The 72,089-nt window shown below is 37.8% G+C and overlaps 1 protein-coding gene across 3 annotated transcripts; it reads right to left on the bottom strand.

The window, feature by feature from the left end:
* Positions 1-21,996: 21,996 nt before the first annotated feature.
* On the bottom strand, positions 21,997-48,580 carry CXXC4 (CXXC finger protein 4). Of its 3 annotated transcripts, XM_037031872.1 has the most exons (4): positions 48,542-48,571; positions 48,347-48,421; positions 44,528-45,864; positions 21,997-26,013 (listed from the first exon to the last, which is right to left on the bottom strand). In XM_037031872.1, exons 3-4 carry the CDS (start codon positions 45,602-45,604, stop codon positions 25,969-25,971), a joined length of 1,122 nt encoding a protein of 373 aa, XP_036887767.1. In that variant the 5' UTR covers positions 45,605-45,864; positions 48,347-48,421; positions 48,542-48,571; the 3' UTR covers positions 21,997-25,968. The 3 variants fall into 3 exon arrangements, with proteins under 3 accessions (XP_036887767.1, XP_036887770.1, XP_036887768.1); XM_037031875.1 differs by lacking the exon at positions 48,347-48,421 and having other exon boundaries at positions 48,542-48,580; XM_037031873.1 differs by lacking the exon at positions 48,542-48,571 and having other exon boundaries at positions 48,347-48,506.
* Positions 48,581-72,089: the final 23,509 nt, after the last annotated feature.

The following is a 72,089-nucleotide window of genomic DNA, read 5'->3' as shown; positions in this document are numbered from 1 at the left end:
ACGGTCCTTCTCCACCACGCTTTCACTTTCCTTCTTACGTGTTTCATATTAAAATCCTCTCGTTATCAGGCTTTGTGTGTCCAGTGACAGTGTAACATTGAAAAGTGAATGAGTTCTGGGGACAGACAGACCTGCATCAAAACTTTACTCTGTGAGACCTACAGTAGATTATTACACCTGCCTGAACCTCTATTTTCTCATACCCATAATGGGAATAATAATGCTTATTGTACAAATGTTATGATGTTTGAATGACTACATACAAATTAAAATGCATATGTAAAAACCCCTACATAAAAAAGATCAAAAACAAAGAGTTGAACAAATATTTGTCAAGAAATTTAAAGAATTAATATTATATTTTAAAATGTTTTACAAGTTGTTAAGAAAGACTGAAAGCTTGGTGGAAAAGTAGACCAGTGATATGAATTGATACCTAAAGAAACTAAATATAAAAGATTAAACTTAGTGAACGAGTTTAATCAGACTAGTAACCAGACAAATGCCAATTAAAATATCTATATTATTTTATCTTAAAATTAGAGAATAATAAAATAAGGAAACCCAATATTGACATGAAGATGTATTAAACAGAGACATTAATGGTTCGTTTAATTGGTACACACTATCTTGAAATCATTTTCACAGGTTTTATTTGAGCGTTTGCTTTTTTAAAATTTTGACTTAGTAATTACGTTTCCAGAAAGTTCATATCATTGGATTCTCAGAATTATTCTTTAAGAGGAGGAAATATAAACTATAAGAAAACCTTGTGCCCTGGCTGGTGTAGCTCAGTGGATTGAGCGTGGGCCTGTGAAACACACGATCGAGGTTCAATTCCCAGTCGGGGCACATGCTTGGATTGCAGGCCAGTTCCTAGCAGGGGACTCACGAGGGCAACCATACATTGATATTTCTCTCCTTCTCTCCTTCCCTTCCTCTCTGAAGATAAATAAATAAAAACTTTTTAAAAAAGAAAGAAAACCTTGCCAAGAAATTATAGTATATGGGACTATATAGCTAAAATAATTTCTTACCTAGTGCTCTTTGAAAATGAAAACATTTTAAACAGACATTTAACATGCCTTGGTCCCACTTTATGTGATAGGTTTACTATGTAGAAATCAATTAAAATCTAACTGTGAGATGTTCACGCATTTATATGCATGAAACACGCTCACTTTGTTTAGCAGATAATCAAGAGAATACTGTTCAAATATGTATTTTAAGCTAGGTTACCAGATGTCTAGCAAAAACAGAAAATGTCCCTTATGCCTGTCTTCATACCCTTTTGTTGCAGAGTCTAAGACAAACTTTCAGCATCTAGAGTATTTGCTATTCTTTTACTTTTTTATTTTTACAATTCTTCATTTGGTAATTTTAAAATATAAGGTAATAGCCCTGGCTGGCATAGCTCAGTGGATTGAGCACAGGCCTGTGAACCAGAGGAGCGCAGTTCGATTCCCAGTCAGGGCACATGCCTGGGTTGCAGACCAGTTCCCAGCAGGCCAACTCCCAGCAGGGGATGCACGAAAGACAACCATACATTGATGTTTCTCTCCCTCTCTCCTTCCCTTCTAAAGATAAATAAATAAATAAAATCTTAAAAAATGTATATAAGGTAATTATTTTTGAATCCATCTCATTCCTAGATTAGCTGCACTCCAGTATTTCTCTGAGTTAACTACCAATTTAATCTAGTGGCTATCTTAATTTTTACTATCCCTGATCCCTCTTATTCTCTTTCCCCTTAACTTAGATTCCATGTTACATCATTGTAATCTCTACATTGCCTGAACATAACAACTCCCTTGCCCCTTCAATCTCTTCGCAGTTCTTTCCTGCCAAATCTCTCTGTTCACATCAGATGGCACTCCTCTGGTGATTCTGGATGAAGGAAAACTCATAGCCATGCTGATAGGCTTTACCACAAGCCTCAAGTGGTCAATCCTTTACATTTCCCCAGTCAAGTTACCTTCCTGTTCTCCTACACTTCTCCTTTTCTGCGTTTTCCCCTCCTTTCTGTTCCAGTCACCAACACCCCACTCCATGACTCTCAGGTGATGATTTTGTTTCCTATTTCAATAAGCAAATAGAAGCAATTGGAAAAGAGCTTTCTATTCTCTCACCACGAAATGTGTGTCTAATTTGATGACGGTGGCATGCTGTCAGATTCATTTTTTCCATCTGCAGACTTAAGCAAGCCCACACGATGAGTCTACTCTTATTTGATCTCTTTTCTGAAAGGTAACTCTAAGGCTTCAGCAAAATACTCAGAAATTGGCATTAGAAATGTAGGAGAGCTTTTCTGACTAACTCTTTTCCTTGAGTAAATCATGACCATCTCCGATGGTTCCTGTGAAAGTCAGCCATAAATTATCATATCAGGGTATCATCTATCTAGTAAGAATATTCCCATTTATGGGTCATGTTGCAAAATGTATAGCATTGACATTAATCTAAGAACTCTTCTCTTTGCATTTTCCCTCACAAGGCATTTTCAATTCATTGCCTTAGATTAAGACTCAGGAAACTACTATGGAATTGTGAAAGAGGAACTTGGCACAAATGCCCTTTTCTGCTTCCAAATTAGTTTCAAGATCTATACCCTCATGTAACAGTGAACTATAAGTGGACATTGTGACAGTTCTGAAAGACAAATATGCCAGTCTTTGGAGCTCTGGTTCTCTGAACTCAGCTGTACCGTGCCATCATGTGCAATTGTCAATGAGAGTGAGACCTTACTACAGCAGCAGTCAGAGTGAGTACAGAAAGGACAAAGCTAGTTTAGGTTAAAAAAAAATCAAAGAATACAAATTTTAAACTAATGACATTGTAAGAAGTTTTCAAACAGGTAAAATAAATAAGATTGCATTCCTCAAATTAAATCTTTTAAACAATGGTACAATATAGAGTATACATAAATGTTTTAATCACTAGAAGCATTTTAATGGATCCCAAGTGTCCTTTATCTATGTTTGTTCTTATTCTTTATTCTTTGCCCTATGTTCCTAAGTATTGCTAAAAGAGAGCAATAAGGTGGCAGTGTGAGTACTAGAAAAAATGAAAAGGTTTGAATTCTAGTTTCATTTGTATCAGTTGCTGGTGTGACTCTCTAAGCCAGAGTTTCTTTATTTGTGAAATTAGGAAGATGAGATGTCTATAGCCTAGCTATATGGTACTTCTCTAAAATATATGAGATATTAACTCCCAAAATGCTTGGCATACTCTGAATCTTAAATAACTGTTTATTTTTTTGAATAATGACATACATTTTGCTTGGGCTATCCTTGCCCTTCTCTTATTAAGTGAGGCCCCCTTCCTAAGCCACCTCACCCATTTCCATAGCAGCAGCTACATTCATTTTGTGGTGTTGTTCCAATCTGTGTTATCGCTCCAGAGTTCTTCTGAACTCCAGTTTCCACACGTGAGTGAAAGCAGAACTGTCTTTTCTTATTATTTTATGCCCAAACGTATCCTTCCCTCGCACTGAAAGTCTCGTGAAATACAGCTCCTAACCACCACGCCAGACACCGAGCACCACCCTGGGCTCTCTTTTTCCCCCGCTTCCATTTCTGAGGCATGGACAATTTTGATCAATTCTGCCTTTGACCATCTCTGTATGCTCTCTTTAATTGCTCTCTTTCTTCTTCCCTTATCTTTGTTCTTCGTGTCTCCAGGGTTGTTCTCCTTCAAATGGAACCAAAGTGCTCTCAGTAAAGACAAACTATTTTTCCACTATTTAGCATACCAACTTCTCTCCCTTTACACATGGAATGAGGTCCAAATTCCTTAGTATCACAGATTAGACCCTCTGAGATCTCTAGACTATTCTGAACGTACGTCCTCGCTCCCATGGTAAGCTGTGGCTATTGTGAGTTCGCAGTTGTCTGCACAGATGGTAATATCCCAGGTTCTCTTGCTTCACCAGTTCTGTTCTCTCATCTGAGAAGGGCCTTTCTGCTCCAGCCTCAGCCTAAACCTTCCATCGACCTATTGATAACAACTTCCTGTTTCTAAGCATCACTCAAACATTACTCCAGAAAGCCCTCTCCCATACCCTCTTCCCACATAGAACCAATCACTGTTTTTTGTATGTGTGACTTCTCTGCGTGTCCTTAATTTGCGATCCATTTATGTGTTTACATGGTTGATTCCATTTCCGCAGTTCAATTTCCTTAAAAGCAACACCTATATCTAATTCTTCCTCATGGTATCCTCAAAGCCTCTATCAGTTAGTTCAGAAGACAAATGCTACACTCAAAGTTTGTGATCTGAGGAGTGTTGAATAATGGAACTCATTTTAAGAAATGTGGCTGCAATTTGGGAGATCACTAATGGATAAGTCAGAACTTGGAAGCTAGCATAGAGTATAGCCATACTGAATAGGATGGGAGGAAAGAGTAATCACAGAACCCAAAGAGAATGGTTATGTGAGCAAGGCCTTCTGTGGCACGAGAGCTGTGCCTTTTTCTACAGGGATGCCACCAGCCTGAAACAAACCCCACAGGGAGAGAATTAAGGTTATAAACACATTCGCTTCAGTATCCTCCCTCTCTGCCCATGGGTCCCCATATTGTGAAAACAACCCCGAGGCTGGCGGGGAAATGCAGCCTATTGATGTAATCCATATAGAAAGCGTTTGGTGTGCGGTGGGGGGGGAGTGGGAGAGGGCAGAGCACCTTGGAACAGCAAAAGAAAATGTAATACAGTTCCCTCAAAGGGCTGACAGATACTAATTGCTTAAAAGCGTACGTTGAGTGGAAATTGATTGAATGATTATTCATGTGCCTTTGCAGCTTGTACAAAACAGACAGTAAGGAGTTAAACACAAATGCTCTGAAATAGCATTTCTGCCAGCTTTATAGAGGATTATGTTGTGCAGCCACTTAGCTGCTTCAGCAGAGAAACGCTTTAAAGGGAAAGAACAGGCAGCGCTGGAGAGAAAGGTTTTGTCATATTTCCTGGGGGAGAAATGTATTCCTGGTGGTTTTACCCAGAAGGTGGTCCTTTCTGACAAAATGGTGATGTTCACAGAGGACAGATGGAAAAAATTAGGAAGGCCTGCATATGACCACAGATAAACAAGTAGATGTAACAAGAAAGATATCTAAACGAGAATGCCAACAGCACAAAGATATAGAAAGGTAGGTTTTAGTGATAGGTGGGCAGAAGCAGCGGCGTGACTAGAAAGAAAGGAGAAGATAGAGAAATAAGGTGAGATAATAAGGATTTACTGCAAGGAAAGCAGGCAGTGGAATCAGCAGGAAAATGAGATATCTGCGCAAGGAATCTGTAAATCTCCCACAAAACTCATAACAACTGTAAGAGCCTTGGAATAGCATGTCTGCCAGCTTGGAAGATTGTCCAAAAAATGACAGCCTGCAAAGCCAGCAGGATCTGCAAGGACAATGTGGGCTCTTAAGGAAGACAAGGACATAAGACGGAAGTGTGAGAAGATCTGGACCCAGGCTGTCTGCATATAAACAAATGCATCCCTCACAATTGGTTACGGACAGCTTTTACTAACTGTGTGTGTACAAATTGATTTTTTGCGGAACCGATTATCATTTTTATGTTCTGTAAATACGGAACTACTTCTAAATAATAAAAGAGATAGTTGATTAAGTTTCTAAGGTTCTAATCATGAGGTGTAATAATATCTCAACCAGGCATTGTCTATGAAATAAAGGCACAACTTCATCAGTGCTAGGAAGAAAAATTTATATGAGGCAGCGTGAGAGTGTCTGAGAAGGTGGGCTTCACATCAGACACAGCTTTATGTCATTCTTGCTCTACCAATGAGCGGTTATGTGAACTGGTTTCTGTCTTAGCTTCTTCTTCTGTACAGTGAGGATATACAGTCCCTTCTTCAGAGGTTTCCTATGATGATTAGAAGAGTTAAGACACTTTAAATGACACACAGTTAGCGAATGTGAACACAATGCCTGGTACATATTATGTGTTGAAACACTAAATTAGTATTAATTATAATGGAACCTACATTTCACTTGTTTTGCATGTGGTTGAAAGGAAAGTATAAAAATTGTTATCGTTTGAAGTTTGCATAATATAACACAATTTAAGATATTATTACAATAATTATTTATGGTATAGGGGAATTCATTCATAAAGTAGTTTGCACGTAGTGATTTGTAACACATTACAATGCCACATTCATCTTGGATTGGTGGGTCATCATACAGCATTTTGTTTAAAGTGATAGATTAATCCACAATATTATTTCTTAATTAATGACATGTCAGTCCTAAACTACAGTGTCATCAAATGTCCCAGTTTTTTAAGTCTTATTTTTCTAGAGTTATATGATTTTAACAAATAAGAGTGTAGAATACCATATTTGTATTATCTAAGTCTCAGGGTTTTTAAAAAATATATACGTTATTTATTTATTTTTACAGAGAGGGGAAGAGAAGGAGAAAGAGAGGAAGAGAAACATGGATGTGTGGTTGCCTCTCACGTAGCCCCTATTGGGAGCCCCGCCTGGCCCGCAACCCAGGCAAGTGCCCTGACTGGGAATCAAACCCATGACCCTTTGGTTCGCAGAGCAGCACTGAGCCACGTTGGCCGGTGCTCCTGAGTCTTAGTTTCAAGAGTTATTCCGTTTTACAAATAAAGTAATTCTTTGTGTGCATACTGGGTGTTTATATTGAAATTTTCTGACTAATAGGTGACACTTATTCAAATAAAACATATGGTATAAGTCAGGAATCAAAAACATGGAAATAAAATATTTTTATTACATTTTTTAATTTTATTTATTTATTTTTTAGAGAGAGAGTAAGGAAGGGAAAAAGAGAGGGAAAGAAACATCAACTTGTGGTGTTGCGAAATAATATTGTGGATTAATCTATCTCTTTAAACAAAATGCTGTATGATGACCCACCAATCCAAGATGAATGTGGCATTGTAACGTGTTACAAATCGCTATGTTCAAACTACTTTATGAATGAATTCCCCTATACCATAAATAACTATTTGTAATAATATCTTAAATTGTGTTATATTACGCAAAGAGTTGTGATGCAGCTCTTGTGCACCCTCCACTGGAGCCCTGACCCGCAACCCAGGCATGTGTCCCAACTGTGAATTAAGCCAGCAACCCTTTGATTTGCAGGCTGGCACTCAGTCCACCAAGCCACACCAGCCGGGATGGAAATAAAATCTTAATAATTGATCGCTTTTAACTAAATGAAAGTTTTTGTAAATATAACTGATTCACCTAGCTGTAAAATGAATAGGTATTAAATATCACATTAATGAGTGTGAGCCACGAAAAATATTGTAACACATTCCACATTCCCATACCACACTTCCCAACCATTTCCTCCAACAGGTGAAATTTCCAGTCTTGGGGGGGATACCTTAGGCACAGAGAGGATAAAATACTTAACTGAGATCATAGAGCAGGTTAAAAAGTGACAGAACCAAGATTTACACCTAAGCTCTCTGGCTCTAGAATCCACCCTCTAAACCATGATTTTATGGCCTGTATTTTGGCTAAAATATAAACCTGATTTTTCTTTTTACATAAAGTACATAAATTTGCCGCTCTACCCCATCATGTTCTTTGCTTGTATTGTCAAACCTGTTGCTTTACTGTGCTTTTCTCACTTGGCTGCTGTTCATCCCTGCGACTCAGCTTGGCCCCAGCCTCCTTCAGGACTTCCTCGGGATGAACAAAAGGCATTAGCCATGTGCTCCCAAGTGCTCCATGCATGACTCCATCAGTGTTGTTTATCTACCCCTTCTCCAACAAAGTTCTCACGGCTGCCTTGCGTCAGGCTCTCAGTTAGGTGTATCATTTAAATTGCTTGTTGTAAAAACTTTGATTGCAGGCCTTATTCAGTTTTGCATCTCACAAATCTGGTAAAATAGCTGGTACATAGTGCACTTAACATTTTTTAACTGAAACAAAGAGTGATATGTTGTATCTAAGTTACCTCAGTACTAATAATCCATAGCAACAGATAAGGCCATTCAGAAGACCAAGAAACGACAGGTAGAGATTCGAACAGAACTGTTATTATCCTTTGCTATAACTGGCTTTCTATCATTTATTTAATTAGGATGATCAAATATTTTTCAGTACTTTTATGTGTCAAGTCCCATGTCAGGTACCAAGAGAATACAGGCATCAATGATGAGTAAGGTTTATTCCCAGCTCACAAGGAGCATGTAGTCTCCTGGGAACAGTAGTGTATGCACCAGGCCTCTTAAAATGAAAGTGGTAATGACGACATTAATAAAGTTAGAAGAAAGCACTTTGAACTAGAGTAATTAAAGTGTACTTCCAAGAAGAGAAGGCATCCAATTTCAACTTGAGTATATAGAAGTGTAATGGGTAGCAAAAAGGAATTTCAGGAACAAAGAGCCTAAACAGAGACACTGTACAGGAAGAATATTTTGAGATATTAACTAAGATTTGCCTCCGGTAATGTATTTCCTTTTACTCTTTGCCCCCTTTCTTATTCCTCTTCTCACATTAGGGGAGACATAGGGTATTACAAAACACTAGGAAAACCCTTTTGATTTTCAAAAACTAAAGCTTTTAAATCTCAAAAGGCAAGGCTTTTGCAGTGAAAGAAACTAAGCCCTGAACCATTCAAGGCACAAAGTTTATGCCATAAACAAGGAATAAAGAAGCAGACCTCCCCACTCAGACTAAATAAAGATTCCATCAATTGAGGAAAATGGAAGGTAACCCAGAAGGAAGCTAGGGCTTAGATGCTGCTAGGTTCCTGAAAAGGGCCCTGTACTCTGTCCTACCTGAAATTTGGAAGGTATAATTAAACCCCTGGAACTGAGACTACAAAAATAGGATGGGACCTATTCCAGCCCAAGGATAAGAACGAGAAGAGCCAGGCTTGATCAAGCACTTAATAGGACCAGGCATTGTTCTTGCCAAATTTTGAGTCATAACCGGATTATAAGGAATTTGCCATAATAATACCACTATTTTATAGATAACAGAACTTGGTTACGTAGAGGTTAAGTAATTTATCTGAAGTCATTCAGTTAAAAATGGCCGAACTGTATTTGAATCCCCATTGTCCAATTCTGAATAGTGTTCATAGTCATTGCGCCATCTAAGGAAGACACAAAATTACCTGAGATTTAGTTTCTAACACCAGCTGGGATTATGGATCAACATGAAATCCAGTTCAGTTACAGAAAAAGAAAGCAAGCTGCATTTTTTGAATGACTGAACTGTGGACATAATGATCATAATAATGATAGGTTTCACATGAATGATCTCTTTTAATCCCTCCAATGGCCCTGTGAATCAGCCATTATTATAAATTAAAATGTGGAAAAATGGAAGATTGTGTATGTTAACTTGTCCAAGGTAACATAGTAGGTGGCCCAGCAGTATTTGAACTCAGACATTCCGACTCTCAAATGCATTTTCTCAATGGATCCATTTCTTCAGGAAAGGACAACTGCGGTTTCCATGAAAATGCACTGCTTACATTTCCTGCAATGGGGAACCTGATTGACTGAGAGACCCAACTATTGTTCCTCTAAGTCTATCCCTCACTCTTTCTAACACTACACCTCCTACTGGCCACCTTCATCCAATGACTGGTCTTGACAAGACAACATGGGGGACTCCTCCGATGCGGATTTTGTCTCAAGGCTGCCCCTTGGTCTAATGAATCTTTGTTGGAACTGTGCTGCGGTGGGAGGCTCTTCCTACCTAATTCAACTCCCTCACTGTCTCCTCCCACAGCTGTCAAATCTATATGGCAGTTTGAAACTTTTCCTCACCTTACGCTGCCTCTTCACCCAATAAACCTCTTGCATGTCTAGCCCTCCTTTGGCATTTACTTTTCAGGCAATCTCAACTCATGTAAGTGGTACTGACAGTGATTTGAGAGAACAAGTGATGAGGTAGGGATTCTGTTAGGGCTCACTAACCACCCATTCTGAGTGGACAGTGGGTCACAGAAAGTCCCTAGCACAAGGCCCAATTGCTGAAGACTTTCAAGGAGGCGATGATCTGCCATCAGGTTTGATGGTTCAGGCATTTGAAAGTAAATAGGGTTCACTGCGTACTGCTAAATTGCATTGCTATGGAGACTTTAGAGAGGGTGAGATACGAAGGGGAATGAACAAAAGTTAGTAAGTATGATAGCCAGAAGGATTCTTATAACCTACAATAAGCCTTTGTCTCCTAAAGTGGAAAAGCAGACAGCTAAGTAACAGACCAAACATGCGATAGAGTCAGAGTTCTAGAGAAAAGTACTCAACAAAGGAAGACCTGTTATGTTAAGCTCAGGGATCTGGTTGGGAAAACCTGGGATCTTAAAAAGTGAGATAGGGATACATGGATGCCCCTGAAGATGCTGGCTTTCCTCTGACTCCCCAGAGCTCACAGAGATAGCTTATAGGTTCCCCTCATTTTTAGAATGTGTTACAAGGACCACTATTCTATAAGACAATAGATGTCCCATTAAAGACCTATCCCCTCCTTCCTGGCTTCCAGGACCATGATTAAAGTTAAATGCCAGAATTACTTAGCTGGGTGTCAATAAGGGGGAGAAAAGACTATATTGGAATGTGCTTGTAAGATTTCACTAACATGTACCAGCAACAAAAAAGTAACCCTGGAATTGCATTTAGAAAGTGCTTTAATTAGGAGCTGCAGGATATAAGATTGGATAAGAAATCATTCATTGACTTGGGGGGAAGGGATATTTTCTGCAGATTGTGCATCCTGACCAAAGCTCCCAGGGAATGGACAGACTCTGCTTGTGTGCATCAGCCTTGGCAGATCCTTTTTGGAACTGTGCTACAACTCACCACTTACCCTGCAATCTCTTTACACAAATGTCAGAAATCTACTCCTCTCCAAAACAAATTTCTGGTACCTCTAATCCTGTTTTATTGTCGGCTTCTAGGTGGACCTGTACTGCCACAAAAACTAGGTAGAGCAACGGGTTTTGTAGGAGCAAAATAGGAAACGGGGCTGAAAACTAAGTTCTGGATCTAATCATGTACCTTAAAAGCCACGGTGAGATACAGTGTTTTCACTCCTGACTGAGGTGTTGTGAGAAAACTAATAAAGATTTATAGTAAATATGTAACATAACCATAACATAGTAAACATGTTACATATGTAAATATGTAACATAAACACAACTTTTTATACTATGTGTATCAAAAAATTAGAGTCAGGCCCTGGCTGGTGTAGCTCAGTGGATTGAGCGCGGGACTGTGAACCAGACTATCGCGGTTCGATTCCCAGTCAGGGCACATGCTTGGGTTGCAGGCCAGTTTCCAGCAGGGGCCAGTTCTCTGCAGGGGATGCACGAGAAGCAACCCTACATTGATGTTTCCTTCCTCTCTCCTTCCCTTCCCCTCTAAAAAGATAAATAAATAAAATATTTTTTTAAAAAATTAGAGTCAGGGTAGGGGAAAAAAGGACTGGGAATCAAACATTTGAAAAGTAATTTTTTTAAACTTGAGGTAATAATGTATACATCAGGTTTTAAATTCAAAATAAAATCTGTGAGATTTTTATAGTCAAATGCTTGACTCAGCCAATGGCAAATAATCGGAGGCAAGTCCCTTTTATTTTTGCCTTGGAGCAGTCCCAGAAACCCGAAGGCCCATTTGGAAGCTCTGTCATTCACCTTTTTAGTGGCATTCTGATAAAATAGACAATGAGACAAGAAAAGTTAATACATGTACAAACATGTACATGTATTAACATGACGGAGACATCATTGTCCCATGTACAATGTTTTTTATATATTCTTCAATAAATGTTTCTACTTTTCATAGTATATGGCTGGGTACTTTCTGGACAGACCTTGTATGTCTTACTATTGAAATATTCAAAGAAAGAGAGAGAGAGAGAGAGGGAAGGGTGAAGAAAGAGAGGGAGAAAGAAAGGAAGAAAGAGGGAGAGAGGGAGGGAGGAAGGGAGGAAGGGAGGGAAACCTTAATTCAGGATTCACAAATGATTTTATAGCATTACCTTACCATTTTAGGTGGTTTATTTTTTAATACATACATATTTAATCCCTCTACATGTTTACATAAATATAAAAGGTCAAATTACTTAAATTTGTACAATTCTATCCTTTTATTACAAATTGGAAAGCAAGAATATTTATATATGTACAAGAACCAAATACAAGCTTGATCTTCATAAAGCAAATGTGTATGTAATTGCTTGAAGAATGTTTTCCATTTTGAATGTTTCGTGTTTCCATGTTAATGAATAATATCAGTTGATTGATCTGTGTAACGGAAAATCCCAGAAATAGGCACTTCTGAGTCCTGCTATTTAGGATATCTTGGTAGATGTCTTTCTTCTGTCTCCTGTCTATGCTTGATGCTGTTTAGGTTCATTTTTAGTCACTTTCCCACTCTTAGGAGTGAGCAACATAGCCATGAGCAGTCCCAGTCATATACTCAATTTTGGGCACCTTAGCAGAATGCATGTTGCTCTAGTGGTTTTCAAAAAATCAGAGAAAAAATTCTGGTTTAGTTTGGCATGGATCTTCTAACTAGCCCTGAATTACCAGCCCACACATATATTAATCAAGATGCACTTATGTGCTCAAAGCTAAGAATGTGAAATCAGTTCTCCCGAACCACAGGGACTGGGAAGAGTTATCTTGCTAACATTGGCAAAAATTACACACAAACACACACACACACACACACACACACACACACACAGAGACAGAGAGACAGAGAGAGAGAGAGACAGAGAATGGAGTAAAACACCTGGGAAAACTGCCTTGTTTCTCTAACAACATCACAAGTCCTACTTACTTTGTTCTTGTTCCTTCTCTAGCTGAGACACAGGGCCTCAATGATGAGTTGAGTTTCATTTTCCCCATGTAGTGAAGAATGACCGCACTTGCTTGCCCTGCTGTATTCTCACATTTCCTCAGACCCTGATCCTTCTCACCTTTCAGTAAATTTGAGAGTAATAGACTTTTTAGGTCTTTGTATTCTAAAGTGGAAACCCGAAGTCCTGTATGCAGGATTTAGAGCTCCCTTTTCAAAAAGAACTAATGTGTTATTTTTTTTCAATTGTGCTGTCTTTGCTTTCATAGCAATGTTGTTATAATCATTTAGATATTTTATTATAGTTTTATTATTTGATAAAATAATTAGCATAAAATGGGAAATCTTTGTTTTTCCTAGAAATAACAGGTAAGAATTTTCTCATGAGCATAGAGTAATTGAGTCTGAGATGGAAAACATTAAGCATGCTGAAACTAGTAAAACTTTGGCTTCAATCATACTCATTAGCCTGGATCCAGTGAAATGTAGGTTCAACGATTAGGCAGCAATTACAATTAAGAAGTCTGTGTGAAATGCATGTTAAAATCGGTGGCCTAAAACTGGCTTGTATTTAGAGATTTTTGTTGTCTTAGTTTTTTGAAATAAATCTTCTCATATATTACTTGTAGCTAATCTTCCACACCATCAATATTTGTACACATTTCTGTTAGGCAGTGGGGTCATAATAAAGAGAATTTTGCTGGACAGTCTGTCAAACTCATCTTCTTCATCCCAGAAACCATGCTGTGCTCACAGAGACCCAACCAGAGACACTGTGGTACTGTGTGCGCCTGCACGATGTAAGTGCCCGTGTTTATGCATACGCGTGACTAATTAATACAAATGCACCTTTTGAGTTAAACAGAGTTATCACATAATTATACAGAAATTAATTATCCTATTATAATTCCAGTGAAGAACTCAGTTTCTCTGCTCTCTCTCTCCTGCTGCTTCCTTGCACATTAACCCTTCAATAAACCATAATATATCTGATAAAGGGTTAATATCCAAAATTTATATAGAACTTACAAAACTCAACACCCAAAAAACGAACAACCTATTCTAAAAAATGGGCAAAGAACCTGAATAGACATTTCTCCAAAGAAGACATACAGATGGCTAATAGACATATGAAAAGATTAGTGCTTAACATCACTAATCATCAGCAAAATGCAAATTAGAACCACAAGGAGATATCATCTCACACCTGTCAGAATGGCTCTCTTCAATAAATCAACAAACAACAAGTGCTGAGGAGGATGTGAAGAAAGGGGAACCTTCTGTACCATTGGTGGGAATGCAGACTGGTGTAGCCACTGTGGAAAGCAGTACAGAGGTACCTCAAAAAATTAAAAAATGCATCTGCTTTATCAGCCAGCAATCCCACTTCTGGGCATATATCCAAAGGGACCCAACAAACTAATTCAAAAGAACATAAGCAACCCTATATTCATTGTAGTATTATCTACAATTACCAAGCTATGGAAGCAGCCCAAGTGTCCATCAATAGATGAGTGGATAAAACAACTATGGGATATTTACACAATGGAAGACTACTCGACCATATAAAAGAAAATCTTACCCTTTGTGACAGCATAGACAGACCTGGAGAACATTATGTTAAGTGAAATAAGCCAGTCAGAGGAAGACCAATGTCTTATGATTTTGCTCATATGGGGAATTGAATGAACAATCTGAATTAACAAGCAAAATAAAGGCAGACTCATAGATAGAGAGCAGGCTGACAGCTAAGGGGCAAGGTTAAGGGGTGGGAGGAAAAGGAAAAAGGACTCCTGGACATGGACAACCATGTGGTGATTGTGGAGGGAGGGGTATATAAGAGGACTACAATAAAAAATTAAAAATAAAATACAAAAAATGGCTATTTATCCTCTTGATATTTATCATATTTCCTTCCTCCCCTCCTTCCTTCCTTCCTTCCTTCCTTCCTTCCTTCCTTCCTTCTTTCCTTCCTTCCTTCCTTTTCCCTCTGTCTTTCCTCCTTTCTTCTCTTCCCCTCTTTTCAGTCCTTCCTTGCTTCTTAGCTTTCCCATTATATTTTTCCTCTTCAAAATCAATCTCTTTGTTTCTGATAGTCATACCCAGATTTTCCCTGGAGAACTGCTTTTCTTCTCAGTAAATGAGGTTGGGAGAGGCTTATCTTCACCTGGATTTTAAGATTAAACAAAACTCTCCTCTTTGTCATGACTGGAGTGAGTGCTGGGCATATAATCTAATTTATGCCAATTAAATCCACCAGGAATCAATTACTAAATTTTTGCTAGACTCATCAGGAAAGAAAATTTTCCCTATATAATTCCAAGCAGTGGAAAATAAATCTTTAGAGGTGCTATAGGCCACAGCATAAATAGATAAGGCCTCAAAATAAAGCCAACTGAGAGTAATATGTATAGAGAGAATAAAATGAAAAAGTGGCATTCATGCTTTATTTTCCCTCAAGACTTTTCCTTTTTTTTTCCCTGGGTAGGACTTTTCAATTTTCTGAGATAAACTTCTTTTATTGTTTAAGCCACTGTGAGTAGTAACATTTTCTACCTTTTTAAAGGAGTGCATGACTAACTAGGAAATAAAAGATTGTGAAGAGTGTCATTCCCATACAAACCTTTCACTTAATCTTTTAGAAACCAGGAAGGCTAATTATATTAAACTTAATTATCTGATTTGTAGTTAAAACTGAGCAATTCAAGAAAAGTTTGGAAATTTGGGACTAAGGTTATGAACATGTCAGAACACAAATATGGATACATTTGCTTTTTAATATTATCTATTATTTATGTTTGAATATTATCTATTATTTATGTTTTCAACCTTTCCCTATACAACTTTACTATAAATTGTAATTTGTGAGCGTAAAGTAAGGAGTGACACACCTCCTTTTAAATGTTTCAGGACTCATAGCATAATGGCTTTTTCAAATTATAACTCATCCTTTAAAAACCTATTTACTCACCAGTCTCTGAATAAACCAGTAAGTAGTCTACTAAATTAAGCTCACCCAGAAGTAACTTGTTTACTTCTCTTTTTAAAAATAAGCAGATGAGACAGTTACCTACAAATATCAACATGACCAAAAAGAACTACTCAGGGGCACTCTGATGGCAATGAATGATTCACTTACTTAAAGTTCACAAAGTAAGACATATTGCTTCATGTCAGGAATAAGATGCAAATTTGTCTTCCAATTACAATTGATAGTCTAGAGTTTACAATTGGTGTCAGCTGTAGGGAAAATTAAAGAATTCTAATTAAAGCTACTTGAAGCATATAAAACCTACATCAGATTTTTCTAATACAGTTTTCATCTTTTAAAGATAGAAAAGGATCAATAGTTATTTTTCATCTAAAGCAAGAACAGGTGTATTTACCTACTACATGTGAATTCTGCTAATAACATAAGGAATGCATACATAGATTATGCAACAGAGGATTCGAACGTACAACACGGGGAAAGGGTGTGATAATTACTGACAAGAATTAATCAGCATTCCTCATGCCATATACAATGCTGTTAGAATAGAAACAGCAAATCTGTTCAAGTAATGCAAACAAGCCACATAAGAGGCTAAACAAGTAAAAGTATATCATCAGCCATGACTTAAATTACATCATTAAATTGTGTACTAGCTTCCTTTAACTTAGCCACGTAGAACTCGGTCTCTGACAGACTTTACAAATGGAAGGTACCACATCTTCTCAGAAGGTTCACAATTTTGTTATTATGGGGAAAATTTAATAATGCAGCATGTAAATGAATTCTTACCTGATGCAACAGGCATCGTGCTGTGGATACTTATGCAGTATTTTTCTTAGTTAGTGATGGAATCTGTTGATAAACTTCAGAAATTCTACAATCATCCATGGTAACAATCTTGCCCAAGCTCCCAAAGAAAGTGTAGATTGCAGTTCTATTGCTAAATTCTTTTCAACACAATTTCTTTTATCCTTAACATTTCCAAAGATTCTCATCATTTTCTACCAAAATATGAAATCAAGCAGTTCAGTTTTGTTGTAACCATTGCTTGTTTGGTCTTGTTCTGGATATACTGAGGGTCCTCCGGGTTTTAATGGATTGGAATAATTAACATTCAGTTCTTTAAGATTTAGAGTTACTCTTTGTTTAGTCCTCAGCACAATGGTGGCAAGGATTCAATGGTGATCTTATGGTATGTTGAGATTGCCTTCAAATGGTAAGTTTGAAACTGAAACTTGGGTCTAAGGAGATTCTGGTGCAATTTTTTTCTCTTCCACACAAAATATAAAGAAACACTTCTATCCTAGCCATGCTATCTGTAATCCATTTAGGCTATTAATGAAAATGTGCATGATTAAAGCTGTAAAGAATCAAGGGTAAGCAAACAAAATCAGTGAGTATTAAGACCTGTGCACTCTAATATCTTAGTAGTCATGGGCCAGCATTTTCCCTTGTGAGGAAAAGTGTGGGGAAATCTGAAATCTTATTTTCTTGTGACCGAATCAACCAAATTTAATCCCAATTTGTAGTTTTAACATCTTTCTACTTCCTGCTCAAACATTTTAGTCTCTGGTGATATTAAATAAGAGACAGTGGTTTCATCTTCCTTAAGAGAATTGCCAACAAAACATGTATGAAGGGAAAGATAAATTATGCTGCACTAAATACCAAATTATGCTTAATTTTTAATGCAATAATTCTAGTTAGCATTAAACTTCAAACTTGATGTATTTATATTTGTGTTAGCAGAATAGATTGTCATATGTAATTACTGCATTAGAATATATTTGGGTAAACATACATAATAAATTAAGTTCTTGCAATGCAGTGGAAATGGGATAAATTGATAGGGATAAATAGTGAGTCACCTTTAGATGTATAAGAATTGGGGTAACTAAAGGACAAAAAAAATAAGTCGCTGGGAATATAAGGAAATGGAAATATTTACCTTCATAATTTTTCCTAGGCTTCCATTTCTTCTTTACTGTGGTTAGTGTGGAAGACGGACACTAATTCAATAATGATTAGAGTGAGGGTACAATGGTTGTAGGTGACTCCCAGATCTCAGTTCTGGCCCTTTCTCCCCCTATCTATCCATCTATCTCTTGATAATTTTATCCAGGCTCATTATTGTTTTCAAATATCATCAATATGCCCAGCTTATAAATCTACCTTGAACTCCAAGCCCATATATTCAATTACATGCTTGACATCTTTAGTTGAAGGTCTGAGAAGCAGCTTAAACTTAATATGTTCAAAACCAAAATTCAGTCTTCCCCATCTTATTAAGTGGCAACTTCACTTTTCCAGTTATTCACATACAACCTCCCAGAGGCTCCTATCTGCCTACAAATCCTATTTCCTTTGTTTCAAACTATATGCTCAATTCAACCTCATTTTACAGCCTCCACTGCTACCACTCCAGTTCCACCATCTTCCATGTAGATCATGACAATGACCCCCCCATACTGGTCTCTGTTCTTACATTCTTGACCTCTGTAGCCTCCTTTCAACATTGTAGCCAGGGTGGGTGAGTGAGTGAGTGTGTGTGTGTGTGTGTGTGTGTGTATGTGTGTTTGTGTGCTATAAATTGGGTCATGACTCCCTCTAACCAATCCCCACAAAGACTACCTTCCTCAACCATAGCAAAAGTCAAAGTCCTGAAAATGACACTACACAATCTGTGTCTCTTACTTTTCTAACTTTATTTCCTACTCTTCTTTTACATTGCATTATAGACATAACAGGCTTCATTCTGGTCCTTAAAAATTCCAAGCTCATTTTTGTCAAAAGCTCTTTGTAATTACTCTTCCCTTTGGTGGGTAGGTTGTTTCCAAGATATCCACGTGGCTGGCTTACTCCCCAACCTCTTTTGGGTCTTACCTCAAATATCACCCCCTCAGTTAGGCTTTCTCTAACTACCCACTTAAAATTTTACCTCACTTTATCATTCTCTCACTCCACTGCCATTCTTTGTCTTCTTTCCGCTCCTTAATTATACTCATAGTATATATTACAATGTGGCATTTGTATTTATTTACTTCATTAGTTTATGATCCTCTTCCACTAGAGCACAAACTCTATGGAAGCAGGGATTTTTGTCTTACTTGTATGTGAATACATTCTAGTTGCTAAGATTAGTGAAGAGCATATTTAAAAAATATAACACAGTGAATTAATTAATAATTGCTATGAAAAGTTACAAGTTACTTTGAGAGCTTGCAATAGGTCAATGTGACATAGTCACAAACGTTGGGGAGAATTTTCTTTTAAAGTGAAGCTTTAGCTAGGTTCTGAAGAATGAGGCACCATTATCCAGGAGAAGGGAGAAATAAAGAACATCCTAGGTATTTAAAAACAGCAAAAGCAAAATGTCCCGAGGTGGGAAGGAAAACTCATCTTTCAAGTGTAAGGACTAGAAGAAAGTCTAAGTGGCTGGCACACACAGAGAGAAAGGAATCACAGTTCTTGCTACTTCTTTGCTGTTTTTATTTATCTGTGCATTTATTTCAGCCATTTCACTGAGTGCTGTCATGACAATGAGGGTGTCAGAAACCATGTGTAATTCATCTTGACATCCCAGTAGCTGATATATTGAAGATACACAATACTAGTTGAGTAAATGAGAAATTAAATCAATTTCTGGTTTGCCAACACAAAAAATAGCCACACTGTTTCTCTCACTGTTGTTCTGTAGACATCACGCCACTCGGAGGTTGGAAGGGGATAAAGGCCTTTACTGCAACGTTCAAGGTATGGAAGCTGTGAATTGTCATGTCAGTGGAAGGACATGCAGTTGACATTCAAATATACATACATATAAAGAGGTCAGCAGTATACAAACCTACCTAAAATGTTCAAATTATATGATGATAATGAATGCAAATTTGGGAAGCAAACTGTACACTTAATTTTCAACACAGTCACTTAAATGACTGAAATTACGACACAGTGAACTGAAGAGTTAACCCACTAATAAACTCCTAAAAAGCCCAAAAGATTGCATGTAGCTTTTCTAAGTTTTCTGATTCCCAGAGTGTTAAGTATTACAAAATGCTCAGTCATCAAATTTGACTGCAACTGTACAATGGTGACAGAATCTTTTCTACAAATGATGTTTAATAACTTACAGAGCTCTTTTCCTATTGTGGGGGGGATTTCAACTGCTGACTTTAAAAAGTACACATACACGAATTGATGTATTTCCACCCCCCCACATTAATAAATAAATGTATAAATATTTATAAATAAATAGAAGTTATAAATAAAAGTATACGGCAATTTATAGAGAGATGGGAAAATTTATTGAGTAATAAAAGGAGTAAGATTTTTCAGCTATATATTTCATGATGGATCAAAGGTTAAATGGTGCATTTTAAATGTTTTTTCCCAACATCCCTTCCAATTTGCAGTTTTTCTGAAGGCATCCATGTAATTTTAAATAGATAACTTATCAGAAAATATAAGTCAAACCAAGCAACCAGTCTTGTAGCATGTAACTATTAAAAAAGTTATGTAACTCAGTCTTATATTTAAAGTGCTTTGCACGTAGTTTATAAATAATAAAAGTAACTTTTAAAAGTACTGTTCTGGAAAATAGATCTGTACACTGCTTCCAGTTTGTGAAATATCCCACCTGTTAACCAGAATGACTTTTGTCATAATTAACATGCTGTGAATAAAGCACAGACTTAGACTAAAAAGTAATTTGGTTGACATTTCATTTTATATAAATGCATTGAAAAAAAGAAATACTGATTTAAAAATTGGCCAAAAATTCTGAGTTGCAAAGGACGCAGAGGTGGACCTTAAGCCCAGATATTAGAATAAAAGATTAGAAATAAAATTTCCAAGTAAGCAAAACTTTCACATATAACTATGCTTATTTAGTGTATGCAATTAACATCTTACATTTGCATGCATTGTGTTTACCTCAAAGCATGTTTTCTCTCCATTAAAAAAGACAAAGAGTGAAAAGGAATGGAGAATAGCTTCTGCATCAAACATGTAAACAAAACCAATTTTTTACCAACAGAAACATTTGAAAAAACATAATTTTTACAGAAACAATATGAAATTATTAGCTGGCTCAATGTCCAAATAAGTTGGAGAACCCATGCCCCTTCGTTTTTGGTTAATTTGAACTATTCTGAAGAAATGTACTCTTATCATTACATATGAGCTTTCAAATATTTGCATCTTGGAAAAGTCCCAGAAAGTATTCTGTAGGAAAAACCAGTTATATATATTTTTGCCATATGTGTTTTACACCAAAATATAATAAAGAAGCGCAGTGACTCACCTGAAAAATCGCTGAGTATCCTGGGGCTTTCGCAATTCAAGTTACTTAATTCTTCTTCATCACCCTGTGTAATCCAGCTCTGTTGCCATGGCCAGGATATTTTATATTTGTGATATTATACTAACAGATCACATCTTGAAATTCATAAATAGACAAAAATCTTCTAATGTGATACTATTTTCTGTGGACATGAACTCTCTCAAGTGTTTGAAGTTCCATGTTTGTAACCATATTAAAGTTTTCCAAGATATAAATCTGAGTCCTACATTTCTTGTAAAGAGACAACAAAACAATTTAATCTTCTTTTGAGAAGCAGTGAAATAAGGGTTAAGCACATCCACCAGCAAATAATAAGCAGCATGGGTGGACCACAATATTCCATCATTTTAAGAAATGTAGTACAATTAAAGTTTAATCTCAGAGAATCCTGGGAGTGGCTGAAGACAAAATTCCATTGTTGCACATTGCTGCTTCCAAGTGCTATTACCAGGACTTTCATTCACAAGAAATTCATGGGTTGCTTTCTCCTGGCACACTTATGATGGAGAGGAAGGAGAAAAGTTTGGATAGATTTGTTTCTTCCTCTACATGATCTTTTAAAGCTTTCAACAGAACCATAACTTTTGGAAATGTGAAAAAATCATGTTTTTCCCTTCTTTAAATATATGAAAGACAAAATAGATGAGAAAAAACAAAATAAACAAATTGGCATATTTTATGAAAGATTTACATACAGTATTCATTTTGCTAACATAAGGGCAAGTGTAGAATTATAAGCTTTTTTATCATAAACAAAATTAGATTTTCAGGATCATATGCTCATTACTTAAAATACCACAAATGAAAATTTGTTCATGGAAAAATAGAGATGTTTTTGAGTACTAAAGTCCTTTATTCAACAACACATAAATTTCACAAAAACAACTTTACTGGGCAAATCAAATGGGTTTTTAAAATTTTTTTTTACAGTTTTGTACATGCCCCATAAGTAATTTTCTTTAATAAATACACTGTTTTCCAAAACTGCTTTTTTATAATTGCACAAGCATACATACACCTTACACAAATATCTATTAGAAAATGTAATAGATAACTGCACAGTTCAGAATAGGAGAGCACTGTGAAAGGAGTACATTTGGTGGCTCATGTTCCTGAAACATCTCTGACTTCCTTGCAGTTGTGAAAATGCAAACCCTCCTAACATAGTAGCTGTCTTCTATCCACTAGGAATATAGATCTCAGTGTGAAACTGCCAAATGTAATAAAAACAAAATCGGAAACATTTAGCTGTTACATGAGAACCAACTGTTTGATATCGCCGTGATCAAAGACCCTCTACAGCTTTGTGCTGAACATGTCTGACCCTGAATGGTGTGTTCATTTAACCACTTTCCTTTTTTCATTATTTGATTCCAGATACTATCAGCTTAAAGACTTTATATGCATTAGGGTTAATTGTACAATTTACATGCCAGGGGTTCTGAATAAAGAATGGGAATATTACTTTATTTTAGTGATTGCTTAATATTAATTTACAGGAAGCTCACCATCTCTTACTCCCTATAAACATGTTTAGAAGAAGGAAGTTGGGTATTTGGAATTAAGCAACCAGGGGATGTTTTTATACACTCTTCCAGTGGAGGAAGACTCACTGTTTTTCACTCCCAAGCACACATACATGTCTACCTTGTATACATGCCTCCACTTGCATGCAGACAGGTGGCATCTATCAGAAAGCCACTTTCGTCTTAAGGCCTGAAAAGAGATTTGCATTAGGCTGTTCCCGTGATGTGAGTGAGGGTGCTGAGTGACAGCTGACAAGGAAACTGGTGCATGGTGCCCCGGGGACTTTCCATGCCCGGGCCAAATGCCGACAGGCTGTGGCATCTCCTGGTCCACACCCAGGCAGATCAAGACCCCTATGTATGTAGACCTCTCTTACAAAGCCTTTTATTTGGCTTCTCTGATAAGTAATTTTTAAATTGTATCGATAGTCCACCAGATCTATAATTTCATTATATAATCAGAATTTCTTGGTTCTGACTAAAAAACATACAGTGAGAAATTTTAAAAGTTACATTTCATTGGCATTTTAAAATTGTGAAAACGTAAACCTTTAAATCACCTCCTTAGGGTTATAATGATATGCTTTACAAGTTCTCAGTACACAGACTTAGAAAAAAAAAGAAAGGGAGTGAGACCGAAAGAGTATCATCATCAATGAGAACTTTTATATGCACCCTACATTATATAAATAGAGTTTCAGCAAAAACATAAAAAATGGGCAGTGTAAAAAAACAATGTCAAGAAGAAGAACATATACGAGAATTAAAGAAAAGCTACACGTTTCCATTTTAATAATCAACAGATTTTCTTTCATTAAAAATTGAATTGACATGTAAAACACCACATTTTACAATATACAGATTCATTAGTTCTTTAAGTAAACCAGCAAAGAAAAACACATCGAGACATGCAACACTAGCATGTATTTCAGACTCTCTCGTACACTGCTATGAGATCTTCACATGTCACTGTGTGCCTATCACAGTCGCAGAGAACGAAGGCTGTTTCACTTGCGGGACAACAATCATCGTTTTCCAAAGAGCAAGGCAAGCTGACCACTCAAATGTGAAAGTAAGTTTTCACTTCCTTGTAATTAATTAGCAAATTGGTTAAAAATAAGTAAAATAAAAAGTGAACTAGAAAGAATTCACATAGCTCCTGTGCCCACAGCTGACATGGAAATTCTAACTAGAAACCCTCAAACGAATATACAGCAAGTAGAAAGCTACCTCAAAACCAATATACAGCATGTCTTAGTTTGTGGTTACTTGGTTCTCTTCTCTAACCATGGATAGGTGTAATAGACAGGTGTTTAGGAATTGTCCGAATAAGGCGTCTACACGGTAACTGCAGACCTCGCATTCACGTTCTAGGCCAAGTCAAAGCACACTTGTTTACCACACTGGCACTTGTTAGCACCTTATCCATGCCTCCCTCCGGAATCCTTATGAAGAAGGCTCCTTCCACGTGTTAAAAAATCTGTCATATTATTTCCCATTCAAAACTACAACTAGCCTTTACATTACTTATCTGCTAGTCTTTCTAAAGTTTTGCAGTCCTTCCCATCACCCTTTCTCTTCTCAAGTTCTTTTCCTTTGTATGATCCCTTTTGCTAAGATTTCTCAAAAGGCTAATGGATGTCATAGGTTAAAATAACTGGCTACTGGATGAAGAACCAAAAAAATGACAGTTAACATCGGCAACTTCCACACTCTATATGTTTTTGCTAAACTCCGTTTCACTGCTGAGGCTGAAAAGTCTCTATCATTTGACCAAATGAAAAGAAAGAAACTTCTTAGGCATAATGACATCACAAATAATATTTGTCCTACTGGGACAGCCCTAGGAGCCCTGACTGCCATAAGAAAACCAAATCCTGCATGAAAAGGTAGCCCAGGTCCTACAAAGCATTGCCCCTTTGCTTGGGCGCTGTTTGCATTTACAGAATTCCATAGACTAGGGTCCAGACTTCTCAGGCATGCCAGCATCACTGCGTGACAAGAATGGGAAGGGAAGCAAGGGGAACATTCCCCCGAAGGCCTGGGGAAGGGCCACTGGTCCAAATGGGAGGCTATGAGAAAATGAGAGAACAAAAGACTTAAAAGCCTCACTTTTATGAATATGTGTATTTTTTTACTTAAAAATATACCTAGTTATGCCTCAACACAGAAGCCTTGCTGTGTTCAAATTTTAAAACAAAACTACCCACTTAATATCATACATGGGATTAAAACATTTGGATACATTTTATTGTTTTCTTTTCCTACCCCCGCAAAAAGGCAAAAAATAAACCCCCCAAAATATATACAGCCCTTGCTAGGCTGGTTTAAAAAAAAAACCAGACTCAGTCATGGATTTCTCCCCCTAAGAAACATTTTAATCTGTATCCTAGAAAACAATTTAAAAAAATTATACAACGGATTCTGCATGTTCCACCTACTCAGAGTGCTCCGCCTTACAGTGCAACCCAAGACAAGTCAACTACACTAAGTATCTGGGAGGTACACCCTTCTGTACAACTCGTTTGTAAGCAATGCAAGTGCATAAACACTACTCTAATACAGTGCTCAAAAGATTAATTGAAACTCTCATCACATCTTCCCCTCCTATAACAATACAACTGCAGGTAATTGCTGGATGCATCATCCTCTTTTCTTCTTGCAAAACTTGGCGTCAAGTCTCTACGGAAAGATGCGTGGTGAAATGTGCCACTGCTGTTGCTGCTTCTAGAAACAACTGGCAAAAAATATTTAAAGCTAAAATTTATTGCTCCAGATTTAACTTGCAGAACCATACTGTTGTGTACAAACTGTTAATCTCCATAGATGCTCAGACGTGATTGTCTCCTTGTGTCTAAACACACAAAATACAAGCTGCTATCTGTACAGTTTACAGTACCGAAACACATATATTTGAAAATGAAGTATAGATATGTACTTTGCAAAGATACAGGATTTTACAGCAGGGGTTTACCCAAACTTATTTTTTACAGCCACTTTCAAAATAGACGACAACTTCACTAATATAGCTAAATTACATCAAAGAATCAGTGTATTGAAAGTAAATAGACTGGCCAATTCCCCAAACTCCCGGATTATTTTTATATGTCTTTTTTTCTTTTCTTTTCTTTTCCTTATTTTTGTGAAGAAACCCCTATACATAAAATGAAAATAATATCTGGATATTTTCTTCAGTGGTGGACTAAGCAGTTTCTTAAAACAAGACATGAGTTTGCCCTTCACTTCCAAATGCCTTGAAAATAAGATATACTACTGCTTTAAAAGAACCATCGGAATGCTTCAGCGCTGGGAACAGGTGTTCTCTATAAAAAAAGAGCAAGAAAACAAGTTAAGCTTTCCTTCTACGCCAACATAAAATTAGAACTTCCTCCTTTATACTTCAGCAATATTTTTAGTCAGCAAGATTCAACATAATGACATATATTCCAAGATTTAATACAAAATAAATGTTCAATCTTAGAACATTACAAAAATCAGAATATGGAGTGGAATGCTAATTTACTAAATATAATTAAAACACATTGGTCTAAGAAAGAGGAAACACAGTCTGAAACGTGGATAGCAATCAGAATAAATGGTACGGTTCCCGCTATCAGTCCACAGCGGGAGGCCCAGCCAGTGAGTGGTGCTTAAAATCCGAATCTGCCACACACACGCATCCTCTGTGAGGCTGATGTTTAGGATTCAGTGAAGTGATTTTTCTTCCTTCTGGAGAATTTCTTTTATGACAGGACTACAATAAATATTATATAAATATTACTTCTATTACTTAACTACTAATGCTAAACATTCTTACATATAATCTAATCAGAACAATACTGGCAAAATACATCACGAGTTTAAAGTATGTCTGCATTTTTAATAAATTAAAGTCTCATATATAAAACAAACTTATCTAACCAATGACACTCAATGAAGCATAACTATCATCTTATATCATAAAAATACTATTATATTCCAACGAAATAATAAGCTAGCACTAAAAGTTTGAGCAATTCTTTAAATAAAAAGCGTATAGTTACTATGTGGGGTTTTTTGGGGGGTTCAGTAGTAGATAAGCTATTGAATTTTCTCCTATATATTAACATTACATCAATTCATCATGCCACACTCTCTTTTATAAAGCAAATCACATGAGTACATATTGAAGGTACATAAGAAACAAACTAAGAGTAAATTTTATTATATGGGTAAATGAAAGGAGGCCAATTTCATTGCTTGTCAGACTAGTCCAACCAACCTGTGCAGACTGTAAGATGGCAGACTGTAAGATGGCTGCTGAGGACAAATAAGTATGTTAATAAGGATGTTGACTGTTACCAAAATATTGAGTAGGTATAGAATACATACACACACCTCTTGTGGAGTGTTAATGGTACCTGAATTTCCTATTTCAGAAAATGCATTAAAGAGTCTACTACAAATACTTTTTGATAATTGGGATTAGCTTTTATTTATCTCTCACACATGACTTGTTTTATTGACATAGTCCTATTGTAGCAATGTCATCTAAAAACAAAAGTGTATTAAGTGAGGGAAACTGAAATTTATTTATTTATTTTTATTTTTTTTAATTTATTTATCTTTAGAAGGGAAGGGAAGGAGAGAAGGAGAGAAATATCAATGTATGGTTGCTTTTGGTGCATCCCCTGCTGGGAACTGGCCCCTGCTGGGAACTGGCCCGCAACCCAGGCATGTGCCCTGACGGGGAATCGAACCACGATCTTCTGGTTCGCAGGCCCGCGCTCAATCCACTGAGCTACACCAGCCAGGGCTGAAATTTAAATATATAAAATAACCATTTTGGAGAGTGAAAATGTGTTCACTATCGGTACTTACAACATAGTCAACACAATAAATTTCAAAATGAATGTGTTAAGAACGAATGGTATCTAATCCAAATTTGCATATAGGTATATATTTCTAAAAATATTTCACTTGTGAAGTATTTTCTCAATATACAAACAAAAAGGTCCTCTGCTCCTATAAAAATGGTGCACATCTGACTAATATTTTATTTGTTCCTTCAGCTCACTATGCAAACCTGGATCCCCACTGTCTACTTGACTGTTAAGAAAAACCCTTTACTGCTTTCTCAAATTAACTTTTAGTGATAAATGTAATAATTATATATGCTCTTACATTATTTAACTATTATTCAAGGAAAATATGAAGTAATAGGGAACAGTAATGTAGTCACTCTAATATTCATGCTTTACACACACGCACACAAGCAGTAATTGAAAACTTAGAAGTTTATAGCAGATGCTAACTTGCTGCCTGATGCCAACTAAGCATGTATTTTATTTAAGTATGCGTACTTATATAAATGTAGTCATTTTTAACAAGATCAGTTAGATCAAGCATAGCCATGCAATTAAAGATTCACATATGAAAAATAAACATGTTCATATATAGTCATACAGATCCACATTTACATGTACAGTATATGACACAGAGATGCCAACTTACTCTCAGATGCCAACTGGAAACAAGAATGTAAGTATGTATTTACATAATTTTGTATCTTGATAAATATATACGTTTATGAAGATAAACAAAAATACATGGAGTACATTTTTTAAAAATTAGATGAACTCATGTCTTAGATACATTTTTAAATTTCTTTACCAGCGTTTTGCTCTGCATGTGACCCTTTCCAATTCTCCATGTTATTTGTAATATTTAGGGAAAAAACAAGCTTTACAAAATGCCACCTGAGATTAAAGATCATTGGAGAAAAAAAGACAAGCACTTCTTAATGCTTGTTAGCACAAAAATTAGACAACGCAATGAGAAAAGCAGAGCTGGCTTTCTGTATGAACATGAGCTGTCACAAAATAGCTCTGCGATGTGTACATATTATTGTGCATACGTTGAAACCTGTATGTATCTCCACATACAAGTATATGGACAATCTACTGCTCCAGGGGAAGGGAGAAGTAGGGAAGCATCTCTTAAAAATGATTTCTCTCTTAAAGTAGTATCTGTGAGGTCGTAAAGCATAAAAAATGATTGTTGGATAATCACCTAAAATATGAGAAGACAAACAAATAAAAAACACTGGCACATCAATTGGAACAAATTTTCAAGGCATTCAACCAGAAACTTGAAGTGAGAGTTCTCTAACAGTTTTATTTCAGGGTTAAAAAGTAACAAAGCTCCTTGGTGTCCGAAAGGCCACACAAAATGCAGGACGCATATCCAATCTTGTGCCCAAATTCCACTGGGCTCACTGGAAATTTACGTTAGGCCTGGACTAAGTTCTTTTCAAGATGGGTGAAGCAACATTGAAACATATTTGGTTAAATTCACAGGCAACATATTGGGTTAAATTACAGGTTTCTGCTTGTACTAATTTGGGGGTATATCTTCTCTAATTTTGTCAGTTAATGAGGCCATCTTTGTCAGAGGACTTCCATTTCAAATGGTGCAGGAGCTCCCAGACCAACTTAGGGGATTATGCACCCTGACCAGCTACCTTTAGGTTATATAAATTCAAGAGTCCCAGCTGGGGAATCACACTCTTGATGAGATTACAGTGACTTTCTGGATCTCAGTGATGCTTGCAGGAAATCGTTATCCTGAGTGACAGGAAAGCCAGATTCCCCAGGAAGAGAAGGAGGCGAAGGAGGCTGGGAGGTAAAGAATAGAATTGAGTTGATCAGCATTGTTTAAGGCAGCCTTCACTGCTCACGCAGGTGTGCACACTGAGGAACAGCAGTCTTGCTCCCAGGAGGCCTGGGAAGAAACCTGCAGCCCCTGTTTCTCCTTCCTGCTCTGCTGCAAAGCATGGTGTTCCAGAGAATTCATCCCTATATGAGCCAGATATGAAACGACCTTCAAGCTTAAAGGAATGCCTTCTGTTTCCCTCCTAAATAACTTTAAAAAGCCAGCGTATTTCTTTGACTAGAAGAATGGTACGATCCATGCCCAAGTACATTGTACATTTACATTTTTAAAATACGAACACATATCCATGTCTCTGGAAGAAATGTATTTCAGTGTGATTTTCATCAAATCTGCAACGAAATATAATTAAACAACAAAATAAATACGATTCCCAAAAGCTGACACTTTAAGGATTAAGCCTACATTTCTCTTTTTTGGTGTCTGCTAAGCAGTCACGGGGACTATGGTACCTTCAGGCTGATCAGGCCTCCACATCTCATTAAAAACATATCATCTAATAAGAACTCACCTTCTAAAAAGTGAATTTGGAAGATCTATAACTGTAGATATGGAGATATATGGGATTGGCTATTCATATCTACTAACAACATGCAAAATGTAGCATATTCAAGACACAATAAAATGAATCATTTTTAACAGAGCTAGATGTGAGTTTTCAAAGAGTGACTCAAGGTTAAAATATACTTCAGAATACGTGAGTTACAAATTGAGATAACGATGACATTACCAAATTCCGTGTCTACGTTAAATATATCTTTCCAATATTTACTCATATACTTTCTAATAAAAACCTCAGTGATTTCTCTAGGCTTTAGAAACCTACTGTGAAAAAAGATGGATCGAATGCAGTGATTTTCAAGCTGACGTCATTATTTTGGGGGATTTCTCTTACACCAATCAAAACCTAATTTTCTCCAATCCCATTTATTGTTAATTAAAGAAACATAAGTCATCTAATCATTTTCTGATTACCACATATAATTTTTTTCTACCCCAAAGCAAAGAAATTTGAAACTGGTTAGCCAATACACCCTCTTGTAAACTAGTCTGAAATACTGTTCTCACTGTGAGGATCCCACGGTTAAGTTTTTTTTTTTAATATTTTATTTATTTATCTTTAGAGGGGAAGGGAAGGAGAGAGGAAGGAAACATCAATGTATGGTTGCTTCTCGTGCATCCCCTGCAGGGAACTGGCCCCTACTGGGAACTGGCCTGCAACCTAAACATGTGCCCTGACTGGGAATCGAACCTCGATTGTCTGGTTCGCAGGCCCGTGCTCAATCCACTGAGCTACACCAGCCGGGCCACGGTTAAGTTTTTAAACTGGTTGCCCCAGGCCTTGACATTGGAAACACCCACTGTATTTGATTTGCCTCCTCACTCTAAAACTTGGAAACCTTAATGAACCACTGAATTTTGCAATAAAAAGTAACTGAAAACATGATAAAAGATAATAGTAAATACCATTGTTTGTTTGTAGATGTTTGATTATATGTTTCAATCTTGGTGGTGTTTTAGATGAGCAAAGGAAAGAGAACCCCTGTGAGTGGAATAAACTACTTTTTTATTATTTAATTCACAAAGAATGTTAAAATACGAAGTTATATAGGTTAACTATTTTACTAACAAAATGTAAAACCTACTTGGAAGTAGAAACTGTATTATATATAATATTATGAATGTCAGTACACACACATGTGCACATTAACACAAATTGTTGAATAACTAATTGGTCTAAAATGATACTTAATCAATGTTAGAGACTCTCCAAAATGGTTTTAGCAGAAATATTTTCTATATCCTCTTTATAAATAGCATATTTAAAAAAAATCTTAGTCCACCAACTACAATAGAATTATTAGTCAGCATAGGTATAGCATAGGTTGGTAAATTTAAGAGATAATTAATCTATGATAGATGATAATCTCATGCTCCAGTAATTTACTATTATAAACTAGAACAATTTTATATTTTAATAATACCTTAATTTAAAAATACATAGACTGATGTATGTATGCAGTTTCCTCTTTTTAAATTATACCTAACTTACTTTCTCTTTTTCCCTGCTGTGATATATGTATATCAGATAATAAGTACTATATATCAGAGTTTAAGCTTTCTCATAATTCAGATTCACTTATATAAACTGTGTAAGACTTTAGTACACTCACATCTTATTTTGGCCATTATCCAAATGTAAACTAAAAATACCTAGCAATATTACCACTAATTGGAATGTTAGACCATTCCTTAAAGGGGGGAAGGCACCCAGTAAGTGACTGAATAACTTTGTGACCCAATTTTGGGAGGCCTCAAATATGATTATAAGGAGCATTCTACGTTTTTGTTTTCCACATTGACATTTGTGGCCAGGATTTCTCTGATTAATGGTGGGAAACTAGAGATGGCCTTTTCATTAGTATCGATTCTCTGGGGCCTGTTGCTCTTGAGATTCCTTCGGCCTTGGGGACAGAAGGGCTCTTCCTCTTCCCGCCCCTCCTACATGAACACTACCACCTCCACCATGGACGGCGATGGCGTGACTTTAGAGGGTAAGCCTCGCTAACTCTGGTAAATGGAAAGACGAGTTTACCCATTACTAACTCAAGTCAACATGATGACTTGTTGTAGAGCTCCTTAGGAAAACAGTCAAAAGGGGAATTTGGGGGGTGGGGGGGAGTGATGTGGCAGGAGGGAAAGTAAGAGCTTAAATCATGCTTCATACTGGTTAAGAAGTGAGCAGAAAAGGAAGCCACTTTTGGTGTTAGCATCAAATGTAACTACTTCATTTAGGCAAGTCCCTTGATTAATGCAATATATGATTATATTCCAATTAATTTTGGTCAAAATACTTCAAACCACACCAGTCCAATGAATAAGTACATTTGCTGTATTATAAATAGGTAGTTTAGTGATTAAAATGTTTGTGGACTTGGAAACATAAAAAGAAATTCTAATAGTATGGTACCAGCCAAAAGAGGAAAAATTTTCAGTGATACACAAATTGAAAGGGTATTTTTAAAAATTATTTTATAAATTATTCTTACCCTTTTGTATTAAAGTAAGTGGGAAAGAAAATTAAAAGTGCAATTGGGATTCAAAGACCAAATTTAGGTTAATAATCCGTTGTCAAGAATAACTGAAATACCTAAAGTTCATTTTATTTATCTGTGTTTATATGTCATTTATGGATATTTACACAAATATAGATGGCTATATTATAAGTAAATCTGAACACACACACAGCAGAGACAAAAGTTAAGTAATTGTATCTACCCCTCAAATGACTCTATTAATTTCTGTTGAATCCAACAATACCTGTAGGTGAGATCACTGCTAATCAGGTACTGAAAAACAAGAGCATTTTTTTCCTGAGCACATGGTTGGACAATTTTGAAAATTCTGGTTAATTCTAAAGCAGACAGGAAACTGCCTTGCTCGTCACTGAAGAGAAGAAAAAACATTCATATAACTTGTGAGGAAATAGAAGGGGACTGAAAAATATTAAGAGGTGACTTTTTTAAACTATGAAAGCTATGATTTGAATAGCCCCTAACCTACATTCAAGTAAAATACAATAGTTACATCTAGTATTTATAAAAGCAATTCAAATTATGGTGCTTCCCTTTTATTATATTAGATATGTGAATTTTTAATGTTCATTTTTCTATATTATATAATGAGTGGACAAAAGTTTAATAGAAATGTTTTCTTAAGCTAAGTTCTGTAACATTTGGATGTAGCTATTGAACTTCACTTGGTTCACAATCTTCTATGACAAAAAGCCAACCATTGAGCTAGTTCCAATCTGGAAACCAAAGCATGTTTTATGTCTCATTTACAAAAAATTTCAATCATTTGAATCAATTAGATGTTATCATCAAAGTAATATACGTGGTTATAACTATACTTCTGAAAATAATATATAGCTTTTAGAGTATCTCCTTTAATTTTTAAAAATAAATGCAATCATCATCTAGATGAATGTTCAAATTCACAATCATTTTGACTTTTTAGTCTCTCTCTTAATGCTCCTTTGGGATAAAAGTAAAAGGTATAAAGTCAACAATTATTAGAATTTAATTTTATCAAGTTATTATACATTACTTAGCTCTTTAAAAATATTTTGTCATTAATCTGCCTCATTAAGGGGATGTGAACTCTTAAGCATTCTCTGCTACCCTGACATCAGCAAGACCTCAAGTATTTAGATTCAAGTTTCTCCTCAGAGAATTTGCATGAACTGCCTCTTCTTCTGTGAATATCATGCCCTCCATCTTGTGCACAGTAACTTCCACAGATTTAACCAGCAAAGTAAATTACTAAGCCGAACTTTTTTCAGGCATAGGATTTATGAGATGCAATGATTAATATTCTTTGTCATTTTTTTTCTGGAGCCTTTTCTATATATGTAATTCTATACTTTTCAGGAAGTTTTAATTACAATCATTTAAAAATTACACTACTTTGTGGAACCTAGTCAACAAAACAAACAAGCAAGCAAAATAGAACCACAGACACTGAAATAAAGAACAAACTGACAGTAACCAGAGGGGAGTGGGGAGAGGGCGAACGGGGGAAAGAAGGGGAAGGTTTGTGAAGGAACATCTCTAAAGGACACATGAACAGCAGGTTCAAGGTTAGAAGGCAGGGATGGGTGGGGTTNACAAGCAAGCAAAATAGAACCACAGACACTGAAATAAAGAACAAACTGACAGTAACCAGAGGGGAGTGGGGAGAGGGCGAACGGGGGAAAGAAGGGGAAGGTTTGTGAAGGAACATCTCTAAAGGACACATGAACAGTAGGTTCAAGGTTAGAAGGCAGGGATGGGTGGGGTGGGGGGAGAGTGGTTGGGGGAAAATGAAAACAACTGCACTTAAACAACAAGAAGAATAAATAAATAAATAAATAAATAAATAAATGGGAAATGGTTAAGTAAATAAAAACACACAAAAATAAATAAAAAATAAAAGTTACATACTAACAAAAATATAAAAAATAAAAATCACATTACTTTTGAACAACTGGTTGTTTATGGACACTGGATAGACTATATCTTTCTAAGACCCATTATTAATTTTGAGCACTAATTTTCCCATCTTGGCCTTTCTACATCTCTAATTGCAGACCTAAAAAAATACTCTTAAAAAGAAATTAGAACAAGAAAGAAAGCTGGTTCTCCTGAAACTCGTTTATCCACTACGGTAAATAAAAAGAAACAAAGCTAGGAATAGTCTAGTGAAGCTACACTCAGACTCATGGCCTCTTCCCCCAGATTTTGACACACTCACCTTTTCCATTAATTTCTTATTTAAACAACACTCAAGAAGATAACCTTGAGCCTAATTACCCTTCCTGCCAACAGTCCCCTTTATGATTTCCCTTTAATCTATAACTCTGTGGTCTGCCATAGGCCCCTCCTCGTCTGCCACCCTCCTTCCTTCCCTCCTTCCCGCCCTCCCTCCATCTTTCTTTTCTTTACTTCTTTCTATATGGCCCTTTCTCTTCTTCAGGTCAAACAAGGGTTTCCAGTACTCTGTAAAATATGTTTGAAATAACAAGTCATACTATAGATCCTCAGTATGTTCAAATGTTCAAGGCAAGCACTCTTATTTTTCTTAGTCCTTGCAAATTTTTTGAATACTAATAGAAAACTTAGTACTACACTGTATAACCACCTGATGTAGCCAAGTACAGGGCACAGGTAGCAGTTTGTATTTCTTATCTACATCTGGGGAAGAACTACGCCAGGGATGAATCAAGTAATCATTGATTAGATAAAAATAGATGGATAAAATATAGATAAAAATAATTAGATTATTTTATCTAATCAAGATCTAGATAAAAATACTCTACTCTAAGAGTATTTTTTTAGTTCTGATGAATCAAGGAATCCCAAGATTTCTGAATAGGGGTGAGATGCTACAAAGATTTCTAAAATTTCTATCATATAATTTTAAGTGTGCCCATTTCTTGGACTGAGAATTAAGATCTTAAGTTGGAAACAAGTATCTTGGATGCAACAGATATAGAGTTAGGAAATTACATGGATATTGAAAAGAACCACTTAGGAATAAAGAAAAAATGAAATTCCTTAAGCCAGGATGCGTGTGCATGTGTGCCCAGGTGTGTGCACGTGTTTGTGTGTGTTAGTATCCACAACACTAACTGAATGTCTTAGAGATTAACAGTCCCTTCCTAAAGTTTTGTTCAATCCAACTACTGACTGACAGTTTACCACATGTTTAGTAACATATCATGTATTCATGAGTACACACAAAAGGCATAGATCTGCCTAGAACAGTAAAGACATTATTTATAGAAACACCTTTAAATGTTACTCTTTAGCTTAACATTTTTCCACTTACATATATAATTTCTTTCCTCACTACAGACATGTTCAATTGTGTTGTTGCTATCAAACTAGTGGTTTTCAAATGTTTTTTACTGCAACCAACAGTTAGGAACACATTTGACATAGCAGCCTAGTACATGCATACACATATATTTATGGATACATATGTAACTGAAACAGAAGTTTAACAATACGTACTCTTACTATATGTGATACACTCCTATTTTCTGTTCCACTCTACTCTAGACTACTTTGTAAAAATCCTGGTGGTAAGCCAACACATTGGTTTCATGGAGCCCTAATGTGCTGTCTCCTGAAGTCTGAAAAAAACACAGCTCAATGCCATGTGAATAACATGAAGAAAGTCCAAAACCGCTGCACTTCATAATGAGATGAACCCTCTATATAGCAGCCTTACACAGGATATCCAGTATTCTGTATATTTCCTTTGGGGCAGAGAAAGCCAGTGGTCTCTATTTTGTTTTTCATGAATGAAAATTAGAGCATACAAAGTATTCAAGATTTATTGGGAGATTCCACATCTTCTCACTTCTCATCCATTTACATAGAACTGAGAATCTTATCTCTTCTGCTTATTCTTGAGTCCATTAAAATATCCACTGACCTCATTCAACCTATAAACAGGAAAAGTTCCACAGATAAGTCTCTCCACAAAAGTTATTTATCTGCCACTAATTCATCCTCACTCAGAATCATCATATCCACACAATTAAATTTATATAATCCATTATGTTTTTTAAAATTATTTCATCTCTTCTCACTATGTAAAGTTTTGGGGAAAAATATACCTTCTCCGGAATTTGGCAGATTTGCTGAAATACACAGAAGTGCCCACGACTCTTCTTGAAGGGAATGTATATCCCTTGCTCTTCTCATCCTACTTGATTTTATTGCTTTGATTTATCAATCATCCAGGTATTATTTTTAAGGTCCTTGAGCAAGAAATAGCATTTTCAGCACAGTTTTCCCCACATTCTGACACTTTCTTCACTTTGGAAATATGAATGTAGGTATTAGGATGTAAATGAGATCCAAATGGGACCCCACTTCCCACCCTTATTGGATGTATGGGTTACACTTTTGGTTACCCTTCAGAATCATTCTACTAAATGTTTCAAATGCACAGGTAAAAATAATGTCAGCTATAACACAGTGCTGCCTTGTCTCTAATTCTGCTGCCACTCCACTGAACTCGAGCCTTCACTCTGATTCCCAAATCAAATGTACTGAGTCAAGTCATGAAAATCTCCATTCTTCTTATAGTTTGCATTCTCTGCAAAACTTCTGTATCTTACGTTGACAATATTCCTTCTAAACACAGTATGTACTACCTTGCTTCCTGGTTTGAATATTCCTTTCTCCTTTTTAATGCGGTCTCGGTCAGTATTCCAAATATTTCAGGGCTTATTTATCACAGTTTTCTCTTAAAAAACCATCATCCTTTTCTATTATTGTTCATTAACTTTCTTCATTTCATAAATACTTTCTTATTGAAAGAAAAGAAGAAAGCTCTTCATAGTTGCTTCATTCACTTTTTATCTCAATATGTATGTCTGTTTATCTCTCCCCCAACACATGCACACACCTATCTTCCAAAACAAAAGTAACTCCACACTATTTCAGTATTTGCTGAATATGTTCTCCAACTAGAATTCATGATGAGCATTTAACCATTTATTCCTTACAATGATTTTTTTAAAGCCACTGATTCACATGTAGAATAATTCCCTGGGTGTGTTCAAATAAAGAAAATAGTTGCAAAATGAAGGCACCGAGTTAGTAAAGAGAAACACACACACACACTCACACACAATCTATTAAAAAGTAAATTCATGGTGGTGGTGTCCATTGGTGGGAAAGACAGAGTGATACAATGTCTACCTTGCCTCTCACCACACCCACACTGACTGACTATCTGAGGTAATTTTACAGTTTTCCTGGGCGTTTGAGAACTATAAACGCAGAAAAACTTATTCATCAAGTTTATCTCTTTCTACGTGAAATCAAGCCAGATCTTTGGTAAACTGGATGACTAATATAAACACTCAGACAATTCAAGTCACAAAACAGCCTACGTGGACTTCAATTTCGAACTACTCTGAGTAACCTGTTGTTGCACTGAATTATCTCTAAATATAATTGTTTTCTACTCTATTAGTTAATGATGACTAAAATAGAAACAAGAAATTTCATAGATTTTTTGAGTATGGAAAGAACATATCCTACACACAATATAAAAATTTTGCAAAGCAGGTTGATATCATTACCCCATTTTACAGATGAGTAAGTAAAGTCACAGAAGTCACACTGATGTATATGATACTGCTCAAGTGGTAAGTTACTTGACCCTGGTGGCTCTTCCTACCACCCATCATCTACATGTGGCCACATGGCCCAAATATAATTTTTAATTCTAAATAAAGATCCAAGAAACTAGTGGTATATTTTCTCATTATAATTTATATTTGGTATATGTTAGTCAAAGGAATGTATCTTTAGTATTAGTTTTTTGAAAAGTGATTTTTTGCCTTGCCATTTTCTTTTAATAAAAATGTACTGTGAAGTAGGAAGGTTACATATTAAAAAATAGAAAAACGAAAAAAATTTAACGGGTTCCCTCTCATACCTGACTATGGATCTTATGCTCTTAAAATAAATTAAGAGAAAGCCCCAAAGCTTTACAGAGGAAAAAATATTCCTCGGAATGTTTTGGAGTAGAAGTTAACAAGCCTGTTGGGATCCTTTTAGCACCTGCAGAGCTGAGTCTTCAACATTATTAAATGGCTGTCGCATCTGAAGTATGGTGCAACATAACTCAATAAACAATGGAAAACACATGATGCTGAACGCACGGAGTCTTTTCGATTACCCTGCAGAATAATTCCATTTCCGCACAGGTGTTTGCATGTGATGGAACAAGATATGACTGAAGGACAGAACCACCCATGCGCCGCCCCCCACCAAGACTCTAAACTGCCGAAAGTTCAGAGCACAATGCTGGATGAAGAAGCACATCAGGAAGGAGCAGAACCACCGTGGCACAAGTGAAAGAACAAAACTGCACATGTGCAACATCTTCAAAATCCCCACTGATAAAAAAAAACTTCTGAAAACAAGTTTTTGTTAAAAAAAAAATGCTATTTTCTGGAGTGCTCAGCTTCTCCAGTCAGGTCATCTCCCTTCCTAATGATTGACTGAAAATCCCACTTATAAAAATGAAAGATTTTGCCATTACTTTGGGTTCATTTTGCCTTTTGAAACCAATCTAAAAATAAGAGGAAAGGTAAAAGAGAAGTCATTCTTTCTCTAACTTTTACATTTACATGAGACTTCCAATAAATCATGAATTTAATCTATAATTAGATATTTTATATGATGAATACATGAGTTTTTAGTATTGTGTATCATGTGAGTAAAAACAAATGTCAGAAATGGAAACAGATCTGCCCTTGTGACATTTATTGGTGAGTAGGATATTTTATTATGCTTAAAAAGTGGATTACAAGGGAACTGGTAAAAGTGAACTACATATTCAGACAATTTGACCTATTGAGTTAACTGAAGCTCTAAGAGCACCAACTACTGCTTCAGTTTATGAAACCCGCGACTGACTTCTGGGGAATACTCAAATAGTTTTAGGTTTTACTCTTGTATCTGTAAAGAATAGCCCAGCAGTGTGTCCAGGGTCACCCCAACATAGAGGTTTGGTCTCCAATCTAGTCAAGCAGGACGAATATGGATGAAATGCCTATTCTTTTTGTACACATTTCCATTTTTAGTCTTACAGACTTTTTAAAATTGTTCTGTTTTATCAGTCTGTAAGTCTGACTGTACAAAACTCTTACCTAGAACACCCAGGTAAACAGTCGGCTAAGCCTAAGCAAAACATGGAGCAGTACAGTAATCAATTCATTACAGAGTTCAACAATCAAGTAACTTCTATTTCCCTCATCACGAGATATCATTTTTATTTAAAATACCCAAATGTTTTTAAAGTCTATAGTTTGTTAGTGTTATTTATTCTGATCGACTTTCTGATTGTATTTTGTTTGATTGTGGCTGAATGTCAAACCACCATTCATATAGGATAATTTACAAGTGGATCTTAATTGCTTTTATTTCACTATTCCTCATTAACAATCAAAAGACTGTTGATAACTGAAATGACATTTGGACAGGGGAAGGTATTATTTTCAAATAAGAATCATAAAAAATGTATGGTTCTTTTAAGAACAACTATCTTATATTAAATCTGGTGATGGGAAGAGAATTTTATTGAACTTGTATTATAGTCTGATATTGTGGCTATAGATAAATCTATTTTGTGACTTTAGTTGAAGATGAAATTTTCTGTGTTTTTCTTATTATTTATGAAATTCAGTATTTTTTCCAACACTATTTCATTATTACATTCTCATGTTAATATACTATTTTTGAATATACTGAAAGCTTTCCGCTTTCCCTTTAATTGTTATACATTTGTGTTTTTAGATGAAAGCACACATTTTAATTTTTATACTGGCATGTTTTTGATTCTTGAAACTGAAAATTGAAAACTCATTTTTAAAATTATGATGTAAAATGATAAGTTAGTACGTGTTTCAATTTATAATGTAAAACATTTGTATTTTATCTATGAAATCTTTTAAGTCACCAAAGTTCAAAAGCTTATGACATGTTCAATTATTGACTGGTTCTATTACTTAACTACACAGATTCTGAGTGACACACCTATTTTTCTATTATCTACAAATAAATTTCTTCAGGAAGCTGATGCCATCTTCCCACACAACTGCACATAATGCTTTGCTCAGAATTTTTCGACCACCATGTATGTGTTTGGGACTCTTAGACCTTAGCAGCGTATATATCAAATGTGTCCCTCTTCCCCTAAAACATTCCTAGTTATTAAGTTTGGGTCAGTATCTAGATGTTTTCCACCAAACCCCTTAGAAGTTCAACCCAACTTGTGCAAATTTATTGCCGGCTGTACATTCGGTGTATAAATTTTAAAGAGAGAAAACAGAGAGAATGGAATTGTCCTGTTCCCTGACCTTACAGTTTCTCAGTGTGTTCATTATAACATGGCCCTTACCAGTCCCTGCACCAACACACGGAAGGTCCGCACACAGGCAGTGTGTAGCTCACAGCAGTGCCAAGAGTCGGGGCAGGGAAATCTCCCGAGGCCTTGCTCACTAATGTAATTCCATAAATCAGCTAATGGGAGAGAAACCAGATCTGTGTGGTCTCTAATGCTGTCCCACAGAGATCAATCATGTCACCTGAACAATGTTCAGGGCCTCAGAGGCTAGGGTTGCCCATGGGACAGTTTTATCCCTTGAGCCATACAGAGCAGGTTGGGATATTTTAAAAAGTTAGATCTTCATATCAGGAATAGAACTGCTGTGAATATGAAAAGTGAAGATTACCTTTGTATGACACAAACTGCTATTATGTAACTTATTATCATAATATAGAATCACATGTTTCTCAAGCTAGCTGGGAATGTGGGTCAGTTAGGATACCAGTTTTCAAGGTAAGTTTTGTCACATTAGTGGCATACAGCATTTGTAATAACTGATTTGAATAATTAATCATGGGTGATTTTTTAAATATGGTAACTGACTAAATGAATAGTATTATGTGCAAACATATAGTGCACAATATCATACAAAGACCAAGTTAGTTTTATGTGTATTGTTATCATACGGAATGTATTAAGGGGTGGCTATAGACATAGTTCTGAAGCATGAAGATGCTCTTAACAGGAGACTAAGTAGAAAATGTGTAAGTCAGTCCAGCAGTTTTAAAAAGAATGCTGAATGGTAGACTTTAAAACATATGGGCAAGAATACCAACAAAACCACGTGAGTGTATCTTAATTTCATCTCACTCACCCTGAAAATCTGATTCAACCTGCAATCTCTAGAATGATAATGAGTCAAATACAAGAAGTGCACAGGAGGTTTGACGTGATAAATAAGAATATATGTAATGATTATGACACAGATAGTAATTGGTACCAATAATTCAAAGCAGGAAATACTAGCTACTGCCTGAAATCCACAGGTAATAGCCATGGTGAATCCCCAAATCCCTCTCCTCAGCCTGAGCCTCTGGCCAGTCTCTAAAACACCTCCACAGATGATGAGAAACTGCAGCAACCAAATTAGAGATGGAAGCAGGTCAGCAGGAGGACTTTTCACCATGCCACAACCACTGTTCCAGCTTCGGCTCAGTCAGATCAACCTTGTCACTCGGACACATGGCCACCTGGTCTCCTGCAACCCTAACTGGGTGGTTACACATGTACTTAGGGCAATCATGCCACCACTGCCTTTTATGAATGATCTAGATAGAATCTTTGTCAATTAAAGAAGCAAACCAAAACCTCACAACTCCTTTTGCTTTCTTTCTGGCAAAGAGCAATCCACTCATAATCTTAGCCTTGAACTACAGCCCAATATGTGGTGGGAAGAGCATGTGGTAAGGAAACCATCTTCAGAGAGTTCTACAAAGAGGGAAGTTTGTCTGCCCTCTCATTCACGCCCCACCTTTTGAAGAGCAACATAACTTTAGAGCAAATGGATTTTTAAAAATATGAAAAAGCAGTACTATGTAATCACATGTGATCAAAATGCCCAAGGAATATAAACATCACAAGTTTGTGGGAAAGCTATCAAAAGGAAGAAAAAGGAAATTCACAAAACTTGTTTAGACTGATGAATCAGCATAGAAACCTGTACAAAAAAAAAAAGCCTATTGCCACTCACAGTAAGTTCCTCCAGTGGTTATTTACTAAATAAGTCAGAATTACTCAGTGGTCCTATTGACTATATACCCTAAATTGGGCCCAGTACCACAGGTCTACCTAAAGAGGAGGATTACTAGCAATAACAATATATAGTTCAAGAGGAAAAATAAAAGCCATGTAATACTTATGAACTGGGTATTGATAGAAAATTTCAGGATGAACTGAGTTTTCATTTCCCATGGGCCTTAGAGACCCAGAGAAGTTACAGTAAATTAATCCAGAAAAAGAGTATTCACAACATAAATACTAATCTGTGCCACCTCAGAAAATGCACGGACCTGCATTTCATAATTGCAATCATCTCTGCTTAAAAAGAGTTGCCAGAGGAAATGTAATAAACCCCTCTAAACTCAAATTTTCAACAAAGAGATGATTTTCTCATAAAGAGGAATAAATGCAATATTTTGATGAAAACACAAACAACAATGTTACCAACATACTCTGATTTTGTTTTTTGGAATCTCAAAGCACTTTTTGCTTTGATTTATATTAATAAAGCTTTTTAAAGAGAAATCTGTATTTTGTTTGTTTCAAACCTGAAAGAAAGATCTCCAACTCTTCTCTTTTATTCTTTTAAAGACCAGTCCTACATGGAGAAAAGGATTTTAAGCAGTGCTCACAATTTTTTAAAAGAATGTGCAGGTGCCCCTCTGACGACAACTCGTGAGAGCCACTATCTGCCCACAATCCAGCCCAAACAATACTCCCCAAGGCTAAAGCCTCCACCTATGTTCTCATGTACCATGAGCATCTGCCTAGCTATCCACTCTGTGAAATTTACCAAGAAGCTAATTAGGATTATTTGCCCATATTTCTTTGCCAAAAATACCACCCAAACTATTTACCTGCGTTTTTTCCATTTTCTCCCTTGTTTTGGTCAGATTACCAAATGAAATTTCCACCAAACACATCACTGTTTGTATTTAACAGCATTCAAAGCCTAATTTAACAATTACTTTAGTGATAACTGGTACACTGTCTCTTTTAAGGACTTATAGGCATAGGAAACTATTAATGACCATATATTGTATCAACCCAAACTGTGTTTAGTGTACACGACAACTCATGAGCACAAAATGGTTACTTTGTCCAATGCAGAACCCAAAGCACTAATTTTGGGGGGTAACTGAGTTTTAGGAGTCATTCGTTTCTGAAACTATGTAAAACAATTCTTAAATAAAATCACTATCACCTGCATTACGTGAACTAATTGCATCCCTTTATTCTAACACTACATCTCCTTAAAAATTGCAGGTAGTGTTCAGCTTTCTATACTATTGCTGCTTTCTTAGAAAAAAAAATACTAGGCATGCAGAAAATTAAATGGGAAACAGAAACAATGTGTCATGATGAAGAGAAAAACTGTTCTAGAAGGGGACAGAAAATCCCCTTCAGAATCCCGGCATTGCAGCGTCAGTGATTACTGTGTGTGTCTGTGTGTGTTTTTTGAATGGGCACATAGGCTTGTGTGCCATAAACTGTGTCCTTGCTGTAACAATTGGGCTGCTAATAAGCCTTCCTTGGCCAGTAAAAGTATATAAAATGTGAGGTGCTCCATCTTTTGGGCAGAGATATCTTTAAAAATAAGCATAAGGGGAGGGGAGCATTTTAAACCACCAAGGGAAATTTTTGACCATATTGAATGTGAAACTTCTGATTTTTCAAACCAATTACATTAGTTTGTCCCCAGAGATAAAAAGGAGGAGCGCCCTCCCCATCTGGAGGGCGGTTCCACACGAAGTGCAGCTGGGGAGGGTGGAGGAGAGGCCATGACCTCCGCACACCACCTACAACGGTATCTTACAGCCTGAATGACGCTTCAGGAAGGGGGTACTGCATCTTGAAGCCAGACAAGAAGCCCTGAAGGGGAGAGGGGAGGGGAGTAAGGAGGGAGGGGGGTAGACTGGGAAACAAGAAATCATCTCCTCTGACCTCTAGCGAAGTGCCAGGTTTTTTCTTTAGCTCTTCACATTTTCTAAATTTGCAGATCTGGTGTCCCGTTTTGCGGTTCCTGCAACTGCTGCAGACGCCACAGTTGATGAGCCTTTTGCAGGGCACGCAGACCCCACACCTTTTCCTCTTCTTCTTGGCTGGGTTGGCTCCGCCAGCTCCCCCTGAGGAGGACGAGGAGGAGGAGGAATGATTCTGCGGGCAGTCTGCCAGATTGGCAATTTGAAACGCACTGTCTGTGACGGCTGCTGAGGCTGCTGCGGGGGAGTGAAGGGCTGTCATGACGATGACCCCTGGAGGTAATGAGATGCCCCCTAAAGCCGGGATAGCGGAAAAAGTCCCCACGCGCTCGGGGAGATTCATTATCTCTGCTTCAGCAGCGCCGCATTTGAGCTTGTTCATGCATTCCCCTGCCAAAGGTCTGCAGTGTTCAGGGGATAAGGTGGAGAGGAAATTAGTATTTGCCATTTGCAACGACGGCTCTGGCGGGCAGCCAGCTTTCCCCAGCCTCTGGGAGTCGTTTCGGTGGTGCATGCTGGTCCTGCTGCTGCCGCCGCCGCCGCCACCGCCGCCGCCACCACCGCCTCCTCCGCCGCCGCCACCGCCGCCGCCACCGCCACCGCCGGCGGGGAGGATCGCCGAGGAGGAGGTGGAGGAGGAGGCGGCGGCAGAGGAGGATTTCCTGCTGCCCCCGCCTCCCCCGCCCCCGCCGCCCCCTCCGCCGCCGCCCCCGCCTCCGCCGCTGCCCCAGAGCATGGCGGTGGCGGCAGCGGTGGCCGCGTTGTCGCAGTTCCAGGGGGACATGCCGATGCGCGCGGCGGCCGCAGCGGCGGCGGCGCTGCTAGGGAAGATGGGGGTGGTGATGCGCGCGATCTTGGCTGCCTGCGGGAAGGCGCCCCCGTTGGTCTTGTAGAAGGAGGTGGCAAACGAGCGGTAGCGCTCCATCTCCGAGTTGTAATCCACAAGGCTGTTCAGGGCCCCCTCGGGCAGGTGGCTTTCCTTGGGCAAGCCCGGGGCCTCCGGGCTCGGCCCGGGCTCCACGCAGACATTGGTGTTCATGGTGCAGGGGGGGAAGAAGGGGTGCAGGGTGGAAGTGGGGACCGCCTGGTCCGACACCTGGGTGGGAAAGGGGGAAAGATGGGGGGGAGGGAAGGGGGTGATGGTGGTGTTGGGGTGGGGGCCGAGGCGGGAGGGGAAAGTGGGTCCGGGTGGGGAGAGCAAGGTGAGGAGGACTGCTTTATTCCTCTCTGGGGCGCATTTCCACAGACGGTGAATTCCCAGGCAGCGTCTTCGTTTGCATTATCCTCCAACTGTTACAACTAAAATAAAGAAAGTCATTCCAACGAGCTGCACGAGGGAAAAGATTAAAAATAAATAAACAGCCTCTCTCACGACCACGCCAGACACTGAAAGCTCCCACATTCTCCGTCAGGTCGTTTGCATAACAATCATCAAGACATGACCCCCCTCCCACCTTCCCAACCCCGTTCCCTCCCTCCCTCCAGCACACCACAGCTCCTCCCCCCTATTCTTATAACCCTCCTGAGAAAATGTATTAATAGCCAGGATACCCAAGGAAAGACGGGGGTGACAAATGCCGAGGGAAAAGGGCAATTGGAGTGCTAAAGACATGCAAATCAGGGGTGGGAGGGCGATACTACCTATAAGCAGAGGGCATTTAAACATTATGAAATGTGTGAACAAGTGCTGCCTGGGCATGCAAATGCTGTAAAGTAGAAAACAGCAATGGCTCTATGAAGAAAATGAACAGGAAATTAGCAAATGAAGTACAGAGAAAGTCTACAATACAGCCGAGTATAAACTGTAAGCAAACACAATACAACTGAGAGCTAAGAGACTGCCCACATACAATCTGAACTAAAGAGGCAGGGAGAAAAAAAAAAAAAAGAACTACCAGCTGCCACAGTGTCCTTCTGTGTCTGCGGTCATTAGTTTGAATCCCAGCACAGCTGGCTCTGTTAGGGTCTTAATTCAAAGGACCAAGGACAGGTCTCAATTGTACAAGCCATTTGGTGGTGGGGCTTGGTGGGGGTAAGAGGATGGTGTTCTACTTGCTTAAAATAAGAATAAAAAGAGAGAGAAAAGAAAGATGGACTAGAGAAAAAATTCAATAACACAAATAATTTCACGGATTTTGAACCAAGTGCCTGCAGCCTCTGTAAGAATATTCCCAATAATTCCTTATGGGTATTCCTGTCTCTTCTGAAGACAAGAAGAAAACATGGGACTTTTTTTTTTTTTAAGGATCTCACAGTGACGGGTTTTTACATTAAGTACATGGAATGGGGGAAGGGGTATCTCTTAAGGTGTTGTTTACCTGAAGAAGTGACCATTACAATGATGTTTTTTCTTTGCTCCTTTTAAGAGGAAAGTTTAGTGTTAACTGGGTATTTGCATTCATCTCTTTGCTTACAGACCATTATTATGCTTTAGGAAGAGGTATTTTAGTTGTTTATTACAGAAGGAGAGGCAGACCACAGCCTTTTAAGAAGAAAAGCAAAGGTATAAAGTGTATATTAACCTAAAAAAACAAAACAAAACACAGTTTCTTTGTTTACAGGGCTTTTTTTAGACCAGAATATCTTTTTGTGACATCTCTTGGAGCCCACATATTGCTCTAGAATGTGGAGTTTAGGGAATTCTAAATGGGGCCCAGTAGTCTCAGTCTCAAATATTCAGTTCAAAATGGATATCAATTATAGTAATTATGCTTATAATTAGATTAATGAACCATTTATGCTCAAACTCCAAGTGCAAAAACTTCAAGACCTGCTGATGAGGTGCCCTAAAAAGAGGGGTTTATGTAAACAAATCCCCATTAGGCAAAGTAAATCAAGATAAGGAACCTCACCCCAGGCTGGATTAGGAGCTAGCAGGCATCTTTCAATCACAGCAAGTCCCTAATCACTCTGGAACCACCTCTGTGGTTTCACATTAGGAAAAACTGCTCCCTTCAGAGCTCTGATGGCAATACAAAGGGTGCCCCCAAAATGCTCCTGGCTAAATATTCTTGATGCTTGGAAGGAGGTGGGGGAAGACACAGCAAGAATATGCATATAGCGTCAGTTTCTGTGAATCACATTATAACTGCAACACCATAATAACTGCTACTTAGTAAAAACTAGTTAAGCCAGCCATGCATTAGATATCATCACATTGAGTGGAGGGAAAAATTCCAACATTTATCTTTTGACCTTGTTCCAAATAAAGAAATAATTTAATATCCTTTTTTCAGAGTATTAGCATGGTGTTTCCAAACAGAAGCTTCCCTTGCTTTTTTTTTTCTTTCTTCCTTTTTTTTTAAAATTGCTATCACCTCCCCCTTCCTCCCTCAAGGTTTAATGCCACCAGAAACTGTAGAAAATGACTGTGCCCAGGATCCAGGTCATTATTGTTTAATCAATGCATCTCTGGAGCATGAAAAAGGTACCTAAGCCACAGCTATTGTTTGGATTTTCTTTAAAAAGCAAAATAAAACGCACAAATAACTATAGTCATATCCAAAGCAAAATTAGACATTCATACTTCATGATCCTGGTTTGCCTTTAAACAATGTGACTGTACATGTCTAATACTGTATGTCTGGTCTACCAGAGACATAGAGATCAAAGGTCATATTTAACATTCAGGAGGAGGGGCGGGTGCAGATTAATTAATAAATTAATACAGCGACACCTTTTATTGCTGGAGTCCAGCATTAATAATCTACTTTTACAATCCCAACGGACAGCAAACATTTAAGAGCGAAAAGCCAGAGAAAGAGAAAGAACAATCACTTACCAGTCTCTTTTTATTTGGGGAGCCTTAGAATTTGCAGACGCTGCCAGTCTGCCTTTAATTAGTTGCACATCACCCCTAACACAAAGAAACACAAACCCAGATGTGTCTTGGCAGCTCCCAATTACAACTTTAATACTTGTAAACAAACTGTTGGGGAGGGGAGATAAATAAATATGCGGATCAAAAAAAAAATACCTGTAAATGGCTTTTTTTTTCTTGTTGCAGAGAGAAGGAGGAGGAGATGGTGTTAGTGGTGGGGGTGGAAGGAGGAGGAGGTGGGGGGAGAGGAAAGAGCCGAGTGTGAGTGTATGTGTGAGAGCGCGGGGCTGTTCTCGGTGGTCTCTCCTCTCCCAGCGCGTTGCTCTCCGTCCGTCTCCAGTCGCTGTGTGCGAGGGAGGGAGGGAGCCAGGGAGTCTCTCCTTTCTCTCTCTCTCTCTCCTCTCTCTCTCTCTCTCACCCTGCCCCCCCCTTCTCTCTCTGTTTGTATGTGTGTGTGCGTGTGCGTGTGGTTGCTGGGGGAGGGGAGCGCGAGGGAGGAGGCGGGGGCAGGGGCGGGGGCGATCGGCGCGGAGGTGAGGAGGACGCAGAGACGCGGACACCTACTGATGATTGGCTGCAAATTACACGGGGAACAAGAGGCGCACGCGGCCCGCGCTCCCTTCACAAATCCTCTCCGCGGTCGAGGAGCCACGTTTCCCGGCTCGCCCGCTGCTCGCCCTCCCTCCTCGCGCCGGCTCCCGGGCTCAGCCGCCAGCACACAGGGCTGTTGATTATTTTCTTTTGCTGTCAGGGATAATTGTTTGGAAGGGATGGAAAGAGGGCGTTTCCGCCACTCTCGCCGCCTGTGGAGTGTGTGTGTGCGTGCGTGTGCGGGTGTGTGTGTAAATAAACTTGTCTGGGTTTTCTGGCTGGGTCGAGGAGTGCTGTACAAGAAACTGAAAAGGTCGTGTTTGTTGGAAGATTGCTCTTAGTTCGCACCCTAGTCCCAGGCTTTTAAATACTTTTCCTGGTGTACCCAAGACTTAAAAGAATAGTATAATTTAGGTCTTTAAAATAAGGGAAAGCAGATCGACGTTCTGGTTGTCCGGATCTTTTGAATATTATTGTGCCAGAATGCAAGAAAAAAAAATGATGTGATGCTTGACGGATCTCAAAATCAATCTTACAATCTTGCTCCTCTCTCCCTTTCCACACTGGTGCCACTCTCTCTCAATCTCTCTCTCTCTCTCTCTCTCTCTCTCTCTCTCTCCCCCCCCCTCCCCCCACCCATCCAAACCATCTTCATTTACTATCCCATCTGGTAGTTCCAATGATTAAATCTGATTTTTAACATACTGCTCTACTTTTAATTCCAAACTTTACTTAAACAAAAACTACTTTTATAGCTACATTAATATATTTTTATACTAGTATGATTTCTTGACACTTGAGAAAAATGGTTAAGTAACCGAAAGATAATTTTTTAGCCACAGGTCAAATATAAATAAAACTTGTAAGTGCAGCTATGAATTAACTTCTGCACTGCTGATTTCAAAAACATAAGGTATTCCTGGATACATGCTATTCTGCTATTGAAATGAAGTGTGCTATAGTGGGAATCCTTATGAAATAAGGAATAAGTTCATCCTTATGACCTTCTTGCTAATTTTGAGAAAAATTATAGTGGCTAATGATAAGCTACAAAAACAGAAAAGAAAAAAAATCAGGTTATTTAAATTGGCATTAGAAAAGCAGAGTAAAAGTTGCATATTAAAATTAAAACTATATTCTACGATAATGCAATAGTATAGTTTCAGAGAAGAAAGTATTATAGTAAGTTATTTCTCTTATAATACAAAATGCTGAAAAGGCCTTTTATACCATTTTGCATTTGAATTATCAAAAGATTGTCCTTGACCATATCAAGATTCTGTTAACTATAGAGGATTGACTTTTGATAAGATATTCAGGACTGTGGAGAGCATCAATGAAGGTGCTATTTCAAGACTGTGCAACTATGATAACGGGAAAAAATGTTTTGTGGCTCACTGATTAATATGCATGTGTTCTCATTTTTTAAACGTAGAATAAGTTTGGTTATAAAAATCAAACTGAGTATTTGGCATTTATAGACAAAGTAACTGGTGTTTAGTAATTACTTAAGTCCATTAATATATTTTATAATTTTGTTAATGCCGTGTAAAAGCAAGAAAAGAAATTTTCCATTTGAATTTTTTTGAGCTGAGCATCATAGAAAATTTATCAACAAAATGTAGGTAATTTTTAAGGAGTGAAAACATACTAGAAAGATGATAGAGTCTTAAAACAACTTAAATGTTGAAAATATCAGTCCAATGATAGAAGTGTGGAAATTTGTAAATTAAAAACTTTTTAAATCAAATAAAGTCATTGTGCTTTCTCATGCCACATTTGCTTGACTTTCAGAATGCTTCAAGCTTACCTTCAAAATGAAATAAACAAATGAGAAAATAAGATGTTAATTCCAAAAAATTATGTTTTCTAGCTCATAAAGGAAATACTGCAGAACATTGTCTAAATAATTAGAGCTACTATTAATGACCCATCTGTGTTAGACACTGTATGGAGTAATCTAATATTTTATCTTTGCAATAACCCTAAGAGATAGTTATTGTTATTTTCATTGGAAATAACAGGACCATAAAAATTAGGTATTTCTTGGAAAAACTGAGACCCTTAAAAGTTTGATAAGCTAGGTTGGTTCATAAAGTTAATATGTAACAGGAAGGATTTTTATACTCAGTCCTATCTATCTCCAAAGCCTTATGCTTATAACCTCTACTCCAGTCTCAGTATCAATAACTACTTAATCAACAAACCCTCTCTGCATATTAGAGCCTTACTTTTAATCACGATCATAGACCCATCATTAATTGAACCTAAAGTACATAATATAAACTTGTAGCATATGTATCTTGTAGCATAATATATCTTGTAGCTCTGCTATAACATCCATTGTCTTGCCTCTGTAATAAAGGGAAACACTGCTTTTTGGCCTACCTCATATTCTTTTTTAAAAAATACTAATTTGCTGCCTTCGTATCTGCAATGTCTCATTATTCGTGGCCTATGGTGTCTTCTACAAGGTGATGTGTCAAGGTTTTCAGAACAATTACTGAGAACTCTTGGTTCTCTGCTACTTCTTCAGAATCCACAGTTCTGAAGGTTTCTTCCCTCTGCAAAATGCCTGCTACAGCTTTCAATGCCTGGAAGTGGTTTGTGACATTACTCTCACTTATGTGTTTTGTGATCTGGTGTAGGACTTTGTTGGTATCTTCATGTGGAAATAAAAAATTCCAACTGGAGTATCACCTGACAAAGTGTCCGTTGCTTTGCAGAAATTTTGTTTTGTGCTGTTTTTGTTTTTTATAATTTTATTTATTTATTTTTAGATAGAGGGGAAGGGATGGAGAAAGAGAGGGAGAGAAACATCAACATGTTGCTGCCTCTCACGTGCCCCTTACAAGGGACCTGGCCGGCAACCCAGGCATGTGCCATGACTGGGAATGGAACCAGCGACCCTCTGCTTCACAGGCCAGCACTCAGTCCACTGAGCCACACCAACCAGGGCATAGTGTGCTGTTTTTAATGCACAACTGTTTTCCATAATGATCATGATCATGATGATTGTCATTATCCCAGTAGTTGTAAAAAAGTAATTTGTCCATTGTTACAAATAGACTAAAAATGTGTATTAGTGAGAAAACAATAGAAGTATATAGTTTTTGTTCATGTAATAGTCCAGGGTAGAAATTTCAGATTAAAGGAGAGGTATTCTTTCTGAGTGATTCATGGATCTAGTTTCCTTCCATCTTGGAAACTTTATTATCCCCAATGACTGCTTATCACAGACGGGCATGGAGGAGGCCTGATCCCTTCTTAAAGACCTCGGTCTTGAAGTGACCCACAGCACTGCAGCTAACATGCAATTGTCAAAAACAAGTCACATGTCACTGACTGCAGAGACTGCTAGCAAGACACTTCCTAGATGAAACTCTCTGACTGTGGAGTAGAGAAATAATTTTGGTGAACAGCTGGCACTATCCCCCACAGAGTAAGACTGGAAGAAGAATAACCTGCTGGAAAGGTTAAGTAGGCCACACAGCCAGGGACCCACCTCGAGATTCCTCTTCTTCTGGGAGCATTTTTGCTGATTACCACCCTTAGAGATTACCACTAAAAGTAGTCTTAATGACTCTGGGGAAAGTTTGGCAACTATGAACAAATTACGCTTTCTAAAATACCTATAGGAGAGCCAAGTTATGCTTAGAATATTCAAACTAGAATTTACTAAAGAATAAAGAAAGCAGAAGTAAGACAAACCAAGGAAATACCAGAGATCTAAAATAAACTGACTTGGAGATAAATCTCAGGCATTAGCAGTTTGTCTGCTGGTATTTTTAAAACCCAGTGGCAACCTTTAACCTCCCATCAATAAGATGTTCCCTATCAGTCTGGCAAACAAAAAAATTCAGATTAGGAAACGTGTGGAGCCCTCTTACCTAACATCCTAGAACCCGCCTTCCCAATTCAGGTTTGCAGTATGAGGGCTACCTCTTTCCACAGTAATTTGCACTGTAAGAAGGTAACAACTGCACTCTTTGTAGATGGAATATGCTGCTAAGAAAAGAGAGAATAATATCTTTAACTCTCCCTTGACTGTAGCTACCTGTGATTTTTATTTATGTTTTCTTTACCAGAACATGAGGTCCTTGCCATCAAGGGCTGTGTCTTACTCAGCTGTGTCCCATCCCATATCCTGTCCAGCACATGACAGGTTCCCAACACTGTGCCATGCACACTGAGGGAAAGTAGCACATGTAGCATGTGGAAGTAAGCTCCTTCTTATAACATAAAAATGCAAAATTCATAAAAGGGTATTTGGAGCCCTTCTCCAATTGGCCGCATCTTTTGAATCTCATTTCCTATTATACCTTGAAAGAATTCTTTACTTCAGCAGGTCCTCTTTGTCCAGAAAACGTCATTCACCTTATCATAACCAGATAAAAAAGTATTTTAATAATAATCATAAGCTAAGATGAAGGTACCATTATTTACATAAAAGAAACCTTTTACTTATAATAAATTATCATGTTATAATAACATAATATTTTTAAATTCTTTAACTGAACATTTTAAGGACAACTTTTTTGGTGATATAACAGGAATTTGATTAAAATAGTTCTTCAAATCAATATTCTATATACCTGTTATTTTCTTTCACTTCTAATTGAATAGCAACATATCATTATTACAGTGCCAACCTCCATATTTGAAGCTAGCACACTTAACCCGCCAACATCAGGTCATATGCTTAGAGCATTTTTTCAGCAATAAAATTTGTCTTAAGCCATCTACACTCTCTTACTTTGTCTTTCTAATGACTAACAGAATGCATTTATGGAATGACTGACCGCTGGTAGGATAAAATCTGTGACTATTGAGGATAATGAAAATAATTGGTTCACAGGGTTAAACCCATTACCTGGGCCTCATTAGCACTGTATTCAAATTAATTACATTCATCAAGTACACATATTCCTTTATTTTTACATACAGTTTGGACACTAGCCAGATGTACCAAATACTATCTTGGGTATTGATTTTAAAATTGTTCTTCACAAGACCTTATTTGAGTGAGGTCCATTCTTATTTCTTCATGGCATTCCTTCTTATTATATAAATTCTCATTTCTGTAAAATTACATCTGTGATATTCCATGGACGTGTAATAGGAGTTGTCCCCAAACACAGAAACCCATACAAGTGAAATAACAATAGGCTAGAATGGAAGTTTCCAGAACACTTCTTCCATAGGCTCCGGAACTTGCCTTTGTTCTGAAGAGCTGTGGGCTTCCTTGAATGTTACCATATATATTTGGTATGCTTTGTTCATAGGATTATTAGAAAACCCAAGCAATTCTGGCTTTTCTTAAAAGTATTTACTCATGGAGGAAATAATATTTTTTTCAAGGAATCGTGGAGGAAATAATATGAAACTCCAAGTCATGGCAAGTAGCTTCCAGACACTAACAGATCTACTAAACACACATTTGCTATTTAAGCCCCAGCTTGCTCTTTGGGGGTCTTTCCTTTCCTCTGCATGGCAATCTCAAGGCACCATTCATTGGCCTTTATCCCAGGGAAATATGCCTTAGGTGTGAAGCTAACTGTGTGCTTTTCTGGTCGTGTCTCACTTAAGAGAGATAAGTAATGATGAAGTAATACGAAGTTTGAAAATTTTGTGACATATTGGCGATTATGACCTGACCAGAAAGCACTCCATACAGCTCTGTCAACGAGCACTCAGCGTCACAGCAGGCTGCGTTTCCCAGATAGCAGTAAGAATGTGAGCGTGTTGGTTCCTTCCGCTCTCCGCCCTTCACTTTTGCACCCAAGTCTTATCTGACGGGATTTACTGAACACTCGAAAGCGCGCGACAGATTCCTCTCTCTAAATCCCTCTCCTTATTGGCAGTCAAACCTCAAAACCAATAATACAGTTAACTAATGTTCTTCTTAGCTCAAAGGAAAGAGGTGAACTTTGGTTAAAATTAATTTATCAGCACAAACTGAACATTTTGTACATGGGCTTCTGGATCTTCAAATTACCAGGCAGAACTCGCCCAATTATTCAAAACAAAGAAACAACAAATCTACAAAATTTTTAATAATAAAGTTATTTCTAAAGTTCATCTTTTAAACACATAAATTTAGGCTTATAAAATTCATTTTAAAGTCTGTATATCTTTGAAATTAAATTTAAACTATTTTCTATTAAATAATGTTAATTGAAATCACCATTTGAAATTTGTCATTTTAAAATATAATAAAATAAATTTCTCTAAAGATGTTTGTGATTTTCTTCTGAGCTGAAATTTGACCCCCAATGTCATCTGGAGAAGTACATTTTAAAAAGCACAGATTTCTGGTATTAATCACAACATTATATCTCAAAGCAAAACTGTTTTTATGCATGTTTTTTTGAAAAGGTATGTTTCCATTGTTTATCTTGAATTAACCCTTTTAAAAATATAGGATTATTTTTCTTTGTTATGAGGAAAAACTAAGAGTAACATCCCTGAGTTAATGTTCAATCCAGAAGGTTTTTTTGTGTTTTTTTCCCCAGTGCTGACCTTTGTTTTGCTGTAGTTATAGCAACAAGAAGAGTTCCTTCTGTCTGTCTGTTGTGTTCTCTTTCCAGACTAATGACAGTCTTTTCTATGCTGTTGTGTAGTGCGGAGAATGCTTTACATGCATTGATTTCCTGATTTCCTGATGCATTTAGCTAGCCAGCAATTTAAATGAAAATATTTTAAATAAATGCAATTAATTGAAATAGAATTTGCATATTACATATGTTTATGGAATGTGGATTATTTATCTAGTTTTTTTCCTTTTGTCTTTAAGTATCCCTAATCAACTTTGCAGTTTAACTTCTCAGCGATGGAGTTTATTTATCCTATCATTGTATCTGAGAGAGGGAGAAAGAGATTGAAAGAGGTAGGAGAGCCCTTTTTAGGGACCTAAGATCATGTAGTTTGTCTGCCAAACTGGGCCACACAATCTCACTATGACCTTGGGCATTCTAAGTTGCATTTTACTGATCTGGAATATCAGTTTAATTATAGTAATTACCTATTGCACAGGGTTTGTGAGGTTTAATTAATTCTAGCAAAGTGTTGCAGCTACTTAGTAGAATAGTACTATAAAAGGCAAGCTACCTGAAAATCACAACTCCCACCTCCCCACACAGCGCTTAACTTTATACACTCCTTTTCTTTCTTCTTCAGAGTTAGTATCACATTTATTGCTCTTTTGCACTTCCCTCCATGTCTTTATCTGTGGTTTTCCTACTTGAGGCTTATCTTAGGTGAAAACTGTGGCCTCTGCCTCACCTCTCCCAGTTCCACCATCACATCCAAGGGCTGAAAGGTTCTTGAACCCAACAAAATCAGGATTAACCTTAGTATCCAAGAAAGCAGCTGTGGCTATGTGCTTCCCTCAAATCAGATTCAACAGTCAGTCCACAATTTGTATTTGGGCCTCAAACACCTTTTGGGGGGTCCATGGTATTAAATACATGTAAACTAAATTAGACATGCACCCTCTTAAAAAAATTGGAAGGTCTAAAAGCACTACCATCCTTCCTGGAAATAGTAGCTAAAGCTAGGATAAGCAGTGGGGTCTTCCATTTGCCAGCATTCTGAGCACCAACTAAGCACTGGAATTTGCAACTCAGGGCCTCTGAGTACATTTGTGTTAGCTCTTCACTACACAACAATGCCTGGCCAAATGGACAAGCGGAGGCTGGAATCCAGCCCATTGCTCTGCTTGCCAAGACATGTTCTTGTGGGTCTAATTTGCACAAAGCATTCTAGGGACCAGAAATGTCCTGGTTGGTATTGCAGCTATAAGTCAATTAATTAGTGCAGTGAATATCGAAGCCATATTAATTAGTATTAAAAATTAGCATCCCATCTTTGAAATTATATCCTGTAAGTCTATATCTACATTAAGCTTAAAGTCATATTCAATTTTATCTTTATCCTTTTTTTGTAGACCCATTTTTATTAGAACACGTTACAATATGAACTACTTTCCAAAGAAGATGTAAATAATATGAAGATTTTAATTGTGCTAACTCACTGCAGCTGAAACAGGGGCTGTATTTAATTGAAAATTAACAAAATGACTGAAGGAGCAATGTGTATTGGATAGTCATAATAATATCACATTTCTTTCATTGGGGACACCTACCCTTTGAAAGAAGGAGCCATTGTTCACACACTAGGCTTTTCCTGTTAACTGCCAACAGTTTATAATGGTAGCCCTGCTTGAAAGAATAGTTAGTTGCTTTTACCTATTTGTATTGTGGCTCTTTTAAAGTGCATCGTGATTTGATAACTTTTTGAGTATTTCTTTTCTAAACCTATTCTGTACTTGTAATTTTGGCTCCTTATATTAGTGAAAGAGAAGCAATGCTCTTACACAATGGCAACACTGGTTTATACCTCTCTCTTCATCAAATTCAAGGCTCCAAAATTTGAACAATGTCCCATGAAAGCTAATATCTAGATATTTTACTGACCACTAATCACTTACAGAGGAAATCCAGATATGTATATTCTTTCCATATACAAAACATAACTTTATTCTTCAACCCTAGAAAGAAGGAAGAATGTCAGATTTCTACTGACTACCTGTAAGAGAAAAATCACTGAAACTGGCTTAAATGACGAGTCCCAGGTAGGGCAGGCCTCAGGCAGGTTCCCTCACAGTTACTGTTCCAGTCGTCATATCCAAGCATGGAAAGCACTCAGGGAAAGAATAAGACTGTCTTTTCTGTGTCTATGTCTTTAGAGTCATAAAATCTTCCAGAAACACTGAGGCTGATTTCCACTAAGATCTCATTAGCCAAAATCAGGTCACATGCCCACACCTAAACCAACCACTCTGAGTGAGCCTGAGAGTGACTTGGTCTTTTATGCATCTGTTATTCCCGGAGCTAGAAATGAGATCGTCCTGAAGCACGTGACAGTGTGAAGGATAAGAACTATCTGAACATAACCATGCTTTGACATAGAAAGAGAAAGAAGACGGTAGGGGGATTGGATAGATGTTGGTCAGTTTAGTATCAGTATCTGTTGTTGCCTTCTATAACTCCATCACTTCATTTCTACTCTCTTAGAAAAGGTAACCAGCCGAAGTGTCATGGATATTGCCAGGTTATACATGATAAAAGGAAGTCAGTCCATTATAGATGCCAGCTCTTTATCATGAATGAATTGGTCACTTATAATTCCAGTTTTGACTGTCTATAAGTTGAGCTTGCTTTTCGTAGCATGCCTTTCTGGGTGAAGTTTTGATTTACCAACCTTTCCTTACTGAATCTTTTCAGGTTCATAATCGCAGAACTTTCATATTGTGCTACACAAATCAAGAAATAACTAAGCTGGAGACACCAGGGACGAGGCTAAAAACTGTAGACATAGAAGAATGCAGAGAGAATGAGGATGTTAAACAAATTTAAATTACAAAAAAAATGGTAAACATTTTATAGTATGACACATCTATTTGCATAATTAAGTCCATCATGAATAATTCCCTCATACCTTCTGCTGGCCCTTAAAACTATTATTTCAACATATTTGCAAGGTATCAGAAGCCAAGTAAATAGCCAGTCTTTAAAATTGCAAGTTGATCCCCAAACTGACTCAAATTTGCAAAAATCTGGCATAATTTAAAAGTAAATAAATAGAAGCAACACTTAACAGAAGGTTCCCAATGTAAACAAAGCTGTGCACGTTTTGTTTATTTATGGGATTCATGCAAAGTGTCATATTCATTTAAAAATATTCAGCACAAGAATGATTGATTTAAAAAATTGAATTAAGGAGCATAAGCCTTCCTTAAACCTAAAATTTTAGTGAAGAGAAAAATGACTACTTTTTATAATACTATGGTTGGGAAAACATTTTCTCCTTTATATCTGTTCAGACTTTTTAAGGTTGACTGAAAAAATAGCCACCATCTCTCAAAAATGTATTTGAATTTGGATATGACACATCCTCATATAACACCTGTATATTGTTCAAGGTTAAGTGTGGAAATACGGGCCAAATCTCTATATTGGTCTTTTTCATTCAATGAACTTCCACAGCACTCCTCCAAAACAAAAGAGTTTACAATCTCTATCCTTGTGGCATTCACATTGTACTGCCATCTCCATATTCAGCTATGCCATTCACTCTTCTTTTCCAGGCGGGATTATTCCCTGTAATATTTCAACTGAACAAACATTTCTTTTTTTAAGATTTTATTTTTTAGAGGGGAAGGAGAGAAGGAGAGAAATATCAATGTATGGTTGCCTCTCGTGAGTCCCCTGCTGGGAACTGGCCTGCAACCCAGGCATGTGCCCTGACCGGGAATCGAACCACAATCATGTGGTTCCCAGACCCGTGCTCAATCCACTGAGCTACACCAGCCAGGGCGAACAAACATTTCTCAAACACCAGTTAATGAACAGCACAGTGTGAAGTAGTAAGGGAATGAGAAACTGCCCTGGAGAAACTCACAATCTAATAGAGAGTACTCAGACAGGGAAAACACACACACACACACACACGGCGGGGGGGAGGAAGAGAGAGAGAGAGAGCTCTAAATGCAACTATCTCACTTCTCTTTTAGCAAGAATTTATGTGAATAGGCAAAGCGTAACAAAAAACTGACTCTGAAAACTTTTACATTGGTAGTGTAAATAGAACGCAATGACGGCAAACAGGAAAGACTATTTTAGAGGTTTGGAATGCTCATCAGAAAGACCACTCAAAAGAAGTCTACTCTGAATGGGAATGATGAACAAATGCAGAAGAGGAGAAAGAATACTTGGCGTAAAGGAAACAATGTAGGCGAAAGCTGAGGGAACACAAGTATATATCAGAACCCACAAATGATATGTTGCTGAATATGGCTACTATAAAGGGACTCCCCAAGATTAAAAAAAGTGATGGAAATAAGACTCAAGAAGAACAATTGAGTCAAACTGCATGTCATCTTTAAAGTTGTGCCGAGGGAAAAAACTCTTGCTTAGGAGTAAAAGGAGGACAGTAAATGTTTTGATCACGGGACGCTTACCATCAAGTGTTCTATCTTTTAAAGTTCCATTTGACTCACTTCGGAGAAGGTGATTTGGGGGGAGGGGGAGACATTCTGTCCCTTCAGGGCATGTTTAGATCTCAAATCTCTGCTGAAGAATGGAGCAGGAAAGAGACCAGCAGAAAGTTTTTGAAATGCTTACAGTTTATTGAAGGAACAGATGGACTTCAGAAGACCAAGAAGGTGAGTCTGAAAGGGCCACCAAGAAGGAGATAGTGACAGGAAATCCCAGAAGAAAGGGTATTCCTGTATTGCTGAGTTGTCCACATAAATAACTATGCTGAAAGTTCCAGAAAGGCTTGAAAGAAGCTGCTGGGGATGATCCTAGGGCTGTATTCAGAGCAGTTTTATTGTCACCACTAATTGATTTGGGAAGAAACGGCAGATTCCCATTACTATCACTGCTCTGCATACAACTCCACAGTTGGTTTCTGCTCATTCATGTGCCAAAATTATGCTTATTTTTATCATGTGTTTTAGAGAGGACTATTTTTTATTTTTGTGGAAATTTCCAGAAGCTGGAAGTGCCTATATTTGGGCTTTTCCCATAGGGAGCCAAGATATCTGGCAATAAGGACTCTGCCCTTCAAAGAAGATGTTAAAGGCTTTATGGTCCCATGGGTAACAATGCCGTTAAGTTCATCACTTCTCTGGTCTTTACACCTCCATCAGCATGATGAAGAGAGGTCCATAGAGTCTGACCTTCACGTAATTCCCAAGGTTCACCTCCTCATCAAGGTCATCAAGATCATCAGGACTCATCCCTTTATTACTTTATCAATACTTTTATAGGTCATGACCAGAAACCTTGCATTCCCAGGAGATAACTCATTTTCTACACTTTTATTTCCATACAGCTCAGCACACCTGCCTTTCAGTTTGTCTCCATGATTCCCGAGGCTCTGTGTCATTAGCAAAATCACCCGTGTCCTAATAATTTATCTAAAATCCCCTTTGTCTTCGTGCTCTTGCTGAAATATGACTTCTTTACAGGCACCAAATGCCCTGTAGCTCTTTCAAATGGCAAAGGGGCAGGTTCATCCTTGTTCTTCAATGCCACTTACAGATTATTCTATATTCCCGAACACTCCCCTTCCCCATTTCAACATGTATTTTATCACACTACATCATCTACTTCTGTCCCTCGTTGAAATCATCTATCTGTCAATCTCCTTAATCTTTGACAAATTTAACTTTAGCTCCTTGCTTTCTCCACCCTAACTCTTTTCTTGATTCTGCCCTTTAAGCCCATCCCCCCCCACCTACAGTTCATTCACTTCTTTGACAGCAACATTTCTTGAAAGTGTGGGGTATATACAATGTCACATTTCCCTTTCCCCTTTATCTATTGAACTATAGAACTGACTCCAATCAGGCTCTTGTCAGGGTCTGACTGTACCTCGTAATAACCGAAGATCAATTTCAGTCTTCCTCTCACTTGACCCACCAGCAGCATTTGACATTTTCTCCGCATGGCATTTAGGAAATCACCATCCTGCTTACCTCTTCCCCTGCTAACCTCTCAACACTGAAGGGACCCCAAGTTTAGACTTCTTTTTCTTATCTGTCTACACTCAGTCCCTGGCTGACCTCTTCCAATCTCATGGCTTTAAATTACATCTATATTCTTTTTTTATGAAAAATACAGACGTTTATTGAAGAAGATACTAGACACAAGAAACATTGTACACAGGACAATGACACCTCAGTCCCCTTCAAAGTAGGCACTTTGGTTCCTCACATAGTTTTCCCAATTGCCATCAGCTGTCCCCACCGGGTACCAAATCTGGGCTGTAGGGGGACTGAGTCACAGGAGTGGTTTGATGTTTCACCCAAAAACTCTGCATGAGACATGATGCATGAGCAGGTGCATTGCTGTAATTGTAATGAAGCTGCCAATTACCAGTTGCCCATAGCTGTGGCCTCCTGAATCATCTGAATAGTTTCTGTGGAGAAATGTTCAAGCTTAACATAAAATTTGATGCAGATTCCTTGTTCTACTCAGTCATTTTGAATGTGACGGCCACACAGTACACATGCTTACTCAATGGCATCTACCATCCCCACTGACTAGGAAAGTGAAGTGGTCATTGTTCAGGCATGCCCATTCCAGTCCAATCTCCTTGGCTGTCAGGTTACATCAATGTCAGGGAAACTGTTCTTGTTATATTAACAATGATTGGACTTTTTTAAAAGTGATTTTCTTTTTTAAAATTTTTTTTATTTAATTATTTTTCAACTACATTTTTCTGTCTATTACTCCCATCCCATCCCACCCCTTGTGCCCTCGCCCACCCGCCCATTTCCACCCTTCTCAGTTGTTGTCCATGTACCCTTTATATATGTTCCTCTAAATCCCTCCCCTATTTCCCCTGAAATTCCCTCCTCTCTTCCCTCTGGTCACTGTCCCCCTGTTCTCTATTTCAGTGTCTTTGGTTATATTTTGCTTGCTTGTTTGTTTTGTTGTTTAGCTTCCTGTTAAAGGTGAGATCATATGGTATTTGTCCTTCAACACCTGGCTTATTTCACTCAGCATAATGCTTTCCAGTTCCATCCATGCTGTTGCAAAAGGTAGGAGCTCCTTCTTTCTTTCTGTGGCACAGAATTCCATTGTGTATATGTACCATATTTTTTTGATCCATTCATTTACTGATGGGCTATATTCTTAAGACTCCAATATGTACATCTTCAGTCTGGACTTTTATATCTCAGTATTTGAAAAATTTCACTTTAATTGTCTAAAACTGATTACCTCTCTTCCTAATGCTAGCAAAATTGACCCTCAGTTGATGGCAACTGTAACACTCTAGTTACTCAGTCTGGAAATTGAAAAGAGCAAATTCTTTGCTCTTTTTTTATCTCTCACAGTCCACGTCTAATTTATTAGCAGATCTTTTTTGCCCTATTATAAAGATGTATCAAGAATCAGACCACTTCTTACCCCTTAAACTGCTAACACTCTGGTTGATATCACCTAGAGACCCTCAAGCCTGGGTCCCTCCTTCCCCTTTCTCTCCTCGGGGCTAGTAGCTATAGTAAGCCTGTTAAAAACAAATGTCAGTTTTTTCATGTCACTGCGTGATAATCCTAGGGACTCCCTACTTCCCTCAGAATGAAAAAGCCAAAATATCTATCATGGCTAAAAAGGGCCTCCTTACTCTGTCTCTCTTTTACCTTTCTAGGTCATTTCCTCCCTGCTCAGCTATTCAGGTCCCCTTGCTATTCCCAGAAGAGCTGAGTTTTGCTGGGCCTCAAGACCAGGCAGCTTTGTTCCCTCGGCCTGGTTTGTTCTTTCCTCCCCCAGATCCACATGGATTGCTCCCTTACTTCCTTCTGTTTTTACTCAGATGATCTCTTCTCAGTGTGAATTTACCTGTCCACTTTTTAAAAAATACTGCCTTATGAACTGGCACTCCTTATTTCCCCTTCCTACTTTTTATGTGCGAGCCAGACAAGGCCACGGGATGCCTAGATGTGTGGCTAAACATCATTTTGGGTGTGTCTGTGAGGGTGTTTCTGAGTGAGGTTAGCATTTGAAGCTTTACACTGAGTGAAGCAGATTGAACTCCCCAGCGCGGGTGAGACTTATCCAACTCATTCAGTTACTGAATAGACAAAAAGACACAGGAGAGGAGATTTGGCTCTCTCTTTGTGCTTGTTTTCAAACTGGGACCTTCAGACTCAGATTGGATCTTACACCATCGATTTTTCTGTTTCTCAGGCCTTCAAATTGGGGAAAGAAGTGTACCCCCAGCTCTCCTGGGTTTCTAGCCTGCAGATGGCAGATCCTGGGACCTTTCAACATCCATGATGGCGTGAGTCAATTCCTTATTCTTTATACGTCTGTGTCCTATTGATCTATTTCTCTAGAGAATTCTGACTAATGCACTGCTTATTTTTCCCTGACTGTGTTTCTCACTCCTAACAGTATATAAACAACATATTTTAAGAAGTTGTTTCCCTGTACCAAAGGTGAGCTATACCAGAACCATGAGATGGTTTTGTTCAAAGCTGTGTATAACGCAGGGCTAATAGTAGTTACTCAATAAAAAAAATGTGTGACTAAATGAGACAAATATAAAATATAAGAAAAAGAATAATTCTAAAGTTAACAGTGAGAATTTAAGAATTTTAATTCTTTAATTTCTAGAAGTCCAGATGAAAGAACTAGCCTTGGAAATGAGTACAAACAATCTTCTTCTGAAAGGAAAGGAAGAAAGAGGGAAGAAGAATTAGTAAAGAGGAAAATGGGAGAATATAATGGCAAATTCTGAGGCAGTGACGTGGGATTAAAAAGAGAGATTTCACTTCTTTGTACCTCGGCTATTCCATTAATGCAGGAGGTAAGGGACGTCTGGTTAGAGTGAGGGAGTGAGGGCAGACGTAGTGTCTAACAATCAGCGGTAAATATTTGAAAATTTTACTCGGGGAAATAAAGAGGATGGTCCAGGATTTCATAGAATATCTGGAATACATGAAATACTCAATAAATATGAGTTTCCTTGAATTCAGTTCAGTAAGCTAGAGAGGGTTAAAATGGTTGATTGCAATACTGATAGTTGAACATAAATGGAATAAAGCCATACCTTTGCAGTGCATTTTTAGTGGCTCAGGAACAGAATAGAGGCGCAGTGCACTCGGACTGATGTGGAGTGAATGTTTGGCATGGTGACTGCGGCCAGATTAATGAAGATAATAGGATTAAAGATCCTGTGGAGAATACTGTTTTTGCTTTGTGAAAAACACGTTGAAATAGCATAAAGTTGTTCATAGTATTCTTTATTATCAATGTCCATAGAATCTGTAACAATGCTCCCTCTTTCATTTCTAATATTAGTAATTTTTGTCCCTATTTTTTTAATTTAGCCTGGCTAGAGACATATTGATTTTATTGCTCTTTTGAAAAAAAACAGCTTTTGGTTTCTTGATATTCTCTATTGACTTGTTTTCAATGACACTGAATTTTACACTAATTCTTATTATTTATTTTCTTCTGCTCACTTAGGGTTTAATTTGCTCCCCCCCCCACAGTTATCTAAGGTGGGAACTTAGTTATAAATTGTAGATATTTTTTCTTTTCTTATATATGCATTTAATGCTATAAATTTCTCCCTAAGCACTGCTTTCACTGCATCCCACATATTTTGATAATTTGTGTTTTAATTTTCATTTAGCTCAAAATGATTTTTTAAAGATTTTATTTATTTATTTATCTTTAGAGGGGAAGGGAAGGAGAGAGGGAAAGAAATATTAATGCATGGTTGCCTCTCGTGCGTCCCCTGATGGCAACTGGCCTGCAACCCAGGCATGTGCCCTGACTGGGAATCGAACCATGATCTTTTGGTTCATAGGTCCGCACTCAATCCACTGAGCTATGCCAGCCAGGGCTTCAAAATGATTTTTAATTTCCTCTTGAGATTTCTTCTTTGACTGATTTTGTCATTTGTAAGTGGGTTATCTAATCTCCATGTATTTTGGTGTTTTTCACTTGTCTGTTATTGATTTAGACACTCTAATCTTCACATAATTACTCTATTTTCCTCCTATAAAATGTATCAGCTTCATTAAAATATGCTGCACTGCCTTCATTTTACCTTTGTCACCTATTCCGTCAGAGCTAGTGGTGGCAATACTCCTAAGCTAAATTCCTCTCCAACAACTGACCTCAGTTAAGGAGGCAACTTTACTCAGGGTTATAGCCCCTCTGAGAGTGGAGTCTGCATACAGAGACTAGTCAGTTCAAGAGGCCTAATGGTCTGTTTGTCCTCCATGCCTCAAGCTGAAACATCGTCGAGGGCCACAAGTTCTTGAACTGAGGATCAACTGAGTGCCATGTAACAATTGCATTACAGTTCAAATTTTCCTTTTGCTCAATCCTTTCTCTTTCATCCCTCAGAGTTATTGTCTCTGGGACTTCTACCCAATATTCCTCTGCACAGAAATACCAGAGTCTCATAAAATTCGGCCCATGACAATTTTGCTGGAGTTGATCCTGGGAAGGAGATGTTTGGAGCTGGGTTGCTTACCAGCCAGGTGGCAATAAAAACATTTTCAGTGACAGTAGATGGAACATTGTAAGGTCCAGACATCTGGTTGTAGTGAAATTATTAAAATGTTCAATGATGCATAACTTGGGACAGATAGATATTAAAAGAAATTAACTGGCAGGTATAATTTCTCAGAATTTTGAGAATTTCAGCCCTGGCTGGTGTGGCTCAGTTGGCTGGAGTGTCTTGCCATAGACCAAAACGCCAATCATAGACCAAAAGGTCTCAGGTTTGATTCCCAGTTAGGGCACATGCCTAGGTTTCAAGTTCAATCCCCAGATGGGGTGCATATAACAAGGCAACTGATCAATGTTTTTCTCTCACATTCATGTTTCCCTTCTCTTCTCCCCCTCTGTCTGTCTGTCTGTCTGTCTGTCTGTCTCTCTCTCTCTCTAAAAGCAATGAAAAACATCCTCAGATGGGGATAAAAAAAGAAGTTTGAGAATTTCAGAAATAATACTAATTTTAAGGACTTCAGAATGTAATGGCTATTTCTGAGGGGCATTGATGTGTTAGAGGCATGGAAGGTCTGAGGGTGAATAATTACTAATATAAGTATAGTATGAAACTCAGAGGGTCTCCTATGACCAGTGGAGAACAAAAGCTGAAGACTCACTATTTAATTAAGGAGGAGTAGAGTTCCTTAGAGTGTGAAATCCTCTACTCAAGGGAGTCTGCTATGCCAAGGTCAGGTATGAGACTGGGAAAGAGTAGAACACTAAAACCTGGGATGTGGATATTTGTGTTGCAGAATTTCCAGATATTAAATCTCTAGCCACTCCTGAACTCTTTGAAACTGTCAAATACATTCTTCCTTGTTAATTAATGGGCTAACCTAGCTTAGGTTGAGGTGTCCTCCTCCAAGACCAAATGCGCTCTTCTCAGGCTATCCCCCCACCCCGCTTCCCCTCTTTCCCTCCCCCCATCACTAAGCCAATAACTAGGATTAAATTATAATGCAACCCTCTGAAGTGCTGAGTCTGCTAAAGTGGCAAAAGGAATTGTAATTTTAAAGAAAAGCTGGCCAATATATGAGGTCTGTCTGAAAAAAGTCTAGCCATTGTTAATATAACAACAGTTTGCATGACATCCATTTAACCTGGCAGCCAAGGAGAATGGACTGTATAGTGTGCATGCATGAACAATGATGACTTCACTCTACTAGTTAGTGAAGGCAGTAGATGCAGTTGAGGGAGAATGTGTATTGTGTGGCCACTGCATTAAAAATGACTGAGTGAGTAGAGCAACAAATCTGCATCAGATTTTGCATTCAACTTGAAAATTCCTCTGCGGAAGCTATTTGATGATTCAGAAGACCATGGCTATGGGTAACTGGTGACTGGCAGCTTCATCGGGACAATGCTCCTGCTCATGCATCACTTCTTGTGCAGAGTTTTTGTTTTTGGCAGAACATCAAATCATCCAGGTGACTTAGCCCTGCTACAACCCAAATTTGGCACCCTGAGACCTCTGGCTTTTCCCAAAATTAAAATCACCTTTGAAAGGGGAAAGATTTCAGACTGTCAATGAGATTCAGGAAAATATGACAGGGGAGCTGATGGTGATTGGAAGAACTGTGTGAGGTCCCAAGGTGCCTACTTTGAAGCGGACTGAGGCATCATTGTCCTATGTACAATGTTTCTTGTATCTTGTATCTTCTTCACTAATGTCTCTATTTTTCATAGTGTACAGTTGGATATTTTCTGGACAGACCTTGCACACTGGCTGGATCCAGAGAGTGCATATGGGCTTGTCTTCTGAGAATGCTGGATAAATGAGGATTCACTGATGTGATAAACCTGTCCCTGGTTACAGGATTTAAAAACCATGCGAAGTCTCTGGGAAAGGGGCAAACCAGGAGCTGGGATGTTTCCCAGAAGCTTAGAGAAAGGGATGGACCACACTCTGTGAGGGAGAAGTGCTGCACTGTTGTATTCACAATTGTGATGTGATCAATGTCCACACAAAAGTGTGTATGCCTGAGTAGACACGTTAAGTAGGTCGGATGCTCTACCAGACCCTTGTGATCCATGGGAGAAAACTCTACTCACTGAAAGAGTAAGGAATGTGCTGGTAAGAGGAGCATGGCCATAGCTGTCATGTCCAGTGTCCTCCAGAGGCCAGGGATGATGTTAGAAGATGTTGTTCACACCTGGGCTCACTGACAGCAATGGGACTCACAGGACCTCTGGTTAACAGCGGTAAGGCAGAGGCACTGAACTATCAGAAACCAGTGGAGGAACTATTATAATGAATAGTGACATCAAAGTGGAGGCCATGAGAGGACCTGCAAAGAGCTACAGAGGTGTTTCTAAGCGTAGGATATACAAGTAGCCAACTAGCATATGGCTCAATCTGTATAACCAAAATCAAGAGTATGTTATCAGGATGTTGAGGGCAGGTATCCTAATAAAAATATTTCGACCTCCTATCCAGATTCCAGACCTGAACCAGTTTTCAGACCTAGAAATTGATTGGAGGAGAGATTCATACCTCAAAGGGTAGAAACCTGCAGCACCACCGCAAGGGTCCACCACAAAAATTATACCATGCCTCCCCAAATGGACCTTTCCTTTCCCTTAGTAAGTTTACTGTGGTGAGAGGGAGAAAACACAAATAATTCAAGATCTCTTGACACAGGATTGAGGTCAAAGCATCATGGTGGTCCTTCAGTTCAGGGCAAGAGTAGAGGGACTTACTCAACAGATTCAAGTTCCCAGTGTGGGTCACAGTGGCCTTACTGGGACCACTGAGATGAAGGACTTGCTTGGTTTTCAAATTCACAACTGAAGTAGAAATAAAGCTTTTAAAAATGCCCTAAAATGGCTGTTTGGCCTGTAGGTTAAGAGCCATCATTGTGGAAAAGGAGAAGCCAAAGTCTCTGTCGCTTGCCCCTCACAGTTGTCTTGAGTATATTTATATTGCAACCCGGGGAGAATAAGCAGAGATTATTGCCCCTATTAAAGCCATGGTAGATTCAGGACTTGTGACCCACATTATGCCACCATTTAATTCATTAGTCAGGCTTCTGCATGACCCAGATGGATCCTGCCATTACAGTGGACTCCTTACTAAAAATTCAGCTTAAAAGAAATTCTCAAGTACAGTTGCTTTGCTAGTTGTGGTATCTTTGCCAGAGCTGGTTAACAACACCTCAGGTGCATGGTATACAGTAAGTGATCTGGCCAGAGTGTTCCTTTTCACCTCTTCAGAAAAGAGGGCAAGGAACCATTTGTATTCACTTCAAAGGGTCAACAGGGCTCCACAGACTTGATTCATCATTGTGTTAACTCTCCTACCCTGTTTCAAGATATAGTCTGGAGGTACTTCAACTACAGATTTTGTTAGCCTAGTGGACATGTTACCAGTGGGAGAATGCTCCCAACAGGATTCATAGTGAGTGTCCCTTCTTCCTCAAGCTATGGCTGCCAAGTAGGTCACTTTGGGGTACTTATGCCTATTCCCCCAACACCACCACCCACCCCAACTCTTCCCCTCGAAGCTGTTCCTCACAAGAGCAAGCTCCAAAACACTCCTGAATGCCAATTGCAGAGTCTGATAGTCTGTTTCCTTGGCAACTGACCTTCAACAACTTTTAACCTGCCATAGAATTTACTCACCTACTGTTCTTAGTGTTTATTTTCTCTTTCTTCCCTACAGAATGTGAGATTATTTGCTATCTTTTCATATGTAACCTAATGTTTGAGAATGAATCCTGGCTCGCTGAAAGCACTCAAGAAATATTTGAATAAATGAATATTGCATTCGAAAGCTTAACTTATTAACTTTACTTTTGGAGATTATGACTGGTTTTGCAACCCGAATGTCTCCAAACTGACCTTATTTTTTAGAGCATCCAGCAATGTGATCTAAGCTTTTGGAAATCTACTTTCTGAAAACCAAATGCCTAATTTTAAGTATATCTAGTGACTGCATAATTTGCTGTTCGTTTTTAAATAGCTTTATAGTTTTTTAAATTATCTAGATAATGATGTATTTTTATTCAGATACCATAAAGAAGTACAATGGAAAAGTAATTTTACAACCCAGAGATAAATACTATCAGATGACCATCCTTTAAAATATCTCTCTAAGCACCTTGTAAATATATTTTTAATTTTACCTAAATATTATATCTTCCTTTTGTTATTTGTGTTTTTATTTTGTTTTTTTTACCTGCACTATCTACAGATCAATTGTTTTCCCCACCACCAATATTTATATTCTATTGTTCATGCATGTATAAACATTTAAAAGTATATTTACACCTTTTGAGTTTGGGCATAAATTGTTTTAGGCATTGCTATGAATAGAGGTACCACCCAAATCCCCCTTCAGTGAAGAACCTGAAGTTGGGAGTGCTGTCAGCAGATGACCGTGGCTCTCAGTTTCTTTAGAAGTTGCTTCAGCTGCAGAGAGCTAGTTCATCCAAGGTCATACCATTTCCTGGGCAGCCCAGGTCAAGTGACTGATATAGGTCAGAGTATGAGGTACTGGCTGGCCATTTTGGCCCAGTGCAGGGACATCCTGATGGCCCATTGTGATTTTAGACCTCCCTTCTGTGTCAGCTGAGATTCTCATCAGGCCTATTTCACCCTCTACACAGTCTTGCTTCTTTTCCCTTCCTTCCACAGGCGGGAGACACTTGATTTGAAGACACTCACTGATAAATATCAAAGCCTAAACTACATCTCCAGTTCTGCTTCCTGGAGAATCTGACCGGAGTAAATGGCTCATGTTATGTATTCACCCCTGCATCTTGTTTTTCCTTCTCACTATAATCATGAACTCTGTCCCAGACAATTGACATACATCTAATGTTTTCTTTTGAATGATTATGTAATTTTCCGGTGTTTTCATGTACCACAGTTTATTCAGTTTTCCACACAAAGGAACACTCTATTAGTTTCCAAAATTTATTTTTAATCATTCAAAAAGTTCTGGAATAAATATCCTTGTCACAAACCAATTTAAACTAAAAATTACATGATTACTTGCAGTGTTCTTATTACTTTTTTTCACCGATCAATTCTTCTTTATTTTTTCAATGAAGTATCCAGAAGTCCACTTTTCTTTTCATCTACTTTCTGAGAGTTCCATTACCAACACAAGTCAATAATTAAGGAGTTCATAACTAACATCTATAGAATTAAAATCCTTCATAATTTCTGTAATTATTTTTTCTTAATTTTATGAAATGTGGACAAACAGTACTATCAATACTTTTCTTTAGCTGGGATAAATCACTCCCATAAAAGTAACAATGCCACTTTTACTACTGTCTTAATCTAATCCACATGCACTGAAATAAAAAGTATTAAAACCTATAAATTTTGAAATCACAGACTAGGTTGGAATCCTGGTCATACAAATATTGAATGTCCAACATCCAAACTACTCAAATTCCTTATTTGTAAAATGTAACTACCTTACTGGATGTTAGTGATCTAAAATGTTTGCAGAACTAAACAGTCTATGGGTTCATTGTCTGGCAAAGTGCGTGGCATAGAGAAGATGGTCTGTAAATCATAATTATTTTTTGCATATTCTTGGTTTTTGATCTGGGTGTGTATGTGTGTGTGTTTGTGTGTGTAAATGTTATACTCATATGTTTTTAAAGTTATTTATTTTGAAAGAATCCACCTTTATTTTTACTTTGTGAGACTAAAGAATGCCACCTCATGTGACCTTTGTGATATTTAATTATGCACTTACCCCTTTGTAAAATTTCATATTTGCTGTATTTCCCAAGTCGCCAGAGTATAATTAATTGCTCACATGATAAAAGCAGAATTGGATAGAAAATTTTATGAACTTTACAAATTGAGTCAGACTTTTAGTTTCAAAACTGGAAAGCAAACATATGAACCCACAAATAAACAAATTACTACAAGTTCAAGGAGCCAGGTCAGATTTCAACCAGAGCCATTGCAGAGCCTCAGCGCGGAGTCAACAAGTATCAGTTCTGCTCTGTTCTCTGCCTCAGAAAATGATTTCCTCTACTGGGTGTGCCTGCGAGCCC

This window comes from Sturnira hondurensis, unplaced genomic scaffold (assembly GCF_014824575.4).
Source record: "Sturnira hondurensis isolate 20B ecotype Veracruz unplaced genomic scaffold, ASM1482457v3 Scaffold0021214, whole genome shotgun sequence".
Classification (NCBI taxonomy): domain Eukaryota; kingdom Metazoa; phylum Chordata; class Mammalia; order Chiroptera; family Phyllostomidae; genus Sturnira; species Sturnira hondurensis.
This window is presented reverse-complemented; position numbering and strand designations above follow the sequence as displayed.

Bases quoted from the DNA above. Each gene is read 5' to 3' on its own strand.
- CXXC4 (XM_037031875.1), bottom strand. From the start codon at position 45,604: ATGAACACCAATGTCTGCGTGGAGCCCGGGCCGAGCCCGGAGGCCCCG. The intron at 26,014-44,527 runs GTCAGAGGAGAT...CTTTTTTTATAG, and splicing joins AACCTGGCACTTCGCTAGAG to AGAACACCTGTTCCCAGCGC.